The 72,089-nt window shown below is 41.4% G+C and overlaps 1 protein-coding gene across 4 annotated transcripts; it reads right to left on the bottom strand.

Moving 5' to 3' along the window:
* Window positions 1-19,165: 19,165 nt before the first annotated feature.
* On the bottom strand, window positions 19,166-70,065 carry RESF1 (retroelement silencing factor 1). 4 transcript variants are annotated; one of them, XM_043518325.1, is made up of 7 exons: window positions 69,787-70,065; window positions 41,789-41,966; window positions 41,646-41,689; window positions 33,011-33,098; window positions 22,154-27,980; window positions 21,289-21,363; window positions 19,166-20,612 (listed from the first exon to the last, which is right to left on the bottom strand). In XM_043518325.1, the coding sequence occupies exons 5-7, from the start codon at window positions 25,995-25,997 to the stop codon at window positions 20,455-20,457; spliced, it is 4,077 nt and encodes a 1,358-aa protein (XP_043374260.1). In that variant the 5' UTR covers window positions 25,998-27,980; window positions 33,011-33,098; window positions 41,646-41,689; window positions 41,789-41,966; window positions 69,787-70,065; the 3' UTR covers window positions 19,166-20,454. The 4 variants fall into 4 exon arrangements, with proteins under 4 accessions (XP_043374260.1, XP_038247629.1, XP_043374243.1 ...); XM_038391701.1 differs by lacking the exon at window positions 41,789-41,966 and having other exon boundaries at window positions 69,787-70,013; XM_043518308.1 differs by lacking the exons at window positions 41,789-41,966; window positions 69,787-70,065 and adding an exon at window positions 64,456-65,137.
* Between the last annotated feature and the right edge of the window lie 2,024 nt (window positions 70,066-72,089).

Below are 72,089 nucleotides of genomic sequence, written 5' to 3'. Positions count from 1 at the left end.
CCAAGGACCAAGTGAGGTGTGGTGGTTTTGGTTTTTAATAGAATTACCCTCACCTTCCAACCCTTCCACTTAAGATTATGGGAAGGAGATGTAGTTGCTCTGCAGCCCAGACTAGTCAGATATCTCAACAACATTGTGAGCACCGTGTCCAGCAAAAGAAAGTGCTGGAAATTTTAAGCTGGATGGTGTCCTCTGGTTAACACAGCCAGGAAAGGCCTCTGGGATATCTTATACACATGGGCAAGAGTCTTGAGATGCCATGCACGTGGAATGGTATCTTCATCACACAGCAAAGGCACCATAAATTGTTTAGTCACAAAGAGCTGGAGGTGGACCTAATTTTACCAGTTATAGGGCACAGTTAGAAGTGGCCATCAGCACAGCAAAATAACCTCATACCTAACATGTTATAGGAATATGCCAGACAAGACAGCTAGTCAGACCCAACTAAGATTCTCTGGTTAAGCGATTATGAATTATGCAATATGGATGCCCAACATAATTCCCCTGGGGAGAGGATGAGAGACAGAATGAACCACATATAGAAGTAGCTTAATGCAGTACAGGAAGTAATTAAGATACTATGGGGTTGAGGGTGATATAAGAACCCATATTAATAATAATTATAATTTTGTAAATTTCAAGTTTATTTTTTAATAATTTAACTGTACTCACTATGATTTTTAAAAGAATAAACCTCAAGCAATTACACAGCACCATGTTATTCTGCATTGTGTGTTTACTACAAATTGTATCCCAAAGCACTTGAGTTAAGAATTCAGTTACATAATAATAGACTGAGGGAGGGAGATATTACATGTTATGGGCCAGGTAGAAAAGATTTTCAGATGAGATTTAAAAATAGGCAGTGGAGAAATTCAGGAAGGCTGTTCCAGATGGAAGGAACATGTTATGAACTGTTAATACCATAGGAACCTAACAATGACTGCCTACAAACAAAATAGGAAGCCGTACAAACCTCAGTAATTTTAAGACAGAATTACTCGTATGAATGATTAAAGACAGAATTAGGATGTTAAACCAGATATTATTAAGAAGCGCTAACTATTGTAAATACAAATAAGATCAGTAAAGCTGGAGTTAGGAGGATGTCATGTCCTTCTGCAGTTGAAAGATACCTTTCACATGTTGACTTGAAATGTCAACAATTATTATTAACTCTTTTACAAAGTGACTGGAAAATACTACACAATTCTGGTAGGAAAAGTAGGGTTCTAGGAAAGAGGCTTGAAAAGGCAGATCTCTAAGTGTAACATGTACAGCACCATACTGAGAACTGTGCAGGCGGATCAGACTGCAGGATCACAGTCTCTGTGAAGAAAAGTTTGAGTTACTATTATGGAAAACTTGAAGATACATTAAAAAATTACAATGTAACAAACTGCAATTAATCAGCATGGATTAATGAAATGTAAATCATGTCAGACAAATTGGCTGCTTTGTTGTTTTAAATAGCAACTTGTTCATCATTTAGACAGTCGCAACTCTGACTTAGCTTTACTGGCTCTGATCTTTTATTATCTCATCTGCTCATTATTTATTGCTGTCATCCAATTTTAAGTTTAAAATACTTGTTTTCAGCTGCAATGATCACATACCTCCAACCATGACCGATCTCTCAGACCTTGCTGCTTTTCATGTCCCACAGCTCATCTTCTTCATACCAGAAACAATGCCAGTGATGAAACAATTCTATGCCTTCTTCCACTCCTATCTCTTTGCTTTCTTCCATAGCAGTTTGTTTCCATATAGAGAATGACTTCACAAACTTAGCTACCTGTTTTCTCTTCAGGCAAATCCATGGGGTCCGGACCACTTGATCATTAAAGATCCAGTGGCACCTTTTGAATTAAGTATCAAATAAGATTGTACTGAGTACACCTTTATATTTTATATGAATAAAACATCAATTTTTGAATTTAGCCACAGAGTTCAGTGGCAGAGTGCTGAAGAAAGCAGAGACCTTGTTCATGTGGAATTCTATTCTATAGAATTCAGAGTAGCAGCCGTGTTAGTCTGTATTCGCAAAAAGAAAAGGAGAACTTGTGGCACCTTAGAGACTAACAAATTTATTAGAGCATAAGCTTTCGTGAGCTACAGCTCACTTCATCGGATGCATTTGGTGGAAAAAACAGAGGAGAGATTTATATACACACACACAGAGAACATGAAACAATGGGTTTATCATACACACTGTAAGGAGAGTGATCACTTAAGATAAGCCATCACCAACAGCAGGGGGGGGAAGGAGGAAAACCTTTCATGGTGACAAGCAGGTAGGCTAATTCCAGCAGTTAACAAGAATATCAGAGGAACAGTGGGGGGTGGGGTGGGAGGGAGAAATACCATGGGGAAATAGTTTTACTTTGTGTAATGACTCATCCATTCCCAGTCTCTATTCAAGCCTAAGTTAATTGTATCCAGTTTGCAAATTAATTCCAATTCAGCAGTCTCTCGTTGGAGTCTGTTTTTGAAGCTTTTTTGTTGAAGTATAGCCACTCTTAGGTCTGTGATCGAGTGACCAGAGAGATTGAAGTGTTCTCCAACTGGTTTTTGAATGTTATAATTCTTGACGTCTGATTTGTGTCCATTCATTCTTTTACGTAGAGACTGTCCAGTTTGGCCAATGTACATGGCAGAGGGGCATTGCTGGCACATGATGGCATATATCACATTGGTAGATGCGCAGGTGAACGAGCCTCTGATAGTGTGGCTGATGTGATTAGGCCCTATGATGGTATCCCCTGAATAGATATGTGGACAGAGTTGGCAACGGGCTTTGTTGCAAGGATAGGTTCCTGGGTTAGTGGTTCTGTTGTGTGGTGTGTGGTTGCTGGTGAGTATTTGCTTCAGATTGGGGGGCTGTCTGTAAGCAAGGACTGGTCTGTCTCCCAAGATCTGAGAGAGCGATGGCTCGTCCTTCAGGATAGGTTGTAGATCCTTGATGATGCGTTGGAGGGGTTTTAGTTGGGGGCTGAAGGTGATGGCTAGTGGCGTTCTGTTGTTTTCTTTGTTGGGCCTGTCCTGTAGTAGGTGACTTCTGGGTACTCTTCTGGCTCTGTCAATCTGTTTCTTCACTTCAGCAGGTGGGTACTGTAGTTGTAGGAATGCATGATAGAGATCTTGTAGGTGTTTGTCTCTGTCTGAGGGGTTGGAGCAAATGCGGTTATATCGTAGCGCTTGGCTGTAGACAATGGATCGAGTGGTATGATCTGGATGAAAGCTAGAGGCATGTAGGTAGGAATAGCGGTCAGTAGGTTTCCGATATAGGGTGGTGTTTATGTGACCATCGCTTATTAGCACCGTAGTGTCCAGGAAGTGGATCTCTTGTGTGGACTGGATCAGAGGGTAATGGCTTGTAGAAAGTGGTGTTGGAGAGCTGCTTAGTAGCCTCAAAAAGAAGGATTCTAGGTGGACTCCTCCTGAAGGTCGAAACAGCAGCCTGGATTTCTACATAGACTGCTTCCGCCGACGTGCACGAGCTGAAATTGTGGAAAAGCAGCATCGCTTACCCCATAACCTCAGCCATGCAGAACACAGTGCCATCCACAGCCTCAGAAACAACTCTGACATCATAATCAAAAAGGCTGACAAAGGAGGTGCTGTCGTCATCATGAATAGGTCAGAGTATGAACAAGAGGCTACTAAGCAGCTCTCCAACACCACTTTCTACAAGCCATTACCCTCTGATCCCACTGAGAGTTACCAAAAGAAACTACAGCATTTGCTCAAGAAACTCCCTGAAAAAGCACAAGAACAAATCCGCACAGACACACCCCTGGAGCCAGGACCTGGGGTATTCTATCTGCTACCCAAGATCCATAAACCTGGAAATCCTGGACGCCCCATCATCTCAGGCATTGGCACCCTGACAGCAGGATTGTCTGGCTATGTAGACTCCCTCCTCAGGCCCTTCGTTACCAGCACTCCCAGCTATCTTCGAGACACCACCGATTTCCTGAGGAAACTACAGTCCATTGGTGATCTTCCTAAAAACACCATCCTAGCCACTATGGATGTAGAAGCCCTCTACACCAACATTCCACACAAAGATGGACTACAAGCCGTCAGGAACAGTATCCCCGATACTGTCACGGCTAACCTGGTGGCAGAACTTTGTGACTTTGTCCTGACCCATAACTATTTCACATTTGGTGACAATGTATACCTTCAAATCAGCGGCACTGCGATGGGTACCCGCATGGCCCCACAGTATGCCAACGTTTTTATGGCTGACTTAGAACAACGCTTCCTCAGCTCTCGTTCCCTAATGCCCCTACTCTACTTGCGCTACATTGATGACATCTTCATCATCTGGACCCATGGAAAAGAAGCTCTTGAGGAATTCCACCATGATTTCAACAATTTCCATCCCACCATCAACCTCAGCCTGGACCAGTCCACACAAGAGATCCACTTCCTGGACACTACGGTGCTAATAAGCGATGGTCACATAAACACCACCCTATATCGGAAACCTACTGACCGCTATTCCTACCTACATGCCTCTAGCTTTCATCCAGATCATACCACTCGATCCATTGTCTACAGCCAAGCGCTACGATATAACCGCATTTGCTCCAACCCCTCAGACAGAGACAAACACCTACAAGATCTCTATCATGCATTCCTACAACTACAGTACCCACCTGCTGAAGTGAAGAAACAGATTGACAGAGCCAGAAGAGTACCCAGAAGTCACCTACTACAGGACAGGCCCAACAAAGAAAACAACAGAACGCCACTAGCCATCACCTTCAGCCCCCAACTAAAACCCCTCCAACGCATCATCAAGGATCTACAACCTATCCTGAAGGACGAGCCATCGCTCTCTCAGATCTTGGGAGACAGACCAGTCCTTGCTTACAGACAGCCCCCCAATCTGAAGCAAATACTCACCAGCAACCACACACCACACAACAGAACCACTAACCCAGGAACCTATCCTTGCAACAAAGCCCGTTGCCAACTCTGTCCACATATCTATTCAGGGGATACCATCATAGGGCCTAATCACATCAGCCACACTATCAGAGGCTCGTTCACCTGCGCATCTACCAATGTGATATATGCCATCATGTGCCAGCAATGCCCCTCTGCCATGTACATTGGCCAAACTGGACAGTCTCTACGTAAAAGAATGAATGGACACAAATCAGACGTCAAGAATTATAACATTCAAAAACCAGTTGGAGAACACTTCAATCTCTCTGGTCACTCGATCACAGACCTAAGAGTGGCTATACTTCAACAAAAAAGCTTCAAAAACAGACTCCAACGAGAGACTGCTGAATTGGAATTAATTTGCAAACTGGATACAATTAACTTAGGCTTGAATAGAGACTGGGAATGGATGAGTCATTACACAAAGTAAAACTATTTCCCCATGGTATTTCTCCCTCCCACCCCACCCCCCACTGTTCCTCTGATATTCTTGTTAACTGCTGGAATTAGCCTACCTGCTTGTCACCATGAAAGGTTTTCCTCCTTCCCCCCCCTGCTGTTGGTGATGGCTTATCTTAAGTGATCACTCTCCTTACAGTGTGTATGATAAACCCATTGTTTCATGTTCTCTGTGTGTGTGTATATAAATCTCTCCTCTGTTTTTTCCACCAAATGCATCCGATGAAGTGAGCTGTAGCTCACGAAAGCTTATGCTCTAATAAATTTGTTAGTCTCTAAGGTGCCACAAGTTCTCCTTTTCTTTATTCTATAGAAGTTTGTACTCCATGCCCATTGCTACAGTAGGCAAATGCCTTACAATTTCTCCTATAATATATGCACCATAAGGATATTTTCTCTTACTGTTCATTTTACAGAAAAGTTAAGCTGAAATGCATATTACATTTAAGTTTGGAATGGCCAGCGTCAAACTCATTTTGATTTCATTAGACTGGCTTCCACAATTACATACCAGCTGATGAGAAGGTTTCTCCTTCAAAGTCTCAGCATAAGGGCTGATATCATTGCAGAGGACCAGCCATGATTATCAAAGAGCTTTGGTATATCCCATGAAGAGTCTTGAAGACTAAAACTGAAAGCTTGACTTCAACTTGATAGGAAACAGAGATCCAGAGTAAAGAGCAGAATCCTGGGCTGTATATAAAGCACTTTGGTACCATAAGCAGAGATGGTGGCACTGACCATTGTTAAGGTTGCCTGACACTTGTCATTATAGTATGCAGTGTTGTTGTAGCCATGTTGGTCCCAGGGTGTCATATTTCATTTCAGTTGTTTATAATACTGCCAAACTTTAACTGTTCCGTCTGAAATTTTTCCATGCCAGCTGTCTGCCGCAGGCTGAATTTGCTCTTCTAATGAAAAAAAACTCTCAAATCTGGCTAAATTAAAAGCCTCTAAAAATATCACTTACCACATGCTCAGTAGAGACTTGTTAGAGTTTGGCAGCTAAATTCTGCAAAGATTCCATCAGTGCTGAGCATGCTCCAGCCCAGGACTGCAGGGACTGAGAAGGACTTTCCCTCTAATTGCTTCACTGGGCACAGGAACTGAGAGTGAGGAAATGTTTTTTCCTGTGTTCTCAATGCTGGCACCCTGGCAGCAAAGAGGAAGTTGCCTGACTTGAATGTAGAAGGGGCAAGAGTCAGACTGGAGTGAGGGAGCAGGGTACGGATAGCTCAGTGGTTTGAGCATTGGCCTGCTAAATCCAGGGTTGTGAGTTCAATCCGTGAGGGGGCCATTTACGGATCTGGGGCAAAAATTGGGGATTGGTCCTACTTCAAGCGGGGGTGGACTAGATGACCTCCTGAGGTCCCTTCCAACCCAGATAGTCTATGATTCTATGGGGGGGCAGCAGAGAAAGTAAAGTGGAACAAGGAGTATGGGGGAAGGGCAGGGCAGGGCACTAGGGGGAATGTAAGGAAGCACATAATGAATTGTTAAACAGATAAATATTAAATAATGTTAGAGAAGTAGCTATTATATAGCTAATAGCATTTTAAGAAAATGTAAAAGGAAACTTCTGCTTTCTGTATGTGTCTTGTTAACACAGCTTTCAAAGTTTGCTTGCGTCTTATCTACACTGAATTCTTGGTCTGGGTAAACAACATGTCAAAGCAAACCAAACCAAAGTGTAATTTACTAGCTAGGTGCAGTTGTCCCTACTAAGAGACTAGGAAGAATGGGTACTGACTGAACAGAAATAGATAAGCCAGGCAGTAACTTCAAGGCCACAAAATGAAAATAAGTACTAAAACAACGGTTTAAAAAAAAAAAAAAAACAAGAAGAGATTACCTGAAAGCAATGAAAAGATAGCTGGATTGAGTAAGAAAGAAAATAGCAATGGCTAAAACCCAAAGGGAAAGGCAAGGAGATGCATTTTTATTTATCCTGTTAAAACTCTAATTGGTATCAATTAAAAGGATTTTGGGATACTGTTATGAAAATATATTTAGAATAGAAGTTTTATAGATGAGGTGGTTTTAACAACATGTGCCTGCGTAATGTTATGAAACAAGGTATAAAGAATGTGTTTCACAAATGGTGATGGAGCAATGAAGGACTCACTCCTGACTGGACCACCATAAATCTCATAATGACAGAAACAGCCTACCTGTGCCCCAGGATTGCGTAATTAATCATTACGCTATCCTGTTTTACTTTACTTATGCTCTACGTTTAACTAAGGCAATTATATACTGCCCTAAAATGCAAGAATACACACTCAGGTCCACGCCACCAAGAATTGAAGGAAAAATTGGGAGTGAAGGGAACAAACGGGACAATTCCTTCCACATAACTGTCCTGTGGCAGCCATAATGGGTGCCCCACCAGGCATGGTGAAAACAGTAGGAAATCCAAATCTCCTTCTCATGGTGGAACGTTTTTCTCCATCTTGAGAAGTGGGGACACTCCCTCAGCGAGGCTTGGATAGGAGGTGTTTGACAAACAGTTTTAATGGATATTCGGGCGTCACTTCTGATTTATTATGAGAAACAATCAAGAACAGGACTCTGAACACATGACATCACAAATATTTGATGGTAGTGATTCAATGGCATGTATTTCAATGCCAACCTCCATTAAAATTGGCTCATGGAAAGCACAAGCCACTTCCTTCAGCGAATTTGCCCACAAGACAGTCAATTGTGAGGTCTGATATCATGGTCCAACATGGGCTCATGGTGGATCTGCTAATATGTGCCTCCAGATTATCCCTGCTGCTAAGAGTGGACAGTAGGTTATACCAGTTGCTCACCCAGTGTACATTGTGAAAGGGTGTGCTCCCTCAGCAGTACAATGACCTCACTTTAGAATAGGGACTGAAGAGTGTGATGCAGACATGTAAAGGCAACAGCAAGCATTTACCACCTCCAAGCATGACTGCGGGAGGATACAAGCTTCTATGGTATCTCTCCATGGGTGCGCCACTGTAGGTGTATCTGTGTCCCTCTGCCTCGGATCGGATATTTTAGATAGCAGTGTTCATTTGAGCTGCCCATGCACTGTCCCTCTCATGCTCTGCCTTAAGGATAATTAGCACTGTGCGAGTGAACCACCCTCAAATCCTTCTTTATCGCAGAGCCATTATTGAGAACTCTGAAGCAGAGGGGAGGAGGATGAGTTCCGAAGCACCCATAGGGACACTCATCTCGAAGAACCATCATTACTGCACAAGGTGAGTAACAACTTCTTCAAGGAGCAGTGTCCTTATGAGTGGCTCTACTGGAGGTGACTCCCGAGCAGTATCCTTGATGCAGGGCTGAGGTTTCAGATTCAAATCTGTTTTGGATGACAGTGCTGTGGATTAAAGATTACGTAGTGTTCTGCAAAAGTATGAGCAGATGCCCAAGGCACTGCCCTGTAGATTTCTGAGATGGGAACATCTTTAAGGAAGACAACTGAGGTGGAAACTGATCTCGTGCATATATATGCATTCAGGATGGAGGTAGCAAATTACAAATATGATAACAATAGTTAATACCGTTTGAGACCCATTTGAAAAGTGTCTGAGCTGATATTGCAGCGCCTTTCGACCTGTCCACAATTGAGAGGAACAGTTTAGGAGATTTCCTGAAGACCTTTGTCCTGTTCAAATGAAAAGCCAAGCCTCTCCTAATGTCAAGCATATGAAGCATAGTCTCCCTGTTGTCACACTGAGGTTTTGGGTAGCAGGTGGGAAGGTGAATGAGCTGGTTCATGTGGAAAGATGAGGTCATCTTAGGGAGGAACTTTGTGTGTGGCCTCAGGGTGACTTTGTCTTTAAAGAAAATTGTGAAGGGGTGTGTGTGTGCCATTAATACAACTATTTCCCCTATTTGACATGCCAAGGTGATGGCTGTCTTAATGGACAGATACATAAGAGAACAAGAGGCCATAGGTTCAAAGGACAGTCTAGTTAGGCTCTTTAGAACTAAATTCAGATCCCACGTTGGAGTGGGATGTCTGGTTTGTGTGAAGAGATTTTTCAATCCCCTTGATGAATCTCTTTGTTGTTGGATGGGCAAAAAACTGAGTGTCCATTTATCTGTTGGCAGAAGGCCGTGATGGCCATAAGATGTACCTTGAAAGAGCTAAGAGATAGCCCCGCTCTCTTGAGGCCAAGCATGTAGTCCAGCACAAAGGGGAAGGAGGAAGATATCGAGGCAATTTGCTTGGAATTACACCAGACCTGGAATCTTTTCCATTTTTTGCAGGTAAGTGCAGTGGGTAGCCGATTTTCTACCATGTAATAACACTTCTTTCACCCCCTCAGAACAGCAGCTCTCTGTATACTGGAACCATGAAGGAGCCATGCCTTGAGCTGGAGGATCCATAGGTTGGGACGGTGGGTTTGCCCATCATTTTGGGAAAGGAGGTTTGAATGAGCTGGAGGTGGATTGGTGGACACATAGGTACCACATCTGTCTCAGCCAGTGGGAGCAATCAATCACTTACACTTTTTCTCTCTTTATTTTTATCCTGATCTTTGTCAGCAGATGGAATGGATGAAAGGCATATAGAAGGCCTTTGTCCCATGGGAGAAGGAGAGAGTCTCCTAAGGAGTGTTGCCTGAGACTGATTCTGGAGCAAGAGTGTGTATTTTCTGTTCAGGTAAGTGGCAAACAAGTCTATTGTTGGGGTTCCCCAGTGAGAGAATATGCAGTGGAGCACTGTTGGGTTCATGTCCCATTTGTGGTTGTGCAAGACCTTGCGACTGTTTGCTGTCCTATTCTGTACTCCTGGCAGGTAAGCAGCTGACATGAGAACATTGTGGCAAATGCACAAATTCCATAGTTTTAGTACTTCCGTGCACAGGGAGGATGATCTGGCGCCCCGTTGTTGATTTATATAGAATGTGCCCGTTACATTGTCTGTCACGATTTTTGTGAGAGTGTCCTTGATTAGCAGAAGAAAGTGTACGCAAGCATTTCTGACCGGTCTTAGTTCTAAGAGGTTGATATGGATAGTCAGTTCCGTGTGGGACCATTTGCTCTGAGCAGAGCACAAAGGAGGGAAAGCATGTGTGCGGGCTGAACGGACACTGCTATCAAAATCTCCTATCACAGATGCAAGGATGCAGATACACCTACAGTGGCGCACCCATAGCACACTACTCAAAGAAGCAGCTTTCTGGCTGATTTTAAATACCAGCAGAATCTCATAGTATATCTGGATGGTTTGTCAATACTCACTGTAATATTCACTCAGGCTTTGTTAACCAAATTAATACAAGGAGACTGAAAATTAAATCCACTGCAGGCACAATTGGTAAAGCAGAAAGCAAACTTCTTGAGACTAATGATGCAGCATAAGGAAAGATCTGTGGATCAGGAAAAGGTAAAAGTAATTCTATCTTTGCCACTGCCCACTTCTGAAACTACTTATAACAATTTTTGGGAATATCAGAGTTTTCCTGGGATTTTATACCAAGATATGCAGAAATAGAAGCTCCATTATATGCTTTGCTTAAAAAAATGCAGCAGTTAGGAGTGGAATCCACAATAAACTGCAGCAACTGGTAAACTGAAGCAGGCTCTGGCCTCAATGCCTATGTTAATTCAACCTAATTATTCACAACCATTTGTGTTGGAATTAGCTGCTGCTGTGATGGCATTAGCAGCCATCCTGGGTCAACATAAAAACTCGAAGTTAAGGCCAACTGCTTATGCATCCAGGGTTCTAACCTTTATGAAACAAAAATATTCGTGATGTAAGAAACAAATGCTAGCAACCCTGGATGCAAAGTGGAATAAACAAAGCTGACATGGCAGCTAAAGAACCAGCTATAAAGCCTCCAGAATGCAAATTACAATTCAGCACAACTTCTGTTAACACTGGTAAGGCACAGTGGAAGAATTTTAATTTGGTGGCCCAGCAAAACCAGGACACCACCATACAAAAACGTGTTCTAGGCAGGAAGTGCTCAGAAAATAGAGAGACCCCACTAAAGGTAATCCTAGCCCCCTCGGGAGAAAATTTATGAATGGCTCAATCCTCAAATCAGAGGGGGTATTTGTTCCTAAACCGCTACAATTTGAACTGATATACATGTGCCATGACTTGCCCACTGGGGAGCATCAGGACGTTGAAAAGAGTGACCCACATATAACAAGTTGGTTGGTGTCCACAAATAAAGTAAAATGTTAAACATTAGGTTAAAAACTGCCTGGTATGTGCTTGAAGTAACCTAGGGCCTACAAACTGGAAGGCCAAATAAGGACATCAACAATAAAAAAAAAGGGACCTTGGGTCCAGTTAAAATGAATTACACTAGTCGCTTATCTAAGACTGTTCAAGAAAATATATTTGCCTTAGTAATTGTTAAAGCTTTTTCTAAATGGGTTGATGCTATTCCCATGAAATCTAACAGAGCAGCTCAACCGCTAAAGTTCTGCTACAGCAGGTCTTTACCAAATGGGGCTTTCATGGGTAATAAACTCAAATCAAAGGACACACTTTACCGGGGAATCACATCAATGATTTTACTGAGTACGCAGCAAAAATATCATTGTCTATCATACTCAGTCTTTTAAAATAGTTTTAAAAAATCGTACCCTAAAGCTAATACTCACTAAAGACCTAAAAAATTAAAAGGAACTGAGATGTTAAGTTGCCACGAATACTAATGGACTTGTGAGCTACCTTTAGATCTCTTTAAAATGATAACTGGGTGTAAAACAACACTTCCAAAACACTGCGTTAGCCCACAACTTGTACAGCAGGGGACACTAATGAATCAATGGCTGTCACAGTTAAAATGACAACTTAAAGAAGTTGGGCAGCTAAAAATGTTGGGGTATGACAGCAAAAAGAAGCTCAATAATTCAGTCACTGTAAAAAAGTGGCAAGTAGGAAATAGGGTAATGGTAAAACTGTATAATACTAAAAAAACAAAAAAACAAAAACCAACCTTGCAACCTAGCAAAGGAAAGGTATTTATAGTGAAAAGAAACAGCCCTCTTGTCCCCGATAGGCATTAATAAAGAAAGTGAAAGTGGAACAAATGGGTTCATATTAACCTGTTAAAAAAAATTAAGAAAAGCATAATACTGCTATTAATATTTTACAGAACAGACGTGTACTGGAATACTTTGTTGAACTATGAACTTGAACTATACAACTTAACCAAACAAATCAAATAAATCAAATCCAGACCTTCCAACCAACAAACTTTGCAAACTCATCACAAACTACAGCTACAAGTGGGCAATTGGACGACGCCAAGGACAACAGGAATTTCAATGCCTGTCACAAATAAACTGAGTACTAAAAAATAAATGTAGTCAAAAGGTTGCATAGTAACATTTCATTAAAACTACACTAAAAACACTGGTAAGAGAGACTTAACAGTACCATATTCTCAATGTGAAGGGATGTCAAATTTCTATAACATGAAAATACAAAATGGGGCACAACTCAGCATTGTAAAATTACAGTGCAGTTTTAGAGCCAATGTACTACCTAGAATGTAATGGGCACAATCCCACTAAAAACGTCTGAAAAGGCAGTCCAAATAAAAACGTATATTGTCCATAAATAAATAAAATAAATAAAAAAAGTAAAGCAAAAAAATTAACTTGCTAGAAACCAACTTTAAAACATACAACTTAACAGGAATGTGTATTGGAAAATCAGGAACATTTTAAGTTATATCTATAGGATGTATATAAAAAAAAAAGTTAAAAGGCAAATCCTCCAAAATTTTTACTTATGGAATCCAGATAGTTCAGAAGTTGTGTGTAGAGTCATTTGGCAAAACAGCAATGGAACCGGGTACCATCTGGGTTTAATAGGATTTGGTCTACTGCATCTGAACAAGTAGCATGTTGGGGCATTCATAAATTGGCAAAAGTATTTTGATACAACCATGAAAACAAAAATAGTTAAGAGGAATCAATGCAACCGGCAACCAGTATACATACCAATTTAATCTCTCTGTAAAATGGTTTTAAACCTGAGGTGTTCTGAAGGCTGCCCTAAAATAATTCCAGAACCAAAAAGTGATTTAAATCAGTTCCACGTCAAAAATAAAAATAGCATATTATACAATAATGTGCATCGGATCTATGTGCTGGTAATTCTTAATATCACTCAATGGAATCTTGAAAAGATCAATGTTTGTACAGGTAGCCAACTAAAAATTTGTGTAAAAAAATTCATACAGCAATGATAAAACAGCCCTAAAAAACTAAAAATAATAATAAATTTGTAAAATAATATGGGCTTTCAGTTAATTGTTTAAATAAAAAATGTCCTTAATAAACCAAGGTAATATACAAAATAACAAAACCAGATAAATAAAGTAATGATTAAAAATAAGGTGCTCAATCCCCTCGCTAAAGTTAAAAATAAATTGATTGTAAAAGCCTAATAATAAAGGAACATACATCACATTACCACATCACTTAAAAAAAAAAAATAAGGTTACCCACTTAATTAGTCATAACTACAAGGAATGCATCTGATGAAGTGAGCTATAGCTCACGAAAGCTTATGCTCAAATAAATTTGTTAGTCTCTAAGGTGCCACAAGTCCTCCTTTTCTTTTTAACAACAAAGCTGAAATCCATGCTATGGCTAAAAAAGTAATGTGTAGGACAGTAAGTGCTCATGAGGTGGGTTTGCCAATGTGATGCCCTTGGGGCCATGCAATCAACTTGTAGCATGAATCATAGGAACAATGAGATAGGACCCTTGGAAAGGGCCCATCTTGTGTGCCCAATATGGCTAAGTAGCTGAAATGGACATAAAACCAGAACCACGTCGATGAAAAAATAAAAAGCACTGTGTAATTACACAGCAAGTAAAATACAATTATACAAAAAAGGGGTCTAACTTATCAACCTAATTCGTGTTTTATGCTTAAATTTAAAACTGTAATTGAATAAATCCCATACCTAAATTTATTAATCCAATACTAATCAAAAGTCAGCCAAATTTTTGTAATAAAGTTACTTTGGTGGCTCCTTAACTTTACACCATTGCTAAAATAAATTTATATTTAAAATTTCTTCTACTGTATAAAAAAAATAAATTAGGTAAATAAATAAAACAAGTGTTACCACCAGTCAACTGGTAAAAACAAATCTTAAAAAAAGATCCAGATATTGGTTTGCTGCTGGTGCCAGTAATATTCATTGTAATAATGCTTGTGTTGTGCTGTAAAATAAAATATAGGCTTTAAACAAAACAAAAAACAAACACAAATGTTAAGTCACATAGCCCCACTGCACAGTTCTAAATGAAGTAAAGCCCTTGTCAAAAAATAAAAACCCAAAGGTGAGGTCTACAAAAAAAATTATAAATTGGGGTAAATATATATATTAAATAATGTTTAAAAATAGATATTTAATGTTTTATAAAAACGTAAAAAAATTTTTTGCTCTCTGTTTTGTTGACAGCTTTCAACAGCTGTAAAAACAAAATTAAAATAGCGGGTTTGTGTCTTATCTAAAGTGAATTCTTGATCTGTGCAAATAACATGGCAAACCGAACAAAACAAATGTGCAATTTACTAGCCAGTAAATCTCCATAGGAAAAAAAAAACTAACCTCTCCCCTCATTAAATAAACAAAACTAGCCAAACAGTAACACCAAGGCTATAAAAAGCAAATAAGTAAAAATAAAAGTTTTACCAAAAAAAAAAAAAAAAGCTACAGAAAATAACTAAAATAAGAAAAAAAATAGGTTAAAAAATAAAATTTTAGCAAAATAAGTAAAAAAGGTTATCAATTAAAAAACTGGGAGTATACAAAAATATTTATACATTTTCTATTTGAAATAGAATTTAGTTTTAATAATCGGCATCTGGCCAATATTACAAAACAAGGTTTAAAAATATATGCTTAACAAAAGAAGGTAAAGCAACATGAAACTCACACCAAATAGAACCAGTGCAAAATTAAATAATGACCAAAACAGCCTACTTGCACTTTAGGATTGGGTAATTAATCATTAGTCTAATTAGCTATTCTGCTCTATCTGCTTTGCTTATGCTCTATGCTTAATTAAGGTGGCAATAGAATGTCCTAAAATTCTTCTAGTTTAAAACTAGTTAAGTTTGCCAATTGGTGTAAACTGAGCTTTTTACCAGACAGGAGGGACCTCTGACTGACTAGTCAAATAGACAGGCTAGGAGCCAGTGTGCAGGGGAAGGCAGATCCTGCAAAGATCCAGGGGCAGAGGTGAAGAAAGAGGGGGATTGGCTGAGCACAAGGAAACTGGGACAAGGAAGCTGAGGGAGTGGAGACTACTGAGATTAGATGAGAAACTGTGGAGAGGGAGGACGACTATGAAGAGCCTCTAGAAGAAGACTGGAGAGAGGGTGGGTGGACAGCCGGGAAGACCAGAGCGTGATTGATACTGAGACAGGCTAGGTGAAGAAACTAGGACTGGCACAAGGAGCTAGGAGGGAGCATGAAGGAGGAGGAGAAGACACAGGGCTGAGTCAGTGACAGACTAAAGGGGACAGGATCAGAAATGTCTGTGAACACAATAGATCTTACCTTGAGGAGTGTGTCACCAGCAGTATTCAGTGACAAAAGAAGTTTCTTAAAACCACTGGATTTTTTATTTTAACAGTGGGAACAAAGCATTTAAGGAAAAGGATTTCAAAATAGTCTACATGCATGTCTATCTTACCACCAACCTATCGACAAGGTGGCTGCATCCTTCCAAGGTGGAGTGCCTCTTCTCAGACTGGGGAGGCCCTGCCCCAGTTCCCTCCTCAATAACTGCACAAAGGCTTGTGTCCAGTAACATCCCTTCTCGGGGTCTGGTTTGTTAACATAAAACTCAAAACACACACACAAGTCTTCTATCCCAGACTCAAGCTGGGCACAGCCCCTCTTTCCTGAGGACTACTTCCAAGCGGGGCACAGCTTTTCCACTCTTCCCAGTCTCTGCTTAGTCTCTCCCACCAGCCAACTCGGAGCAATTTTGCATGACTCTGCAATCTTCTGAGCAGCCACACCCTAGCTTCTCGACCTAGTCTTCCAAAGACTCGGAGTGACCAAGATGCTCTCCAGGGTCAAACATGCTCTCCCCTTCCCCCGCAGGAACCTCCTGATCTCTTCAGCACTTGCCTCAGCTTCCTCTCCTTGTTTCCTGTTCCCCTCTGGCTCTCTCTAAAAACCAGATGTTCTCTCTCAGACTCCATCAAAGAGGATGTTAATGAGGCACAGTTGGGCTAGATCAGTTTCCCCTTAAAAGTTCCAGTCCACCCTGTGAGGCATCCTCTGATGGCCAAAAAGGCAGGCCTAGCTTCTTCCGACACCCCACTGAATGCCTGCATTTAGGCTGCTACCCACAAACAACTTCTCCCTCTCTTGCAAGAGGATTCCTTTTTAAAACAGCCAAACCTAGTAACTTTGTTCAGTGTTCTCAGGCTTTGGGCTTTCTGGAAAATAATAAACGCCACCTCCCTATTTTTCCGGTTGGCTGGGGAAGAGGTAAAATCTGCAAAGCCAACAGTTCACGCATGGTTCTTTAACAAGTATTTGAAGGATGATTTATCCTGAGCCATTCTGTGCCTTTTCCACTTATTTCCCTTACAGCCCTGTAGAACTAAACCAATATATTTATACAGTAACCATCACAAAAACCAGTTTGTCATATAGTATTAATAAATTAGAGCAGCTCCACTTCTGTCCAATGTTGTGAAAGAGGCAAGGGGTTACAGGAAAACAACGGATGCTAATATAGTTCAGGCAGTTGTATGCTACCCTGGACAACTGGATTCTATCCATGCCTCTGCTGCAGATTACCTGTGAGATACTAGGCATGTCTGTAAAGCAGACTTCTCACAGGTGGTCAGTAACTATGTTTTTTAGCATGCTCAACATGTGACCTTGGGGTCTGATTTTGTAGAAGTGCTGAGCATTTACAGCTGCAGCTGACCAGGAGATGTGTTTTGAACATATAAAATGTTAAGTACTCTGAAAAATCAGGTCTAGGTGCCTCAAATTGGGCATCCAAAATGCATGGACACTTTTGACCTTAATTTCTGTACTTCATCTGTAAAATTGGGATACCTGACAGAGGTGTTGTGAAAATGAATTCATTAATGACTGTGAAGTACTCAGTTACTACAGTGATGAGCACCACAGAAAAGCCCATCAGGAAATAAATTCTACCTTCATAATAGAGATGTAATAGCGGATGGTAAATACAAGGCCACACACTGAAAAAATGAAAGTAAGACGAAATATTGTATATCTGCTCATTTGGTGAGCACGGTCCATCCTGCACACTGAATGAGGCAGGGGACTTGTGGAAAAAGTAATATGCAACCATGGAGAGAAAAAAAAAAAAATGCAGAGAGCCCAAATTAAAGTTGCACAACCAACCTTAATTCTGGCATTTCCTAGATTCTGCAACCTTATTGTTCCTTTCATGTATTTCTTGTGTGTCATGTACATTTTTTTGTCATATAGTAAGCTGTTAGCCTCACTAGGTCAGTCATCCAGATAGAGAGAATCATAGGGATACCTTCTGGAGGACCATCATAATACTACAAAAAGGGGCCAATAGCATCCCAAAATATAGAGCACAATGAGTCCAGTCTGGTGGAAGCCTACTATTGATGACCGTGTGCAACTAATCCATGTATCTTAAATATTTTTAATGGCCTATATACACACACAACAGCCATACGCTGATTGCTCAAAAGATATCTTATTGGAGGGCCCTCCTAAACTAAAACAAAAAAATACCATTCATTTTTTATTATTCATCTAACTCAAATTAACACCTTCAGATTTTCTGAAGCAGAACAAATCTACCCAATAAGTTCTGGACATGAAATGGGTACTATTAGCAATTTGGTAACTAATACATGTGAGACTAGAGAGGAACTTTTTCTTCCTGGGGTGGGGGGTAAGAAAGGCAGTGGTAAGCTTCAAGGTTAAAAAAAAAAAAAAAGCGAACACACCAATAATTCCCAATGGTATTAAAAATCGTCCAGGGACAACACTTCCTGTCAGCCACCAGAGGTTGGGCATCTTAATATGGAGAACTTAACATGTTATTAGGATAGTATACTCTCTCCTGCCCTCTACCCTTCAAATTCAAACACTTGCAAAGCCCCTTTTCTATTTTGAAAGAAGGGAACCACACGTTTTAAATGGTAGTGGGATTGATCTGTTGGATAACTCATAGGTTGTTCACATCCAAAGTCCAACACAACCATGGGCAGGTCTTCTGAGTGTTGGTGCAAATTCATTACCAATTCATCTATGGGCTTCTTCCCCAGGCAAAGAAAGAGAAAAAAATGCCAAACAAGGAAGGTGATCCTGAATGTCTATAAGTACCAATCTGTTGTTCAGATGCAGAAGCTCAGGACCAAATCCTACCCTCAGTTACATCTATGCAACCTTTAAGGAAATCAGAGTTGAACGCTAACTAAGGGCATTCTCTGGTACTTAATTTTGCGTTGCCTTTAAAATAGTCTTTTTGAGCAATTTTAAGAAATAAATTTTCATACAATTTTTGCAAAAAGAAAAGGGGTATTTGTGGCACCTTAGAGACAAGGTGCCACAAGTACTCTTTTTCTTTTTGCGAATACAGACTAACATGGCTGCTACTCTGATACAGTTTTTGGTTTCCTTCAATATCCGTTCAGCTCATTACAAAAATTCAAACAGCTACAATTAATGGCAATCAGTAAATGAGAAAAATAACCTGGTGGGGAAATACCAAAATGTAATGCTCAAAATAAGTTTATTTAATATATGAAAAAGGTTCAGTTAATTATCCACACTGGCTATATTTTCAGTATAAAGGTTTAAACATGTAAAAAATCAAATGCCAAAAATTCTGAAAAAATACAATTAAATTCAAAATTCTGAACATTGTAAGCAAAAGGAACAAAACAACCAACAATAATGAATATAATCCATCAGTGTGTGTGTAGTTTTATACATTAGCTAATGTAGCTTAGAAACATAGAAACCCACTTTATTCACTTTAACCAGTGACTAATAGCTTAGACAACATGAATTCAAACTTCCTAGAATTCAACTACTGCTCCTTTTCTTTCAAATATAAAGAAAGTAGGAGAAAATTACCCTAAATTAAGGATGAAAAGCATCAGCTGGTCATCAACTTGCAGTACAAAGTTAAGATAAGAAATTAGTGATTAAGGGCTAATCTACATTACTATGCTACATTCTGGTGAAGACGTGCTACGGTGACAGGAGAGTGCTCTCCCGTCAGCATAATTACTCCACCTCAGCAAGAGGTGGAAGATATGTTGCCAGGAGTGCATCTCCCACCAATACAGCACTAGCCTGGTCAGCGCTTAGGTCGCTGTAACTTGTGTCACTTAGGAGGTGGCTTTTTCACACCCCTGAGTGATGTAAGTTACATTGACTTAAACTGTAGTGTAGACAAGCCCTTATATTTTCTAACAAGTTGTATAAAGTTCAGTTTAGTAAAACTGAGTAGCAGCATAAATACTTCATGGTATCCCTTGATCAGTATGCTCAGGTTCAGTTACTTTGTTACATTTTTCTGCCCGCCATGTAAAAAAAATACTAACATCTCACCCTTCCCCCCTACTCGGCCTCAAATAAGAAAGCCTTGTTAAAAACAGAACTAATTAGAATAGCATAAATAGAAGATATTATGTAATGCTTAGGAATCTACCATTGATCCCTTTGCACTGGTCATATTATTTCCATTGCCAGCAATGGAAAGTCTCTGAGGAGAGGAGATTTTCCAGAACCAGAAAGTAAAGCAGTTCATCTATTGATAAAACAACAATCTGGATGGTTTAAATGCTCTTGAGATTTTGCTAGCTTCAATTAAAGCCTGTAGTTTGAAAAAGAAAAAAATATCGAATATATTTGAAAAGGGATAACATTTTTAACACTGACATTTTCCGCATAAGATCTTATTTGCTTAACAAAAAACAAATGTATAGTGAAGATCAGCAACACACAAATTTAGTTAGCACAAATGCATTTTTGTTGTTTTATGACTAAAGACAACCTATTTTGAACAGCTATCATCTAGGCTTCTGCTTCTTTTTGCCAGATACATTTTCCTGTAGGTCTGAAACATCGCTTTCGAGTCTTTGACTGGAACATGAAGAGCCTCGTTTCCTTCCAGGATTTGTATTGCTGCATCAAGTGGAATATTATCATCAACTGAAAGACAGATATGAAGTCAGTTATGCTGAAAGTCACAACTGTTCTTTTTGCGGATACAGACTAACACGGTTGCTACTCTGAAACCTGAATACTGAACATTCATCACTTACTTATAAATTTCAGCAAACTACGTTTTACCTTTAAAATAAAGTGATATACAAATGCAAATATTTATGAGCATTTTACCTGTGTGGTATTTAAGACCATCCACTGCACCCACTGTGAAAACAACAATTACATAACCTGATTTACTAAACAATCTAGCATTTAATTCCATTCCCCACAACCATTTTTAATACTGAATTGTAACTGCAAGAAGAAGTGTGGACGAAAAGGTTTAGGCCTTGTCTACACTATGGAATTATAACAAAATATTCCCACCGATGCTACCGTTGGTTCAGCTGCATCCAACTGGAGCTGAAATGTAGATGAAGCTTTGCAAGACATTACCATATTACAAGCTTCACCTGAGGCATTACCACATTATTAGGGTTGTAAATCTCCAGAAAGCACTAGAGCCACATCTGCATTCAGGCTCCCATTAGTGCAGCTGAACTAGTGGCAGCACCAGAGATAATATTTTGCTAAAATGTCTTAGCGTACATTAACAGTTTTTGAAGCCAAGCAAACAGTATTTGATATTTATTCCAAATGAATAATCAAGTCATTTCACCTTGAGCTGTTCCTTCAGTTTTTCTTTGCTTCATTGGGATGTAATTTAACCAATCTTCCTTTTTGCTTCTGACCCCTGAAAATTAAAAAAAGATAAAAGAAATTGAAGGGAGGGATAAATCATACAATCACCACTAATTCTTACCTCTCATATTATAAGCACACAGCCAGGCATAACAGGAGAGCCAATAAGTGTTTAGTCTCAAATTGTTCTATATAGCTTATTCGCTATTTATAGCAGGGGTGGGCGCAGCTCACGAGCCACATGTAGCTCTTTTACAGTTAGAGTGCAGCCTGCAGATCCCCCCAAATCCCCACTTCATTCTTCACCTACCAGACTGGGAGGCAGGAGAGCTCACGGCTTGTGCCCTGCAGCAGGGTGATTGGGTGAGGGGCTTTTCCTTGGGGGGGGGGGGTAAGGGGCGGGGAGAGAGGATGTCTCAGGACTTCAGCCCTGCAGGAAGTGTTTGTCAAGGCTTCAGCAGGAGCGGGGCTGAAGCTCTGAGCCCCAGCTGGTGCACCTGGCTCTAGAACTTTTGAAGAAGATTGTTGTATGTGGCTCAGAGGGACAGTAAATTCGGCCACCCGATTTATAGTTTTGTTTAATATGAAATCTAAAAGATTGGAATTTCTACTGTTTTACTTAACTTCACAGGAGAATAAATCCTAAAATTATATTAATTCTTTCTCCACCGTCAAAAAAATACCGAGGGTATGTGGTTTTAAGCCCAATACCATCAATAAACTGCTCTTGGCTTTGCATCACAGCATTCAACCTAATTTTGGCCTCATATCATACACAAGACCCCCACGTTATTGTTTATATGCTTTCACAGAAAAGGAGAAAACTTTAATTTATACTGCACCTGCCACAAGGGATGTGTCTCTTTCAGAGGAGTGTGCAATATCCAAACTCTCTCCATCAGTGGCTGCATTTCTGAACAGTATCTCTGGACACAATTTAAACTCAAGCATTTGTGGTCTGTGTAATTTACCCTCTTCTGAAGGTGAGCTATCAGTTTTCCAGTCCTGGCGGGGCTCTGGAACTTTATTAGATTTTATATGCCATACAGGTTTGGCAGGTGATGTGTCTAGTTTTGTCAGACAAATGCTTTCTTGGGCAGTACGTATAAACGCCACTCTATTCAGATAAGTTTTTTGTTGTTCTCTTTGAAGAAAAATTTTCAGTCTACTAGTTTTTCTACTTAAATACTGTGGATTTTTTTCAGAATGTTTCTCTCTGTTCTGAACATCCAGGTCTCTCTCTCTGCCAGAAAAGTAGGCTTTAGACTTTTTAGAAGGGCACCCTTTTTTTCCCTGTGGTTTGGGGATATAATTATGATTTGCTAAGAAGTTTTTATATTTCCAGACATTTTCTTCTTTTGATGTCGCAGACTTCTCAAAATATGCCACATCAGTAGTTTGTTTATTATATCCCGCATGTTCAAAAGTGTTTGTTTCATATTTGATTCTTTCACTTTCCAATTTTGGTTTTTTTGAGTCTCTCTTCCCAATCATATTTTCTTTCCGTTTTCGTCTATATAAATGTTCCTGTGAAGGTAGGACATTTATAGATTTATGCTGAGAATATTCATACTTTCTTGAGCTTGCATTTGGGGATTTTCTTGTGGCTCCATGATTATTCGACTTATGTTTTATTTCTGTTGACAATTTTGTCTTCTCTTTAATTTGTACGTTCTTGCTAAATGTGTAATTATGTCTCTTAACTCTGTGTGCTTTACCTGCACGCTGTTCAAGTTTTTTATATTTATGTTCTTCATATATTTTAGTTTGTTTGACCTCAATGGTCTCTGAAATTTTTGAATTGTGGACATGTGTTTTGGATTTCATGGCCAACCCTTCTGTTTGTGTTTGATCTTTTTCAAAAGATTCCATCTTACAAACTTGTTCTTTTTTTTTAGTTGATATTATTGAGTGTTCTACATTTGTATGATGGACCTTTCCTGAAGCAAATTCCTGCCTTGTGCATTTCTGAGAATCTGTTTCAGTAATCCAAACTTCTTTCCCTGAAGAGGGAGTTAATACATGGAGTTGCAACTCTCCCCTCAACTGGTCATTCATTCTTTTGAATTTATCAGTTTCTCTTTCCTCAGAAGGATGAAAAGATCTGATTATTTCTTGGTGTGCTTTAGCTGATTCGTTACTTACTTTTAGCTTAATATCTTTGTTTATTGTAGAGTTTGGGGCATATTTTCTATCTTTGTCTACTGTGGGAAGATTTTTGCTTGTATCATGTAATTTGACAGGAAGCTGCAGGTTGTTTTCCACTGTACAGTTAGTCTTTGTTATGCGACCGATTCTACTAGTCATTTCCTGTCTCCCTTTGAAGCCAGAGTTTACAGATTCTAAACACTGATTGTCGCCATCCTGTTTCTCTGAAGTAACATCCTCTCGAGATTTGCATGAGCACCCTGGCACTGCATAAACTGCAGCTAACCAACCCATTAAACAACAGTATGTAAATTTTTTCTCTTGTTTTGAGGTTGTGGTTTCCTGTGTATTCTTTTCCCTTTCCATGCCTAGATTCCGATCTGGCTGGATATGGGTTTCTAAAGTCTCTCTTTCTGATGAACTGATTTCCAGTTGTTGATTTTCAGTGTTTTCCACCATGACTTTGTTACAGGATTGGTGACTATGTTCAGGGAACAGTTCTTTCATTTGTTCCGAATTTAGTATTGTGATTTTTATTTGGTGTATTGGGTCTGTGGGATCACAGCTTTTGCTATTAGCTTGAGTTCCTTTTTCAACTTGATTCTCTGTTGGCTCAATCACGGAATCTTCATTTTTAGTCAGCTCTTTCATCAGTACATCTGCACCTTCAATCCCATAAGGAAACTCTTTTAAAAGTTCAGTCAGCTGATCATTTAGAAAGGTTACAGGTACTGCTCTATTACCACTAATGAAATCATCCACTGTATTTTCACCTTCACTGGATATATGTTCTTGTGTATTTTCTTCCTTTGCAGTAGAATAGACGTCTGTTTCACTGATTACATTAAATGATAGGTTTTGTTTGTTTCTGATCAACTCCTGGTTAACATCAACAACATTTTCTCCATTCCTGGAAACTATATTTTGTACCATTTTTTGTTCCGAGCAACAAATAGTTTTAGAAGTGTCTTCATTTTTTTCTTCCTCCAAACTGCTTACATTTACATCATCCAAAATCTTTTTATTACACTGTTTTGTATCACATGAATACGTCTCTAAACTTGTTACTCCTAATGACTTTGTTGTGGAAACTGATTTAGACAGAGGTTTTTGCAATGGCAGAAAACTCTCCCCCTCAAACACAATGGTTTTCATTTCAGATTCTCCTTTACAAGTGTACAATTGTTGTTCTTTATGCTTTGTATCAGAGATATTTTCTTCTAACAAGGCAACATTTTTCTCTAAATGCATCAAAGGGACAGAACTGAACATATTGGCTATTTGTGAATTATAAGATGCATCACTTTCAACAAGTGAACATACACTGGAAATCTGTAACATGTCATCCTCTGATACAATCGTGGTAGTGCCCCTTGGTTCTACAAAGTCCTCACAATCTTTATTCTTTGTTATATCTTCTTGAGACACTAGACTAGAACCATTTGTGCTTGTTTTGGGCAGAGAAGTTTTGTTTTGTAAACTGAGCTGCATATTAGCTTTTTTCACTTCTTGTGCAAACTGATCAGCTTTTCTTTTGTTTACATCATATGAGCAGTTCGAATTTACAGCATCTTTTACTATTTTGTTTCCATTAGCTGATTTGGTGTACTGCATATCTGAATCCACTTTCTGTATTGGAATACATTTGTCTGATAGTAAGTAAGTAGTTTCCACTATCTCTTTATTGGTATTTGCAACTACAGAAACATCTTTTTGTTTATCTTCTTGTAGACTACATACACTACCTCCTTCAATCACTGGATAAATTATTTCAGCAGAAAATGTTGGATTTTTTTCTTGATGTTCACTTGAAGTTCTCTCTTTAGAAAGTATTAAAGGAGAAACTACAGCAACTTGGGGTTCAAAACCCTTCACCAAGTTGGAACCCAGCGTATCATGTTTTTGCCCAGCAGAAGGAGTTGTAGAAGACAGAGTTGTTTCATTTGTACTTATTGTAACTTTATTTAGGTCACCTTTAGCTACTGCAGTTTGTTTGTTTTCCAAGATATGACATGTACTCTGATCATGAAATCCTACATAAGATGATGAAATCAGATTTGACTCTATGCTTTTATTTGACTGACTATATTGAACATCCACAGATTCTGAAGGACACTTTCTCCACAAAGCAAGACATGCTGCTATCTCTTCCACCGAAGTAGTACAGCTGTTAATTTTAGAAAATGAGTTTCCAGTAACAACTGGTGGTGGTGTAGTCTCAGGTAAACTATTAGTTACACCTAGTTCAGCTGTTTCTGAAGCAAGAGGATTTATGTGAGAAGTACTGAGTATCTTCTCATTGTTCAAAGTTTTGGTGTTCTCCATTGGCTGAGAACGAATGCCTTTAGAGTGCCGATCCAATTTAGGACATGCAGATATGGAACACTGCACGGTCTCTACAGCACCTTTTGCTTCTCTTTTGCTGGCCAGTGAACTTCCTCCTGAGAGTGTTAAATTTGAAGTTATTTTTTCATTCTGAAGGAGGCTAGACGTTTTATTAGCAAGAGCACCAGACTTTTTTTCTTGCAAAATATTCATGCTGCTTAGAACAGAGTGGAGAAGTGAGGCTTCCCCAGTGCTAACCGATATTTTTTGGTAGGACTCTGTCAGAGCTACTAAGTTTGGTAAAACCCAAAGTGTTTTCAGTGCATTTCATGGTCTCTTGAGTAGGACCTGCAGTTGGTGCATTCTTTGGGCCTAATACTGAAGTTTTCTCAAGATTATTTAAATGAACTGGGAGTTTATCCTGATAGGCAATCAAAACAGAGCTTGAATCAGAATTTCCTTGATTAATCCAATGACTATTCTGAGTCTTACCTAATCCTTCACTGCCAGCGTTGGTAATGTTTTTGTCGTTTCTTTCTTCAAGAGAAGACTGACGAAATGGCAGTTGTTGACTCTTCATTCTCACTGTACCAGAGTGTGAAAATGTTTCAGTCTGATTGGCCACATGTGGAAAAAGTTTAAGGTTAGTGTTTCGATTATGTAGAGGAAGGTCAGAGGTCATTTTATTATGTTCTGAAGATGCCAAGAGTTTTTGTTTTATTAAAAAAACCCTTTCAAGTATTGCATATTTTTTTTTAATGTCCAACAGTTTCTGAGCTTCCACAGCCAGACTCTCTTTTGTTACTTTCAGTCTACCATCTGTTGATGAAATAGTTTTAGAATTATCGGGCAAATCTGTTGAACCACTCATTGGGCTTTCTTGTACTGAAGCTATTTTATTCGGTGGCTCAGAAGGAACTGTCACAACTTCTTGCATGCTGTTAAAATACCTTTCTAAAATGTATGTTGAAGGCTTAGCGGGTTCATTAAGAGACTGATTTGCTGTCATATTTCCACTTAAATTACATACATTTCCAGTTCCCTGACTGGTTTCTCCAGACTCTAATTTCTGCCAGTGCTGTTGTACATCTTTAATGTAAGAAACATTACTTTGATCTGACATAGGTTTTTGCTGGTTTTGGATATGTTCATTAGATATACTTGGAACTACCTGTTGAAGACCTGTCAAAGATTGTGCTGCAGCTCTACAATCATAACTAGAAGGATAGTGTGGAGGATTTCCATTATGATCTTCAGAGCCAATTTGTGCCGATGCATACTGTTGCGATTGTACAGCTATTGCAGTGTTTGGACTTGATGAATGTGTATCCTGAAATGGAGTGCTTGAACAGTGTACTTGTTGCTGGAGATGTTGTGCAGGCAAAGCAAAAGCCAAAGAGTTCTGTTGAGAATTTACACACTCATTTGATGACTGATTAATAGGTACTGTACTACATTGTTGAGAAGATGCAGGCCCATTCAAATTATATTGTAGTACCCATTCTACTGGCAGTTCCTGTGAAAAAGTATTGCATGCTTGGTTACCTTTATAAAACATCACAGTTCTTGTAAAATTAGGTTGTGCTATTTGAGGCTGTATAGGATAGGCATTTGTGGTCACATACTGATTCTGTGGCTTCTGAGGTATACTCTGTACATTGTTTGCAGGGTTGGTTTGTGTTGATGCAGGAGCTATTCTTGATTGGGAAAAAACATGCATGTTGGATACAGAGTTTGGCCAAAGATTTAGAGTAGTCTCTACTGGCACATGTGTAGCCTGTTTAGGGACATGCTGCCTAATTTGTACACGTGAAGGTGGATGCCTCTCAAATGAACGTTGTGAGGCAACAAAAACTCTACCAGGTACAGATTCTTTTGGAAATGCTTGCTGCAATGTTTTGTATCCTTCAGTATTTTGAAAAGGCAATCGATTTGTAACCATGTTCATGTTGTTAGACTGCAGAAATACCGTCTGGTTACTTCCAGGATAAGTACAAGCATTCTGAGTAGAGTACGTGCTTGTCTGAGGGAAAGCACATGCATTAGAAAACATGTGAGAAAAATGAATTCCTTGACTTTGCAAACTATTTTGACACTGCAAGTTATTCTGATTATCAGCGTTTTGGGGTGGTCTTACATTCCAGTCCATCCTGTCTTGGTGTTGCTTTTAGTTCTGTTGAATTTAAATTCAGAATTCTAAAAAGAAGTCAAAATATTAATTATATTTATGCCAATAAATGTTTTTATTCTAACTTTCAAACATCCACTACTAACAGAATTGTTTGAATGAAATGAAGTTGCTCGATAAAACTTCACTTATGAGCCATAATACTGACATCAAAAATCCCAAATGCTAAAAAGTATGTTAAAGTTCTTTCCCAGAATATAAATACGTTATGAAAAAAGGTCACAGCATATGAATTTGGATTTTTATATTTGTTTTCACTCTTTTTGCTTAAACAAGGAAATGTATGCAATAATAGGCTAAAATGTTGAACTTAAACATTTATAAAGCAGAATGTCAACTCAAGGACTAATAAAACCTAAGACATTTTATAAAAACAAGGCTTGCCTTTGATAACTCTGTGATATACAGAGAAGCAGACTTCCAAATATGAAAAAAAAATCATTTGTAGTTAAAAGATTTCCCCTCAAATGCGTGTCCTATTTTTCTCCAGTTCTATTGGAGATGTAATTTCACCCACGTTGCAGTTAGGGGCAGCCACTAATTTTTGTATGCCAAGTTGTAAAATTCAGTATCATCAGTTTGACATTCTTAACTACAAAATATAATACACCTCTTCTTTTCTTAATATTTTTTGTCAACATGAACTTAAAACAGCCAGAAGGAATGGAATCAAGCACATGTATGACATCAAGAGAAAACAGTAATTTGTAAAATTTACATATGATAAAGAGCTTTGGTGTCCAAAATTTCTTTTTAATAGGGATATTTCAGATTCCCAGGATCACACCATAAAGTTTCCTGAAAATCAGAGAGAGGAGGGGAAAAAAAAAACAACCCAAAAACATTTGCTTTCAAGTCTGAATTAAATAACTACTGGACTGCTCAAGCATTTGTATACATTTCAAGAAAGATGACTAAATAATTTTAAAGACTAAAATACCAATTAATATAGCAAGTTGCAAGACAATTGATAGACTATACAAATGAATAAAAACTAAGCAGCTACAAAGGTTGCACTCAAAAAATTCCTAACAAATGAGATAAGAGCAAACTATAGTAGTTGGTACTAGTAAGAAGAAATGTACGGATTAAAACGGTAGTATGAAACTCTCAAATGACTATGGGGTAGAATTAAGGCCGTTTGTAAACTGTACTCTCAAACTTAAAATTTTGTCTACATTTTTTATATTTTTTAAAATGAAGCAAATCATATTAGTCTCAAAACAAAGGGCACTTGTGTTCTTATTTAGGAGAAAGCATTATTTTCCTGACTTTCTGAGGTTTGCAGGAGAGGAGCCAATTTCATGCAGATGTAGAAAGCATACAATAAAGGAGCTCCCCCAGAGCATCAACTCTCTGGGAAACCTTCCACAGTTCATGGTTTCCTCCTTCCCTCAATCCTTTGTAACAAGCCTTTAAGAAGGTCACTGAGGAGCTCCAATAATCCCATTCTGTGAATCTCAGAATGTTCTTTAGGGGTTCTTTAGTCTCTAAGGAACATTAGAGAACTAATTAACTAAATGTTCTTTAGTCTCTCCTCTTCCATACAAGCCCAAGACAGCTGATTTCCCTTTCTAAACCAGAATAGGACAGTCATTCAAGAGCCTACGTGGGGTTGGTGTCTTTTTTGGCTGTTTCAAATCTGCCAATCCTAAAGTGACTCCCAGATGGTGAGGCTGTTTGTACCTCAACAAGCCTATAAAGTTCCTTCAGTTCCAGATAAATTTAGGGGGCAATAGCTCCAATTAAACTCCTAAAAAGCACTGCATGGAGGGAGATTATAAATATCCTGAAACACCTCCATAAATCAGTAAGAAGAGTGAAATAGTTCCCATGCCTTCTTTCTCCGCTACTCCCTCCTACAGCTGCATACTCATCCTGCCCAGTCCACCACCCCACCACCACCCAAACCTGCTAAAGTGGACCACTTGCTGGCCATATACAGCCATAAAGAGGAAGGGAAGCCCAGCAAGCTTGGAATAGGCAGAAAAGTTATAACTAGGTAAATCCCCAGCTAGATGAATACAATTAGTTTAATTGCTTACTTTAAGAGGCCTCTCACAAAGAGCTATAGAGATGAACTTAAAAAAAAATAAAGAAAGACAGTTTTCCAGCAGATCTATAATCTTTTGATATCTTGTTTTAAATCTATTGGAGCAGACAAACCATTCTGATATTACTATTTAAAATCTTAATAACTTGCCAAATTAGTATTTAATTGACCAGTCTGTATACTCATTAAAGTCATTGGTAAAGCTCCCATTGACTTCAGTGAATGCAGAATCAGGCAATCATCTCCACTGAATGAATCTAATAAATTAAATTTTAGACTTTTTCCTTCCCCCACCACCTTTAAAAGTGATCAGAAGTTTGAAATATTTTGGCCTCCAGAGAACCCCTCTCATTTTTAAGCCCCTCTCATTTTTAATTTTAAAGACAAATAGGAATTCACACAGAGTCAAGACATAACCTACCAATTTTGAAGGTTAATTTTTCAGTTCCTCAGGGAAAAGAAATGTGTCAAAGCAACCCCTCCTGGCACACCCTCCGGCAGCGCAGAATGGCAAGTGATCCTGTCATAGTTTCCCCTTGGCCCAGTCATAAAAAGGAACACAGCCCCAACGATTCAGCCCCATTCAGCCTCTCTTGCTCAGGAAGGTCAATAAGCTAGCCCCTTCACTGGTCTCCTAGCCAGTTCTTCCCTATTCCCAGAAAGACCTTTCCATTCTCTGGAGACTTTCTCCCAGGCAGCTCTCACCTGCCAGCCTATGCTCTCAGTGAATGTCTAATCAGGAACTAGACACCCGCAGTTGGCCTGTGCCAGCCGACTTGGGCTCACAGGACTCGGGGCTGTTTCACTGTGGTTGTTGACTTCCAGGCTTAAGCTCCAGCCTGACCCCTGGGACCCTGTGCAGTAGGAGGGTCCCAGAGCTCGAGTTCCAGCCCGAGTCTGGAAGTCTACACAGCAATGCAGCCAGAGTCAGCTGACACAGGCCAACAGGGGTGTCTAGCTGCTGTGTAGACATACCCTCAGTCAGCCTGGACTCCACTAGGACTCCCCTACCCTCTAGGGCCCATGTGCCCTCTTTAAGTCTAATCAGGAGGCAGCTAAAAAAACGCACTGGCCTCTTCCCTCTTAAAGGGCCAGTGCAACCCTGTGACAATTTTCAGAGTAGCAGCTGTGTTAGTCTGTATTCGCAAAAAGAAAAGGAGTACTTATGGTACCTTAGAGACTAACAAATTTATTTGAGCATAAGCTTTCGTGAGCTACAGCTCACTTCATCAGATGCATCAGATGAAGTGAGCTGTAGCTCACGAAAGCTTATGCTCAAATAAATTTGTTAGTCTCTAAGGTGCCACAAGTACTCCTTTTCTTCCTGTGACAATAGAATTCCTCTTTTTTGGAGGGAGGAGAGCACTTATAAGAAAAGGTCAGTTGGAATGAATAAACTGATCACTGCCAATTCATAATTCAACATCTAGTATAAAAAGAATTGTCTATTGTGACAGGGTCAGACCAGATGGCTACAGGAGAGTGACAAAAGGCAGATATATTAGACCCAGGTTAAGTAGGTCCCTTTTCCCTGGGTAAGGTAATAGGGAAGGTTCCAGAACAATCAAGAACTTTCTGGAAACAATTAAGACAGACAGGCTGATTAGAACACTTGCAGCCAATCAAGAAGCTGCCAGAATCAATTAAGACAGGCAGGCTAATCAGGGCACCTGGGTTTAAAAAGGAGCTCACTTCAGTTTGTGGAGTGCGTGCAAGGAGCTGGGAGCAAGAGGTGCAAGGAGCTGAGTGTGAGAGGGCATGCTGCTGGAAGTCTGAAGAGTACAAACACTATTTGGCATCAGGAGGAAGGTCCTGTGGTGAGGATGAAAAAGGTGTTGGGAGGAGGCCATGGGGAAGTAGCCCAGGGAGCTGTAGCTGTCACACAGCTGTTACAGGAGCCACTGTAGACAGCTGCAATTCACAGGGCCTTGGGCTGCAACCCGGAGTAGAGGGTGGGCCTGGGTTCCCTCCATATCCTCAACTCCATACTTAATACCGGAGGAGTTGACCTGGACTGTGGGTTCCACCAGTGGGGAAGATCTCTGGCCTGTTCCCCGATCCATTAGGTGGATCAGCAGAGACTGCAGGGATTATTGTTCTTCCTTTTCTCCATGCTGGCCAGTGATGAGGCTAACTGAGCGAACAGCAGATTTGAGCCACGAAAGTGGCCAAACTGAGGGCTGCCGTGAACCTCTGAGGGGAGCAAATCTGCCAATCAGCGCAGGACCCACCAAGGTAGAGGAGGAACTTTGTCACACTATCTTAAATTCATCCAAGAGCTATTGTGCATGCCATTCTACTGTGAAAACTGATTGCATCAGACAGCACCTTCGAACTCGCATTTAGTCCCTGTGTTTGTTCGAAGTCATATCTTCTTATTGCAGTGTCAAAAACAAACATTTAGTACTTTTTCCTTATTAGTATTACAGCATCAATAGAGTCAAAAGAGGGAATCATAGTCATTTTTGAAAATTTTGCCCAAGTGACTCATGAGCCTAAGTGCCATTTTCAAAAATCACAGGTTCCTAAGTGCCTAAGCTAGGTCTACACTTGGAAGGCTTTGATGATATAGCTATACTGCCAATGTGCTCAAAGCATGGGTGTAACTACACTACTGCCAGTATAATTGCACCTACACAAGGAGATTCTGCTGGCACAACTATTTCTGTCACAAATCACATCACCCCTGCACACACACACAGACCTAGCTATGCTGGCAAAAATTTGTAGTGCAGATCTGGTCTAAGTCTCATTAAAAATCCATGGAATTTAGGTGCCCAGCTGCATAGGCATTTCTGAAAGTGGGACTTACAAATTTTATAAAATATTTATCCTATATTCCCTTTGTGTGCATTGGTAGAATCGTACGCAAGTTCAAACTGAAGTGCCAAAAAAAACAAACAAAAAAAAAAACCTACCAACCACTCAGCAATTACATTTGTGACATGTCAGTTGCATTCTAGAGACTGACCTTCACTCTCTTACCTGATTTGAAGTAACTGTGTTATTTAGTAACAGGCAAAGGGAATCCAATTTATATTTCAATTTTCTAAGGGTCACCCACTCGCAGTACCTGGTAAAATTAAAAGTAGAAAGGCCTTAATGTATTTGAGGGTCTTCCTGAAGTTGGCCTTTGATTTCTGAGTATTTTAAAATAGTTGAACTGTATACTTGAGTACTAATTGTAAGGATTGAATGCTGTTACACGTAGACAAAATCAATTCTTAATACAGCACTACACAGAATACAGAAAGGAAAAGACATATATACCAGTCTCTGACTGCAGAAGTTTGGTGGCTCACTTCACTTCTGACCAACTCCCCAAAATTCATCCCTTTATATAGCAGTAGGTCAAAAGAAAATCCTCTCATGTTTTGAATTTTATTTTGAATCAATAAGCCAAACAACGTTTGTAACTAATTTAGCACTACCAGGACCATCAGTGGCCACAATTAACTCTTAATGAATGGACATTAATCAATGCATTATTCAGTGGTTTGCTATTATAATGATTATAGAACACACCTGTTATAACAAATGTTCCCTCTCCATGTTGTTAATTACTAGTAACTTATCAATAACAGTATGCATTTATAAGCATCCCTTATCAATTACACAATCCTGTTCATTACAACACACATCTATTAGTTGCCAGGGGTCCGTTCCTGGACATCTGAACTAAGTTAGCAAGGTGAGGGGGAAAAAACAGATTAGATCATTAAGTACAGTCCAACTATGATTACAGACATCCATTTATCTAAAATCACATAAAAGATTCTGGGATTTTGGGCCAAAGAATCAAGAGAGTTTAATATACAAAAGAATCATAAGATTAATATTTACTAACAAAGCAAACAGCTGATGTCTGTTGCATAATTTTTAGAGGCACTCCTCCTTCTAGTTCTTTCTGTACTACTTTGTTCCCAAGCAACCTCAAAAACGGAAAGTAACTACATTCACTACCTACTACTTTCACAGCCCATCAACATATTAAACTGTCACAGGCACAATATAAAAGACTTAAAAGGAAAAGAGGAGGTTACTTACCTGTAACTGAAGGTTCTTAAAGATGTCTGGTCCATATCTGAATTCCACTGAGGGTTATGCATGCACACCATGCATCAGAAGTTGGAGAATTTGAAAGTAGTGTCCACCGGTCCGTGCACATACCCTGGCTCGCCTCGTGCTTCCATCAGAGGCAATAAAGGGCAGAGTGGATAGACCACACATTTAGTTCCTTCTCCACTGTGAATTGACCAATCTGCAGCAGAAGGAAAGGTGGGCAGGAAGTGGAATACAGATAAGAACCACACATCTTGAAGAACCTCCACTTACAGGTAAGAATCCTCTGCTTCTTCTTTGAGTGATGGTCCCTATTGTATTCTACTGAGGGTGATTAACAAGCAGTACCTAAGTTGGAGGAAGGTGCAAGGCTAAGGATGGAGTGGTCATGTGGAGAACTGCCATGATGAAGGAAGCACTGACTGCAGAGTCCTGCACTAAGGTGCAATGTGCAGCAAAGATGTGCAAAGAACTCCTCCTGGTTACTCTACCTATGCCTACAAGAAGCACATCCTGAAGGGTGGCCATGGTTGAAGTCTGAGCTCTTGTGGAGTGAGCCTGCAACCGTCAGGAGAGGTAGGCCCGACAACTGGTAGAAGAGTTTAATGCAAATCAAAATCCACTTCAAGATTCTCTTCGTGGAGATGGTTTGCCCAGAGTATCTCTGTTATTGCAACAAATAATCTAGAGGACTTCCTAATTGGTTTCATTCTCTGCAAGTAGAATGTCAGAGCTTGCTGGATGTCAAGGGACTGGATAGACATTCCTCTGTAGTTGCATGCAGTTTCTGGAAGAAAATAATAAGAGAATGGCTTTCCTGCTGCTCAATAGGATGTTTCACATTTTTGATGAACACGCCTGTTCTAAAGAAGATGCCCATCCACATACCAACTCTGAGGTAAAGCATCTGAGGATTGGGATGTCTGATTCTGCCATTGTGCTGTGTCAGTAGCTCAGGGAAAATGAGGATGGGAACTGGGGGATGAGTGGACATGAGGAGAAGGTTGGGAAACAGGAAATGTCTGGGCCAGCAGAGAGTGATAAGGATGACTGTCGTCTGTCCCATCTGATCTTGTGGAGTACTCATGGCAGAAGGCGAAGAGGAGATGTAGCTGATCTGTCTAACCAGTGGAGTATGAGAGCATCATTCTAAGAATGGCAATCAATACCCCCGCAGAGCAGTATGTGCTGCATCTGTTGTTGATGGGAAGGTGAAGAGATCCATGGCCTGAGTTCCCCATTGGTCAAAGATGTCGTGAACCACGGTGTTGAGAGTTCCCACTCATGGTTGATCACAAACCATTTGCTGAGTGAGTCTGTGATCACATTCTGAGTGCCCAGAAGACAGGCTGCAGATAACAGGATCCAGGAGGCAATGCACCATTTCCAGAAGTTGACTGCCTCTATACACAGAGCGATGGATTTTGTGCCTGTTTGTGGATGTAATGAAACAGTAGTGGTGTTGTCCAACATACTAAGAACATGATGGGACTGGATGGATGAGAAATATGCTTGGCATGCCCTTCTTATCACCTGGAGTTCCAGGATGTTGATATGCATCCTCAATTCCTAAGGAATCCATACTTCCAGTGTCATGTGGTCTCCCATGTGTGCTCCCCATCCTAGGTGAGATGCGTCAGTGATGACTGTCCTGTCCAGGGAGGAGAGGAGAAAGGGGACTCCCACGCAAATCCACCAGGGATTCATCCACCACTGCAGGAAAGAGTACCGTGGGGGCAACTGTCAGCATAAGGTCCACGGTGTGCTACATGGGTGAGTAAACTCTCAGGAGCCACATCTGAAGTCAGAGAAGGCAGAGGCGTATGTGCATGAGGCCAGGTTGCCAAGGCGGCATAAGGCAAGTCCTGGCTGGGGCAAAAGGACTGTTAACTACTTGGGCTATGATTTCCTGCAGAGACTGGAACCTGTCCCTCGGAAGGCAAGTTTGTGTTGATGAATCCCTCTATAAAGTCTAGGGATTGCGTGGGGATTCATTGTTGATTTTTCTATGTTGATGCAGACTCTGAGGGAAGAAAGGAGTCTGAGCAACATGGAGGTTGAAAGCTGATCTTCCTCCCTGGATCACACCGCTAGGAGCTAGTCATCTAGACAGGGGAATGCAAGGACCACATAATGCCTGAGGTAGGGTACCACAATGGAAAAAACCCTTGGTGAAGACCCTGGGAGCAGCAGTGAGTCCAAATGGCAAGACCTTGTATTGAAAATGCTTTGGGTCAACTGTGAATCTCAGGAACAATCTGTGGAGAAGATGAATGACTGCGTGAAAATAAGCATCTGGCATAGTGAGAGCCATAAACAACAAGACAGTCTAATGATGGGGTGATTGTTGCTAATGTGACCATAGGAAACTTGAGTTTGCGGATGAAGTGACTGAGATGGTGGGAGGTCCAAAATTGGTCTCCATGCATCTTTTGGGGGGGGGGGGGGGGAAATCAGGAAATAAGTTGAATAGAAACCAATCCCTTGAAATTCTAGAGAAACCTGCTCTATTGCCCCTCTTTGTAGTAGGGAGTCCACCATTAAAGTGACGATGCTGTTGTGAGAGTGGGCCCTATGCCTCTAGTCAGAGAATTTTGATAGTAGTACCCGGCTGGGCTGCACATGTGCTCTCCCCATCTCACACCTGCAGCGGCCGTTAACTAGAGCTGTGCAGCTGCGGCCCTTTCCCTCCCTCCCCCAGTTCCTTCTCTACTGCAGAGAACTTCAGTTAGAACTCCCAAGTAAAGGGCAGGAGACTGGGTAGTGAAACACCCACAGGAGGACACACCTTGAAGAACATCAGTTACTGCAAAAAGTGAGTAACCCCCTCTTCATTCTTCAAGTGTTGTCCCTGTGGGTTCTCCACTTTAGATGACTGTAGATCAGCACCCCTCAGAGGGATGGAGGAGCTTCGAAGTTAGGTTTGAATGGATAATAAGACTGTCTCTCTCAGCCGAGTGTCAGATGGTGAATCCTGGTCAATGATATAGTGTTGTATGAATGTGTGAGATGATGTCCAAGTGGCTGCTTTACATATGTCAGTAATAGGCACGTCATTCAATAAGGCTATCAATGTTTCAACTGATCTTATGGAGTGTGTTCTGACTCATTATGGGAGTTGTAGCTCATGTTGACAGAAGCATAGCTGGATACAACTTGAATCCTTTTGGAAAGTCTCTGCTTAGATATAGGTTTGACTTTAATCCCCTCTGTAGTGGAAAGAAACAATTTAGGAGTTTTTCTGAATGGTTTGATCTGTTTGAGATAAAAGGTTAGTGTCCTTCTGATGTCCAGGTTCTGGAATGCCACCTCTTGTCCGTTCTTGTGAGGTTTAGGGAAGAATGTGGGACGATGAATGAGTTGGTTGAGGTAGAAAGAAGAAGGACTTTAGGTAAATATGTAGGATGCGGTCTTAGGGTGACCTTGTTCTTGAGAAAGATCATATATGGTGGGTATGCCAATAAGGGCCCCAAGATCTCCTACGTACCTTGCGGACACAATGGCAACGAGAAAGGTTACTTTCATGGAAAGGTGTAGTAGTGAGCATGAAGCCAAAGGTTCAAATGGGACGCTTGTGAGAGACTGAAACACTAAAGTGAGGTCCCATGGAGAAGCTGGGGCTCTGGGTTCTAGGCAGAGATTGCATACGCCCTGTAGAAAACTTTGGTAATTGGATGACCAAACACTGAAACCTCATCCACCTTATGGTGGAAGGTTGTGACTGCTGCCAGGTGTACTTGGAGTGAACTCACTGAGAGACCAGATTTCTTAAGATGAAGTATGTAGTCCAGGACTAATGGCAGGGTAGACGTGGAGGCTTCCATTTGTTTATTTAGGTACCATGTTTGAAATCTCTTCCATTTGTGGAAGTATATTGAGCGTATAGTTGACTGTCTACTGTTTAACAAAATGTCTGACTTCCTCATAGCAGATCATCTCCTCGCCTTGGAACCACTGAGGAGACAAGCTCTCAAGTGGAGTATCTCCAGGTTCAGGTGCAAGGTCTGACCTACATCCTGTGAAAGGAGATTTGGAAGAAGTGGTAGGACATGTGGTGGGCATGTGGACATCCACTGTAGGTATGAATACCAGGTTTGCTTGGCCATGCAGCGGCTATCAGGATGACTTTGGCTTAGTTGGTCCTTGTATGACCACAGACAGCAACAGGGTATAAAGGAAGGTATACAGGAGAGGTGTGTTCCATAAGATGAAAAAGGCATCGCCTCTGGATCTCGGTCCCAGGATCCTATTAAAGTTGCAAAGTGAAGAACTCAAACGTTAGGAAATGTCAGAATTGCCTGTGCACCTTGGCAACTTTGTTTCCCCTCCACATCCAGGCCACCCACCCTGGTTCCCAGTCGCAGTCTGCTCATACTGGGAGTCTCAGTTTCCTTCGCCTCCCAGCTCATAGTTTGCCTTGCTGGCTCCTGGAGCTAGTCTTTTTACTCAGTCTATCCCAGTCTCCACACCCTACCAGCCTCCAGTTCCAGTCTTCATCCCAGGATTCTTGTCTATTCCTCTGGTCCTCCCCAACATGTTCTACATCTGGCTCTTATGCCCTCTGCATTTGAGTCAGTCTTCTTCTCCTCAATGCTGCAGTGCCCGCAGTGGGAAGCATGTGTCATTGAGAACACTGGAGAAACACGCTCCCTGCTCTCATTTCCAGTGCCTGGCCCCATTACAGGGAGCAACCATTACAGAGAAAGAATGGTTCACTCCTGTAGCCTTAGGCTGAAGCATGCTCACTCACTCTGGAGATGGCACATGTAGTCTGGTCACATGTAGAAGCTGCAAGAGGAAGAAGCATGTTCAGCTGCTCTATGGGGATGTCAAATCTATAGCCTGGTCAGCATTAGGAGCTGTGAGGAGATGGTGCATACTCAGTATGGGCAGAATCTTCAGAGATTTTAGCTATTAAGCTCTAGCAAGTTTCCACTGAGCATGTGTGAACAGCAATTTAACGGCTTATATCTTGACCAAATTTGAGTGCATTTTCACGGGAACAACAAAAGATGCATCACTAATGCAAAGCCACCCTCCTGCTAAGTTTCAAGTCTCTGCTCCAAGTCAGGGGAGCACTAAAACTTTCCTAAGAAAAGGTAACCGAGGATTTTCTCAACAGTGAAAAACAAGCTCCATTCTCAGAAACAGTTGAACTGTTTTGGTTGAAGTCTTCCAAAACATTCAGACTGGGAAACCTTAGTAACAGGCAGTGCTACCTGCTCCATCTAGAATAGAAATTCCCATAATCTTTATGAGGTAGTTTGATATAATCCTCATTTTACAAAAGGGGAATCTGAGACAGAGTGATTTGTCCATAACCACCAAGGGCGAGTCACCTGGCACCCAGAGTTGTGGTTTAGATCTCGAGAACATTTAGTTCAAGTCTAGCAGAAATAAGGCCTGAAGTTGATAAGAGTGCTAGAGTGCAAGAGTGCTAGCCTGAACTGGATCATACAGTAAGAATATTCAAAAGGATGCTTTTCGCAATTATAGAAGGAAGGATAATCTTGTGGTTGAGGCTCATGACAGGGAACCAAGAGATCTGGATTTGCTCCCAATTCTGAGCAAGACACTTACAATTGTGGGGGAAATTACTGTTGACCTGACCCCTTCTCAGTTTGCAGCACAATCTATGCACTATATGCAACATACGCAAGAGGCCTACAGGCCTGTATACTCTAAGACTTGGCTTAAGCTAAAAGCATTTACATATGCTGGGCTGTGGCACTTGAGCCAGATAATGGACTAGGCTAATCTCTAACTAGAAAAGAGCCAAAGGGCCTCCAGAAGAGTCCCTAGCTGTCCATTATATGCACCCTCCACCCTGCAAAAGTCCCTAGTCAAAACACTGCCACAGCAAACCACAGATCTTGATAATAACAAGGTGCGTCAGCACAGTGCTAATTATGAAATGGTCTTTCCATTATCTCCTCATAAGACTTTATTAATAATGCTTGAGTGGTGAAAAATAACTAATAAGGAAATGTATCATTTGGCTTGGATTTGGACCTATATAAGACTGGTATTATAGGGGCAGGGTAGAGAGAGACCAGGGTGGCACCTGGTGACCATCTCTGTCTCCCTCTCCCTGCATGCTTGTATTCAATAAAAGGCCTCAGATTGTTTGAACCAAATAGATGGCGTGACTCATTTTCCACAACACACTCTACCCTATAAAGTGGAAATACTGTTTAAGTTCATGGAGTAGTGAGAGGCTGAAGTCAGTTTTTGTAAAGCCATTTTGTGATCCTTTATTAGTCCTTGCTTACAGACAGCCCCCCCAACCTGAAGCAAATACTCACCAGCAACCACACAACAGAACCACTAACCCAGGAACCTATCCTTGCAACAAAGCCCGTTGCCAACTCTGTCCACATATCTATTCAGGGGACACTATCATAGGGCCTAATCACATCAGCCACACTATCAGAGGCTCGTTCACCTGCACATCTACCAATGTGATATATGCCATCATGTGCCAGCCGTGCCCCTCTGCCATGAACATTGGTCAAACTGGACAGTCTCTACGTAAAAGAATAAATGGACACAAATCAGACATCAAGAATTAGAACATTCAAAACCCAGTCGGAGAACACTTCAGTCTCTCCGGTCACACGATTACAGACCTGAGAGTGGCTATCCTTCAACAAAAAACCTTCAAAAACAGACTCCAATGAGAGACTGCTGAATTGGAATTAATTTGCAAACTGGATACAATTAACTTAGGCTTGAATAGAGACTGGGAGTAGATGGGTTATTACATAAAGTAAAATTATTTCCCCATCTTATTTCTCCCCCACCCCACCCCGCACTGTTCCTCTGTTCTTGTTAACTGCTGGAAGTGGCCCACCTTGATTATCATCACAAAAGGTTTTCCTCCTTCCCCCCCCTCCTTCTTGCTGGTAATAGCTCATCTTAAGTGATCACTCTCCTTACAGTGTGTATGATAAAACCCATTGTTTCATGTTCTGTGTGTGTGTGTGTGTGTGTGTGTGTGTGTGTGTGTGTATATATATAAATCTCCCCACTGTATTTTCCATCGAATGCATCCGATGAAATGAGCTGTAGCTCACGAAAGCTTATGCTCAAATAAATTTGTTAGTCTCTAAGGTGCCACAAGTACTCCTTTTCTTTTTTGCGAATACAGACTAACACGGCTGCTACTCTGAAACCTTTATTAACTTTCTGTACCTTTTTAGCACCTACTAGGTTCAAGGACAGTCACTTGCAGACACTTATTTAGGCAAGTATTACAGACCTACATATAGAGAGGTGCAAAAGGACAGTGATAATCAAAGGAATACAAAAGCCAAAATAAGATTCTACAGAAAGAGTAAAAACAAAACAAAAAACCCCAAACCCTGAATGTATATGAGGAAACCTAAATGTCAGATTTGAACAAGCACTTTTTACATACATGAACCTTATTTTTCCTCCAATTAGGGTCAAGTTATGTTTTGTGAGTTAGAAAATAATTTCACACTTACCGAAACCATGACAAAAACTCATTGATCAAATTCACTATTAAGTTTGTGTAACAATGAAAACCACTTACTCTGATGGTATTTCAAACAGGAGGCTTCCCCCTCTTCATACAACCTGCAATATAACAAAAATTATTAGACACTAGAAGCCAACAGAAGTTGAGAATAGCAGCCCCTAGTCAAAAGGAATTTTAACTTTATTACCTGTGCTTGCCTCAAGCTAATTTGAGAACTTTGTTTATGGTTTGTTTTTGTTTTTTTAATAAATGCAACATTTAGACCAGTGGAGTTTTATTTGTCCATCCCCTTCCATAGTTTACTACTTCATGTATATAGACAGGTAGTAGTCTCTAAATTGCAGTTAAGTTATCAGGCTGTGGCTCCTCAAGATACTATAAAAAAACCAGACCATATAGCTTAACTGGGCTTTGATTTATTTAGTTTAATAGTGCTTTAGAGAATATGGTTATCTTCTTGAAGATTACCACTTTTTCTTCACCATCACTGGTACTTATTAACCCCATTTTGTATTTGCCTTTTCTCCTTTAAAACATCTAAACCTAAAAGCTTCTCTCTTTTGAGAGCGAGTGGGGAAAGAAAGGGAATTTTGTCCCCTTATACATGTGACCCTTGGCCTACATAGAGTTCTGCTTCTTCAGGTAGCAGACTGATTTGTTAGAGAGCTCAAGGAACTTATCTTCCTCCATAAGGCCTATGGTTAGCCACCTGCAAGTGCAGATCTAATACTGAATTAATGCATTTGGAAGTTTCTACAACTCCTGCGTGTCTTGTTTTTAGAGTTTCTCATCAGAAAATTCAGGCATTCTATCCAAGTGCTTTATATAAACAGAGCCTCATCCATACGTCATGTGGCTCATATAGATCACAGCATAGTGCTACGACAACCAACTGCCTTGAGATCAAACCAGGAAAATGTCTTCAACCTGTAAATTCAAGCAAAAATCCTCCAAATCATTTCTCCAGAATCATCCTTATTGGCCTGACCACACTACAGAAGTTAAATGAAGGTCATTAATGATGCATAACTCCTAAGATTTACTTCCCATACTTCGGGGAAAGGGAAGAAGAGAGACTGTTCATGATGTAAATACAGTCTAGAGTCTATGTTTACCAAGCAGTTGTATTTTCTGATAGTTAAATTGTTGCAACTTTTTGGGGAGCAGGGTGGAAAAGTAGAAGACAATGATCAGAATGGGGAAGTGTGTATCTGCAACATGTAAAACTGTCACATTTCTCTCCATCTACAATCAGAATTGTTGTAAACATGTAGGATATAAATATAACTATGAGAGAGAGTGATTTTTGGAACACAAAAAGGAAAGGGGGACTTGTGGCACCTTAGAGACTAAAATTTATTTGAGCATAAGCTTTTGTGAGCTACAGCTCACTTCATCGGATGCAGGAACACAGTGAAGCTGCGAACCTTTCCCCGGAATGGACAAAGTATTAATGCTTTCCATATTGAGTTATCTAAATCAAACCCTCTTACATTCCTTTTGTCAAACCATTTCCAAATTTTAGGAGCTTTGCTAGTGGTTTCCCTTCAATTTGCTACTCGCTGAAAACGAACAGTTTTTTCAAGCAAAAGGAAACTGACTTCCTATTTTGGCAGAGCCCAGCCATGGCTGATTTTTAAAGCTACCAGCAGCCTTATCTTTGCCTCAAATATCAAAATGTTCATAATTCTTTAGACTGGGAGTAATAAAATACTGTTATTGGAATTTTTAGTATTTTTTGTCCTTTCCACTACAATTACAATGATTTCAGTAATCTTCACTCTAATATACTCTGTACTCTAGGGGTAGGCAAACTACGGCCCGTGGGGTGGATCCAGCCTGCAAGCCATTTTAAGCCAGCCCGCGAGCCACAAACTAAACTAACTAAACTCAATTTAAGAAAAGGTATTTACAAAGGAGATCTACTATTAACATTAAACTAAACTAAACTAACAAAAAAACATTGCAACTATCAGACCAAACAAGTAAGTCTCAATATTGGATTGGAGGTTAAATCAAACCAAATTAATACAAAAATTAGTTAATCACTAAGGATTAAGGATTCCAAGATGTCTACCTATTTGCTTATAAATCCCAACTAAAGATTTACTAGGCTCAATTAAATCTACAATTTGAATGGTTAAACATCTTAATATGAAACCAAATTACCTAATGTCTGAATCACTACCTCAGAGCCAATTATAAAGCTTCCTTAAGACATCAGTTCTTATGTGGTAGCTAACCCTTTCTACTCCCCATATTTCCCCAAGAGATATTGATCAGAATACTTTTGATAAACAGAAGTTTGACAACTCTTATTTACCATAAATTACAGATGACAATCTGAATTTCTCAAGACTTTATAACATAAAACACAGAACACACTTTAATGAATAATTTTGTGAGAAAGTATTTAAAGCTGTTTAACCCTGCAAAACATTTGAGGCTTTCCCCAGGTGGACTTTGTGGGTGTTATCATGCACACAGCCACACTTTCACATCCTACCCTAAAAAAACCTACCATGAAAGAAGACTTGGACATCTGCAATTAAAAAAAACAAAACAAAAGGAGGTTTGCCAACTCTTCATTCAGCTCTGAGTCTTCAGGACTCTCAGAATAAGAGCTAGAACTGCAGACAAGGATCCAGATGGTGATGTTCTGCTGGCACAGTGCTTCTTGCTAGCAGTTCTTTGGGTGCAGAGAAAGAATTTGGTTAAAAGCCTGGAGTGGCTTGTTTGTTAACATCATAACTTCTCCCCAAGGTCTTGGGATTTCTGAAATGTCAGTCTTCCTTCAGATGGCTTGTTGACCTGTAAAGTCAGGTTTCTCAAACTCACCCTTGATTCTTAATAGTTTGTGAACTTTGCTTCCTCCATCTTGCATTGCCTTTCTCTTTGGACAAATCAGGTGTGAAACATACTGTGCAACTTGGTCCAATCAAAATTAGGTTACCCTTAGCAAGTGTTGTGTCTGAGTTAATGACTACTTGGTTTTTGAACATCAGCAAATTATTTAACCAAAGATTATCAATCAGAGGTTAGTACAGCACTATACAGAATACAGCAAGAAGAGATGCATTACCACCCTTGATGTGATAAAGAGCTGGCTCTGTGTCTCTTCTTCACTGCAACTGGTGGGAAGCACAGTTTCATTCCCCAAGTTCCAAAAACACTGTCATCATATAGGGTTTTTAAACAAATACCCCTCTTTGCCAAAAGAAACATATGTTCTGATTTCATTTTTTATACATTTTCAGTTTACCTGATTTATGTGTGAAGGCATAATTATTTACAGCTGAGAGGACTAACAATTCACCAATATAATATCTTTCAGTGGGTCTTTCTTCCCCCATAATCATAATCACTCCCCAATAGGAAACATCTGTTCTAACAATCATCCGTCATCAGTTTCCCAGGTTTATATATGCTTATGTAAGCATTATATAATTTATTTATTTTAAGGGAATGGTTTCTAAGACTATCTGGAGTTTTATAGACATGGAGATGCCAAGGATTCTAAGATACAGCCTGATACATACAATTCCTGAGCAGGGTTATTTACAGGTCAAGAGCTAGTATTCTGGACTTGAGAATTCAAACACATTCTGCTAATATCAAAGATTCTAAAGAATAAATTTATTTATATGTTAATGAAATATGCAGAAAGGAAAGGACTAAAAGGGTTAATATTTAATAACAGGTAGGTACTAACACAAGCATCAATTTGTAAGAGCCCCACTTAAATCAGTGATGCAAAAAATTTGGTGATGGTTTGTACCTCAAAGACTGTACGTTTGTGACTTACAAAAAATATATTAACAAAAGCAACATGGGACCACTTTTAAGGAAGCCTGCATGGTCTCATCTGAATGAAAAGTCATAAGATGACATTGTATCACCAGTTTAAGGACACAAAAAAAAATATATAAAACGGTATAAAAATTGCTGATTCGGAAAAACTAGCAACAAAATATACTCCATTTATCAGCAAAATTCAAAAGTTCAAATTTATGATCAGTTCCATCATCTACAGTTTCTCCTCCACTAATTTAGAACCAGACAACTGATCCTATCAGCAAGGCATTTATGCAGTAAGCTTCTTATGCTGCATTATAGATCAAACAGCTTATTTTTTGAAAACATCTTGATAGAAAAAAATCCTTTTAAGATTAGAATGAAACTCATTTGAAACACAGAAGACTTAAATTAATATTTTAGCTGAAGTTTGTATATCCACACATGCTATTCTCCTCAAAACACTTCAGAATTAGGAACCAAGAACATTTCAGTGTTTTGAGACACACAAATCTCAGATCATATCTGCTATTACATCTGGCTCCGTCAAACACACTAGATGCTAAAAATCTCACACCACACTCTGCGCAGTCCAACCCCAGAAACTTGAGATCCTCAAAACACTTGTTTTGATGAGAGGCCTGATGTTGGCATTGCTATCCCATCTGCACTGGATCCAGCTACACCCTTGTTCTCCAACTGCCTCTCCTGCTTCCTGGATACCTGGACTCAGATTACTTCAAATTGCTGGGTTCTCAGCACAGCAGAACTTGGTTACACCATCCAATTCCCAGACAGCTGCCGTGGCACCAGGTGAAGTCTTGGCAACAACTCCCCGATGCTTGAGGGCACCAGTGGTGCCAAGTCTTGCCCCTCTGGGGATGCCGGTACCAGTAAGGTAAGAAGGTCCCTGGCTGCTGTGAAGCCTCAGAAGTTGACAATACTAGAACTGTGCAGTATGCTGTCTGCCCCCGAGGAAGCTGTTCCTGTGCCAGTGGAGCTTGCGGCAGCACTGGAGTTGCGGCGACCTGAGTTCCATGCCGGGGGAGAAGAGCAGGTCCTCTCTCTCATGGTCTTTTTGCCTTTGGCACCGGGGACTGACTCTTTTCTTGGTGCTTACGATGCTTCTTCTTAGGCACCAGAGAAGACAATCTGCGCTGTGAATCCAGAGGTTGGGAGAGCTGCTCAGTGTGGAGTTCAAGCATGGCTCCAAGGCAGGTCTTAAGGCTGCCTCCATGAGGAGGACCTTCAGTCCTGCAGCTCAGTCCTTTTCAGTTTGCGGTCTGAAGTCCCTGCAGATTTGGCAGCGGTCCTTCCTAAGACACTCCCCCAAGCACTTGAAACAGCTCGAGTGCGGGTCTGTCATAAATATAAAGGGAAGGGTAAACACCTTTAAATCCCTCGTGGCCAGAGGAAAAACCCTTTCACTTATAAAGGGTTAAGAACCTAGGATAACCTCGCTGGCACCTGACCAAAATGACCAATGAGGAGACAAGATACTCTCAAAGCTGGAGGCAGGGAGAAACAAAGGTTCTCTCTGTCTGTGTGTTGCCTTTGCTGGGACCAGAGCAGAAATGTACGTCAGAACTCCTGTAAAGGGTTAATAAGCAATCTAGTTAGATATGCATTAGATTCTAGTTTGTTTAAATGGCTGACAAAAATAAGTTGTGCTGAATGGAGGTGATTCTTTTACTTTTTCTTCAATTAAAATTCTTCTTTTAAGAACCTGATTGCTTTTTCATTGTTCTTAAGATCCAAGGGTTTGGGTCTGTGTTCACCTACGCAAATGGGTGAGGATTTTTATCAAGTTTTCCCCAGGAAAGGGGGTGTAGGGTTTGGGAGGATTTTTTGAGGGAAAGACATTTCCAAGTGGGCTCTTTCCCTGTTATATTTGTTAGATGCTTGGTGGTGGCAGCAATAAAGTCCAGGGACGAAAGGTAAAATCGTTTGTACCTTGGGGAAGTTTTAACCTAAGCTGGTAAAAATAAGCTTAGGGGGCTTTTCATGCAGGTCCCCGCATTTGTACCCTAGAGTTCATAGTGGGGAAGGAACCTTGACAGGTCACGCAAAGGAACAGACTTACCACAGCAGGCACAGGGCTTGAAACACGGTGACTAAGGTATGCCCTGGAACTGGGGATGCAAATTACCCCCCTAGCTAAGCATGGAGGCGGCCGAAACTATTAAATTTAGTCAACTAATTCCTAACAAACTACAATAACTATTTACACTAAGAACTGGAGAAAAAACCACTAGGAGGATTGCCTGATCAAAGAGGGGTTCTAACAACCATCACAGGCGGTAAGAAGAAACTGAAGGGGAGCGGGAGTCAGCAGGGTCCTTTATATGAGCGTGTGGCACCAGAGGACGCTGGAACCAACTCGACAGATACCACTGGGGAAAAAATTCTCTAAACTGTGGTCTGGGCGTACACGCACCTACACTGGAATGGACATGTGCAAGCACTCAAACAAGAACAAGTGTTAAAAGCCTACAATGTGTCTGTTAAACCGTAATCAGTTGTTTGTTCTCTTATAATTGGAAGGCAAAAATAGGTTCCCCAGGGTCACCACCTCAGTCCTGTTACCCCCCCCAGAATAGCTCAGCTATTGTCCCCTCCCGAGTTTACCAACGGTTCCCTCAAAACAGCAAACCTGTTCACCGATCAGTTATCCTGAAGTATGGGTCTCCAGGGTGGCCAGCGAATATCTTGGGTTTGCCAGGGATTCCCCATTTAGAAGCTTTCCAGAATAGCTTGGACCTGTGACGCCCAGTGGATACACACACAGCCCTCCAACAAATGATTGACACAAGCAGTCTTCTTTTCCAAAATAAGTCACCCTTTTATTGGTGCAAACAACAATCCAACAATATAAAACACAAATCCCTTACAAGTTAAAGAGTACTCCAAATCATATTGCCTTACAGAAGTGACGCTAAGCCACTTCAGATTGCCAGTCTTCCACAGGTCGCCGACAGCAGTTCTTAGATGTTCTTTAGGTCTTACATATTATTTAATTTATTTATTTATAGTGGGGCGTGTGTGTTGGGGGGGGGAAATAAAGATGAATGGGTGTGTTTGTGTTGATTGTAAGAGGCCTTTTATACACACATACACACACACACACACACACACACACGAGGCCTTTTACAATCAACACAAACACACCCATTCATCTTTATTAATCTCCCCGCACACATATATACACAAAACACTCTACTATAGCTGTGACCATAGCGGTAACTGTAAGTTCACCTGACAGACTTACTCCAGTGATTATGCTGCATTGTCTCTCCGGCACGTGCTCAGAATCTTTGATCATCTCTCTCAATTGTCCCCCTCTCTCTCAACTGCCAGACTGACCTTTACACTGTTTTTTCAATTCTATTTTTAGACACGACAGCATCCTACTTATTTACCTTCTTTTGCTAATTGTCAGTTCTATTTTTAGACTTGCAACTGTTATTTACCTCAGTGTTATGATCTTAAGTCATTGTTTACCACCCTTTTACTGCCAATTCTCTATTTAGCCCAATGTGATCTGCAGTTTCCATCTAATGGTGGAGTGACTATTACTTATTGAAAATGGAAGCCAGGGACACAAAACAGAATCTGGGGACTTCAAAATGGAGCTTCGCTGGCATCAGTCCTAGTTTTAGTCAGTTATGCTGATCACAAACTACTGCCTGTAAGCCTTGCAATGCTAATATTATCCTATCTCAGTACAGCAAAGCCTAAATCCCTCTGTGAGTATTACTTACTTGCCCTGTGCATGTTCCAAGTTATAACAAATTTTATCAGTATTATACCCTGCTGCAGGAGACCCTCATTGAGAGAAAGGTTGGGGTCTGGAAGTCAGAGTCAGAAGGCTGAGCTCCAGCTAGGAAGAGCAGGGAGTGGCAGCTTCACAAAGAACAGACTGCGACAGAAGAATAGCTCTGGGTGTGATGGAAGATTTCAGAGCCGAGTATGAACTTCGTATGTGGGGTGGACTTTATTTTGGGACCTTGAGGATTGTACTTGATTTTTTTTTTTTGTTATTAAACCAGCTCCAGGCAGGGATGGTGGTAGCCATGAGGCTGTTTGGAGTTCTTAAAGGGCCCTGAAGAGGGGAAATAGAGGCATGGTGCTCGAGAGCCACCACTGGCCATAAGAGAGTGCTTTGGAGACAGCTGAACTTGTTATAGGCTTAAAAAAACGACCCCAGCTTCTGTGAATCTTGAATCTTCTAGCTGTCAAAACTATATTTATCTATGATCCTTCCCTCTCATATTTCACTAGTACAGCTGGGACAACAGACTGTTCTCACTGAGTTAACATTTTTTAATGGATCCCCTTTTCATCATTTCAAAAAACATCTGCAACAACAATTGGTGATTGAAAAGGAACTAGTCCTGTCCATATTTCTGTAGACATCTTTAGCAGTTTGAGTGCCTCTTTCCTAGACATCTGTTTTAGACTTGGGCCAGCCATAAGGAAGTACAGTCCAATATTCAATTCCTAAATATAGGTCATTCACAGATTATAAACCAACACTTTTGCTGTACAATTTATACACACTCTTTGCTAATACAATGAAGATTTTGGGAGAATGAATAATATGGGAATAAATTTAAAATACAAAAAGGAAAAAAAGAGGACTAAAAGGATTAATATTTACTAACACGTACAAATACCATTAACTGACAAACTAAGGTTCAGCTAAAGTATAAAGAATTATAGATATAAGCATTATGACTTTGGTTCACGCATAAAGGATCATGGAAACCTGGTTCAACTGCTAACAGCAATGATGACTGAACAACCTAGAGGTCATCTTCTGTCTAGCAACTCTTTCCCTCTTTACATTGCTTCTTTTGTTGCTGCTTACAAAGAGAGGATATGATGAGTGGGTATTTCTTATAACAGAAATACCACAACACTTGTTGCTTCTTCTGATGAGGCTGTGTCAAATCTAAGGACTGATTAGTAGATCTAAACTTTCATTCAAACCTCACCATCACAGGTGCAGTCTTCATAATGCACAGTAAAGCAGGTCCTCCACACTGGACTGTGTTTTCACAGACAGATGATGACATGAGCCAAGAGTGTCAAGAACAATGACATGCCACAGTTCTACACTGGGTCAGATGCATTAACAAGGAGGACTTTTGGCAACATCATCCTCCGCCAGTTACTGGATCATCTGACCAAACAGCAGAAGATAACCTGGATTCCTATGTTCCTGATCCCTCTCTCTGTCAAGTCATCATTACTGGCACTAGATACTATTTTTGTCCTTGATAGCAGACACGATTGAAGAGTTAGAAGCTCAGTGGGTTAAAATGGCTCGATAATTGACCGGCCACGTGCCCTCTAACAAGTCACTTCACCTCTCTGTGCCTTTGTTTCCTCCACCATGCATTGTCTGTCTTTTTTATTTAGAATGAAAAGCTCTTTTGGAGGCAGGGATGGTCTCTCACTATGTGTTTATACAGTTCCTCGTGCAACTGGGCCATGATTTCAGTTGCCATCTTTAAATGTTACCAGAATACAAAATAAATTTTAAAACCAACAAAATTCTGCTGAGACACAATAGAGTCAGCTGCAACCAACACTGATATTACCTAGATGTCTTGTGGGTTACTTTTCCTTTCGTTCAAAAAAGTGTTCAAGAAAAAAAAGCCTTTTTTTTTTTTTTAAAAAAAAGTAAGATTCTATGTTTTGTATCTACTAAACAAGACAACACAACAGTTGTTGAAATTGCCTGTAACTGTCTGGTGGTGATAGATGTAAAGACACTGGAGCTTCCTAGTAACTGGGATTGGAGAAAGCCACATCATTCTCAAACACTGACATGTCACTTGGGCATATTAATTAAGAATGTCAGGAAGGAACAAGCTCTGCCTGTTACAAGAGATGGTCCTGACCTTGTGGGGTAACCTAGTAACTGTTTTAGTCATATTTTAAGTTAGAGAACAGTGCCAAGGTTGTTATTTCGGTGGGGGTGGGTGGTTCATCACCAGAGCACAAAACACACTGGACTCATATCCCCATGGATTTCCCTACACAAGGCCAATTTCCAGTTGCCCTGTTAAGGCAGCTTTCAAGGTACAAAGGTGATGAAATGAAGACTGAGAATCTGGTCTTTTCTCTGACATGCTTGTGTTCTTTCTCTCTCTCTCACACACACACACACACACACACACACACACACACACACACTCACTCTTCTCCCCACCCTCCCCTCCCGCCAACCTGGCTTCACTCCACTTCCTGTCATTGATCATAATGTATCTTTTTCTGCATTATTTACAGCTCTTCCCTTTTCTCTAACATTCTCCCTATCAGTAGTGTTCTTTACCTCTTTGCCTATATTTCTCCTCCTCCCTTTATCAACAAGCCTCACTCACCTTTTGACAGTATAAAAATGTTGGTTACATATGCGATTATTTACAATTGTATACCAACAAAAAGTCCTAGAAAAGATGCAGTTAAACCACAAAAAAGTCTTTTGGCCACTATAGCTTATTTAGTTTGGGTAAATGATATTAAAAAATAATAAAACAAAAAACACAGCCCCATCCCCACCTGCCAGTGTTAGCTGTGCCTCCACTATGAGATTGTGCTGGTATAGCTGTACCTTTCCTAGAGCAGTGGTTCTCAACTAGGGGGCCCCAAACAGGTTTCAGGGGGTCCACCAAACAGGGCTGGCATTAGACATGCTGTGGCCAAAGGCAGAAAGCCAAAGCCCCACTGCATGGGGTTGAAGCCTGGGGTTCCAAGCCCTGCCACCCAGAGCAACTTAGCTTCACAGGGCGCCTTGAGGCGTGGGGCCCCAGGCAATTGCCCTGCTTGCTACCCCTGCTCTGCCTTTTATATGCAGGAAAACAACTGTTGTGGCACAGTTAGGCTGTGGATTTTTTTTTAATAGCATGTTAGGGGGGCCTCAGGAAGAAAAAGGTCGAGAACCCCTGCTCTAGAGGACAAAGCTTCATTCTCCCCCTTCTCACTTTCAATCACTTTCCCTCATATCGACCCCTTCAGTCACCCCACCTTCAAGGTCTGATCCTAGAGATGCCATCTGTTCAGGGGGTTTTTTTTGTACCTCAGAGGAGGCAATACGGTCGTCTCCAGCCAGTACAGTAAAGTAAAACAGGCAATGGCTGTAGGCTGCTTTGGTCCTTTGTTCCCTTCCAGAGAAAAGAACAGCGTCTCCTTAAGATACCATAGTCAAAATAAGATGACCTAATGAAGCTGGCTTCTCAATCACCTAATTGCAGACACCATTTTTAAATTACAGTATCCTCTTCTGCAGCCGTAGTGGAGTATTTTCTTGATTTCCAATCATTGCTTCAAGTATGAAAAACCAAGTGAAAGGAAAAAGCTAAGTCTCCGCATTTCAAGGAATTAACAAAACCCAAGAGGATAGGTGAGATTTAACATAGGCCAAAACACTTAGGTTTAGTCATTGAAATCTTTATTTCTACCAAAAAGCATACTTTGCTTTTACAACATAAAAGCAATAACTACTTACACATGAGTCCCTCCAGAGGTATGAAGCAGGATTGAAGACAAGATGGAGGAGCTGCAGCAGCTTTTTATATTCTTTCGCCATGTGGTCTTTCTGTCTTTGTTCCAAAGACAAGCATTCCATCACATGGCATGGAAAAAACCTCAGAGTTCTGTCCATAGGCATGTCCCTGCATACTTTGCTGAGTCACAAGGCGTGTCTGCCTTCTCTCAGTGGGTCAGTTGTATACTGATGGGCCTTAATGGGCCATCAAGCAGGCTAGGCAAATCTGACATCAACTTGTCAGGGGCATCATCCAGAAGCATGGCATAAGTTTGAAATATAGACAACATAGAGCCAATACTTGTATCTTTAAATACAAAAATGATACAAACAAATAGATAGCATAATCATAACCAACAAACCATAACCTCGTCTTAGACCTTATTTGATCCCCTTTATACAAGATTTGGAGCCACTACAGGACCCTGGTTGCAACAATGTTCTATACGGTCCCAGTTCAAGTCAATAATGTCACAACAGCTTTGAAATTTTACTACATAGAAGAAAAATGCAGCTTTTAACATCTTAATTTAAATGAAAGAAGCACAGAAACGGTCTCCTTACCTTGTCAATTTTTTTTTAAATTTCCTTTTTTTTTTAGTAGTTTATATTTAACACAGTACTGTACTTGTTTTTACTGTCTCTGCTGTTGCCTGACTGCATATTTCCAGTTCCAAATGAGATGTGTGGTTGACCAGTCAGTTCATAATTGTGGTGCTCGTAACTCTGAGGTTCTACGGTATTTTCATAATGTATAGCTTTTCTAATTTATTTCCACTGATCATGCATGCTGACCAGGCCATCTACCTACAGTGACTTAATGTAAGGACTTCCTGTTTTTTGCATAATAGCCCTTTGGCAATACATTCTGTACATCCATTGTACTGATAACTCCCTCTTATCTATAAAATATCCTCCAACTTGGATACAGTCTATGGTCAAAACATCACCTTGGTCCTACACCACAGCTGCAAGCATCAAGCAAGTTTACATAAGGACAAGTCAGTGAGGCAACACGCATGCTAAACAAAGACTAGGCTGAAACTAGCCAGCTTACACATAAGTAGATCTTGGCCCCAACAGAGGCAAAGAGAATGTTACTCACCTCATGCAGTAACCGAAGATCTTTGAGATGTGTCCCCCTGTGAGTGCTCCACTTGAGGTGTCGGTGCATCCTGGCACTGCTGATCGGAGATTTTCAGTAGCAGTGCCTGGTCGGGATGTGCGTGCACAGCAGCTGTCTGGCCGTGCCATTCGCAATTCCACCAGCGTTCATGCGTCCCAATCCCCTCAGTTCCTTCGCTACAGAGTTTGCAGTAAGGACTCTACAGAAGTAGAGGCGAGGAAGGTGGGTAGTGGAGCACGCACAGGGACAGACATCTCTAAGAACCTCAGTTACTGCACAAGCTGAGTAACCTTCTCTTCGAGTACTGTCCCTGTAGATGCTCCACTTCAGGTGAATGTAGAGCAGTGCCCTCATGAGGATGGAAGGGACTTTGGAGTGGAGGTTGTAGCTGAAGCTAGTATAGTGAGACCTAGTCGTGTGTCCAAGCTTGAACCGAAAGTGATTGTATAGTGGTTCGCAAATGTGTCTTCAGAGGCCCAGGTGCCTGTCCTGCAGATGCCTAGAATGGGAACATTGTACAAATGCTATGGAGGTAGCTAAACCTCTTGTCGAGTGGGTTCTGATCCCCAGAGGGGCTTCACTGTTGTGTGGTGAACATGTACGGATACAGCTGGATGTCCATTTGGATAATCTTTGTGTCGATATGGCAGAGCCCTTTGATTGTTCTGTGGTTGACACAAAGTCTAGGAGATTTATGGAAGGGCTTTGTTCTGTCTAGGTAAAAAGCTATGGCACAGTGCACATCCAATGCATGCAGGATTGCCTCTTGAACATTAGTGTATAGTTTTGGGTGGAATGTAGGTAAATGGATTCGTTGGTCGAGATGGAATGAAGACAATATTTAGCGCATAAACTTAGGAGGTGTTCTAAGGGTTGAAGAATATTGTATATGGTGAGTGAGCCATGAGAGCCTCTATTTCAGTAACTCTTTGTGCCTATGTAATGGCGACCAGGAATGCCACTTTCATAGATAAGTGAAGTAACGAGCACATGGAGAAGAGTTCAAAAAGGGAGCTCTGGTTATGACTTCTGAGAACCAGATTTAGGTCCATTGCAGGCATGGGTTCTCAGATGTCTGGGTATATATTCTGTATGCCCATTAAGGAAACGCTTAGTAATCGGGTGGGCACATACTGACATCCCGTCTATCCATTGATGGAATGCCGGAGTGGCCGCAAGGTGAACTCTAAGAGAGCTCGTAGCGAGCCCTGAGTTCTTCAGGGATAATAAATAATCCATGCTTAGTGTAAGTGGTGCCTGGCTTGCAGATATTTGTTTTGGCATCATAGGAAGAATCTTTTCCATTTTTGGAGGTAGATAGCGTGTGCGCTGTGTTTCTTGCTTTTTATTAGCACTTGTTTTACTTGTTCTGAGCAAGTTAGTTTGTCGGGGCAGAGCCATGCCGTCAAGTGAAGTCTCTCCGGGTCCGGATGGAGGACTTGACCATCGCCCTGAGAGAGAAGATTCCATAGAAGAGGGAGAGCGAATGGTTTGCAGATCACCAAGCATGTCAGGGCCATGCCGGTACTATGAATATTATTTTGGCTTTGTCCATTTGTATTTTGTGTACAACTCTGGAGATCAGAGGTATTGGTGGGAATGCATATAGGAAAGAAGCATTCCATTTGATGAGGAACGCATCCCCAGGGATCGTGCTCTTAGTCCTACTTATGAGCAAAACTTTGGGCATTTCTTGATCAAGCAAAAAGATCTGCGAGTGGTAATCCCCATATGTGAAATATGTGTTGTGTTATTTCGTTGTTCAGTTCCCATTCGTGCTCTTGGGAAAAAAGTGTCTGCTTAAAGTGTCCGTCATCATGTTCATTCGGCTTGGGAGGTATGCTGTTGTAACAGAGATGTTGTGTTTTATGCACCAGTTCCATAGTTTTAAAGCCTTTGTGCATAAGGAGTTGGAATGTGCTCCACCTTATATTAGTGCTGTTGATTAATCTCAGTTAACTCATGCGATTAATTCAAAAAAATTAATCGCAATTAATCGCAGTTTTAATTGCACTGTTAAGCAAGAGACTACCAAATTGAAATTTATTAAATATTTTGTATGTTTTAATACATTTTCATATACATCTTATATCATGTTGTAACTGAAATCAAAGTGTATATTTTGATTACAAATATTTGCACTTTAAAAATGATAAACAGAAGAAATAGTATTTTTCAATTCACCTCATACAAGTACTGCAGTGCAATCTCTTTGTCCTGAAAGCGCAACTTACAAATGTAGATTTTTGTTACATAACTGCACTCAAAAACAAAAACAATGTCAAACTTTAGAGGCTACAACTCCGCTCAGTCCTACTTCTTGTTCAGCCAATCACTAAGACAAACAAGATAATGCTGCCTGCTTCCTTATTACAATGTCACATGAAAGTGAGAACGGGTGTTCGCATGGCACTTTTGTAGCCAGCATTGCAAGGTATTTATGTGCCAGCTATGGTAAACATTCATATGCCCCTTAATGCTTTGGCCACCATTCCAGAGGACACGATTCCATGCTGATGACGCTCGTTAAAAAAATAATGTGTTAATTAAATTTCTGACTGAACTCATTGGGGGAGAACGGGTATGTCCTCTGCTCTATTTTACCCACATTCTGCCCTATATTTCACTTTATAGCAGTCTCTGATGATGACCCAGCATGTTTGTTTTAAGAACACTTTCACAGCAAATTTGACAAAAATCTAGAGATGGTACCAGTATGAGATTTCTAAAGATAGCTACAGTAATCGACCCAAGATTTAAGAATCTGAAGCGTCTTCCAAAATCTGAGAGGGATGAAATAGGGAGCATGCTTTCAGAAGTCTTAAAAGAGCAACACTCCAGTGCGGAAACTATAGAACCAGAACCACCAAAAAAGAAAATTGGCCTTTTGCTGGTGACATCTGACTCAGATAATGAAAATGAACAGGCATTGGTCCACACTGCTTTGGATGGTTTTCGAGCAGAACCCGTCATCAACATGGACGCATGTCCCCTGGAATGGTGGTTGAAGCACATGCATCTGGCACGTAAATATCTTGCGACGCTGGCTACAACAGTGCCATGAGAACACCTGTTTTCACTTTCAGGTGACATTGTAAACAAGAAGTGGGCAGCATTATCTCCTGGAAATGTAAACAAACTTGTTTGTCTGAGCGATTGGCTGAACAAGAAGTAGGACTGAGTAGACTTTCAAGCTCAAATTTTACATTGTTTTATTTTTGAATGAAGTATTTTTGTACAATAATTGATATTTGTAAGTTCAACTATCATGATAAAGACATTGCATTACAGAACTTGTATTAGGGGAGTTGAAAAATACTATTTCTTTTGTCTTTTTACAATGCAAACACTTGTAATCAAAAATGAGCACTCTAAACTTTGTATTATGTTGTAATTGAAATCAATATATTTAAAAATGTAGAAAACATCTAGAAATATTTAAATGGATTTCTATTGTTTAACAGAGAGATTAATCATGCGATTAATTGCGATTACTTTTTTTAAATCACATGGCATCCCTCGTTTATATAGCACATACACATGACGTTGTCCGTCAGGATCTTTATCATCTTGCCTCATATGATAGGGAGGAAACGTAGGCACGCATTGCAGACCACGCATAAGTAGAGCAAGTTAATGTGTAAGTGTTTCCGTGGGGGACCTTGGGTTGTACATTGGTTTAGGCAGGCTCCCCATCCAATTGGTGAGGCATCTGTTGAGATTTGTATGGATGGCAGATCCTGTTGAAACGGGATGCCTGAGCAAACGTTTATTGGGTTTGTCCACCATCGTAGTGAATGTAGGACTTCTGGGGTCAGCATGAGTCTTTTGTGTAGGCTGTGCTTTCATGGAATATACACTGAGTTAAGCCATCCTTGAAAACAGCACATGTGTAGTCTGGCGTGTTTTACAACAAAAGTGGTGGCCGCCACAGATCCCAGGAGTTGTAGGCATTTGCATGCAGACACCCATGCGCTGCCTGACGTCACCGATATGAGGGAGGTCAGCGCTGTGAATTGGGGCATTGGTAGCCCTAGGGTGTGAAAGAGAGATTATTTGTCGAGCAGTGTGTAATGGTTTCGTCCTGGTAGGACCTTTCAGTAGGCAATTGTCTAAGTATGGGAATATCAGTATTCCCTGTCTGTGCAGATGAGCTGCTACCACCGCTAGGGTTTTAGTAAAGACTCATGGAGTCACTGACAGTCCAAATGGCAGTACTCTGCATTGGAAGTGATCTTGTCCCACTGTGAATCGTAGGAATCATCTGTGAGCAGGATAGATAGTAATGTGAAAGTAAGCATCATTGTAGGTCAAGGGCTGAGAACCAGTCTCCCTCTTCAAGAGCTGGGATGATCGAGTTAACTGTGACGGTTATGAATCTGTGGTTGCGGACAAATTGTTGAGTTTTCTGAGATCTAGTATGGGTCTCTAACCTCTGTTTTTCTTCTGAGTCAGGAAATAGTGGGAGTAAAACCCTTTCCCTCTGTGTTGTGTTACAACTTGTTCCACGGCCCCTAATTGTAGAAGGTGATCTACCTCTTCTCTCAAAAGGTGCTTCTGAGAAGGGTCCCTGAAGATGGACAGGGAATGGGGATAGGTAAAAGGGATGGTATAACCCATTTGTATGATCTCCAAAACCCAGTGGTCCATGGTGATAGTGGCCCACATATCATAGAATGCTCGGAGTCAATAACCAAAAACTTGGGTTACTGGTTCTATTGAGGCTGGTGGTCAGGGGAAGTCAGTCAGACTCTCAAACAACGCTTCAAAATTGCATCATTTGAAAGTGCTTGGGACATTGCAGCCTGGGATTAGGTAGGACAACGTCTCTGTGGTCTGTGCCTTTGTCTCTGGTTATCAAAAGACCTTTGTTGTTGCTCTCCGGTTGTGTCTCTATTGCGCTGGTAAGGTTGCTATCTCCTACACCTGTGGGGGGGGGGTATAGATGCCCAGGGTTCGGAGCCTCGTTCAACAGTCCTTCATTGAGTGTAGGACTTCATCTGTTTTTGCTGAGAATAGTTTTTCCCTCTCAAAGGAGAGTTCCTCAACTTTAGTCTGGAGGTCCTTTGAAATTCCAGAGGATTGTAGCCAGGAGGCCCTCCTCATGACTACTGCTGTAGCTGTTGTGCAAACAGCTATGTCCACGACGTAAAGGGATGCTTGTAAAGCTGTCCTTGACACAAGTTGACAGTCAGAGATGGTGGATTGGAATTGCTCCCTTCTGTCTTCTGAGATGTCTGCCACAAATTTGTTGAGTTTTTGGTAATTATCATGGGCGTATTTCGCTAGTACTGCTCTGTAGTTGGCCATGCGAAACTGAAGTGTTGCCGACAAGTACATTTTTCGGCCAAACAAATCGAATCTCTTCAAGTCTTTGTCATGTGGAGTGGCTTTATAATGGGGTTGTTTCCCCCACTGGTTCGCCGCCTCCACCATCAAAGGAGTTTGGCTGAGGGTGTGAAAATAGAAAGTCCATACCCTTGCTGGGCACATAATTTCTATCCACCCTTTTGCATGTTGGAGGTATGGTTGCTGATGTTTGCCACAATAATTCTGTTTCCATCAGTGTGCTATTAATAGGTAGTGCAATATTAGTTGAAGATGCTGAGTGTAGGATTTTGAGGAGCTGATGTTGGTTTTCAGTCACCTTTTCCAGCTGGATGTTCCGGCTTTGTGCCACCCATTTGGAGTAACTCTTGAATTGTTTTGAGTCATCTGCAATGGTGAGCGGGGGAGGGGGTGGCATGACTGCCTCATCCGGAGATGAAGATGAGTTGTGAGTTGGTGATTGTTCTTGGTTATTAGAATCATCCAATTCCTCTACAGAATCCTCATGCATCTCTGTGTTCAGCAGACTGCCCATGGCTCCCACTATGCCCATTGCATTGGGAATGGCATGGGCAGGAGGGCACATCCACGGGTTAGTCAGCCATGGGGGCATGTTCCTGTGTAGACGTTCCCTGCCTGAGGAAGAGGAATATCCAGAGTAGAAGTCTGCCTCATCAACATCAGCTTCCTCGTCACTGGAGAATCTAGAGGCATTTGGTGAGTCCAGTTGTACCGGTGCCATAGGCAACGGAGAACTGTTGGTTCTGAGTATTAGTGATCCCGGTGTGGATGAAATTCTGTTATCGGCCGCTTTAGTGAGGCATGGTGCCATGCTCTTATGTATAGAAGCCTGGGAGATAGATCCTGTCCGCTTGTGCATGCCTTGACTAGTGCCAACTTAGTGCAGTCAGGTATTGGCTCCGTAGTATGTGGCACCGCTGGATGTGGCATAGCTAGCTGAAGTACTGTCAGCACCATGTCCTTCCTCAGAGGTTGACCTATGTCCGCAATCCTTATCTCTGTCAGCAGAGGTCCTGGTACGGATGGTGCCGGACGCACCAGGAGCATCAAGCATGTTCACCCTGCTGGTTGTCGGCGCTGCAGTTAGTGATCTTGGTGGAGATAGTTTTCTCTTCAATGGTTCTCCATGAGCAGGAGATGTCTCCCTATTCCTCAACTTTCTGGGGGAGAGGGTACTCGATCTGTCCAGGGAGGAGGCACCTGGAGAATCCCCTGATGGGGTTGTTCCCAAAGCGAACAGTGGTATGAGGGATTTATCCATAAGAATAATTTTGACTAGGAGATCCCTGTCCCTCCTCATTCTGGCTTTAAGATTGCTACAATGGGATCATTTCTGGGGAATGTGCTCCTCCCCTAAGCAATGGAAGCACTGTAAGTGTCTATCGGAGACAGACATCACATCCTTATAAGCAGCACATCTTTTAAACCCAGGAGAGCCTGGCATTTTCAGAATCCAACTTCAATCATGGAACTAAAAGAAACAGGGGGTAACTCCCTTAGGGAGGGTTTTTTTTTGTTTGTTTGTTTGTTTTGAAAAAAGGTAATTTAACTGATTAAAAACAGAAACCTAGATCAACAATGAACTAACTATTGAGGATTAAACTTAGTAAGTATTTCTAACTCTTTCCTAGATGATTTTGTGACACTGCCATTGGAACTCTGTCTGCAGCAGAGGATGGCTGGGCGAGCACTGGTTGAATCGCCAACAGCACCGCAAGACAGCTACTGCGCACACGCATCCCAACAAGGCACTACTACTGAAAATCTCCACTCAGCAGTGCCGGGATGCACCGACACTTGAAGTGGAGCACCCAAAGGGACAGCACTCGAAGAAGAATACAAATTTCTTCTATAAACCTAGTGAACAGATGAATTAGAGACTGTTCTGATTTCAGTCAGTGTTTTGTTTTTCCCCTTTTCTGTTTAACCATATTTGATATGCAATATGCTTTGGATTCTGGAAAGAGTTTTTCTCTAAAGACACCAAAAGTACTGAACTGAGATCTGAATTGCTGAGTTGGCCAGACTATAAGAATTCTGTCAACTGATTTTATTAAAAAAAATTGTAGGTACAGGTTTCAGAGTAGCAGCCATGTTAGTCTGTATTCGCAAAAAGAAAAGGAGTACTTGTGGCACCTTAGAGACTAACAAATTTATCTGAGCATAAGCTTTCGTGAGCTACAGCTCACTTCATCGGATGCACTGATGTAGGTACAGTATCCATGTCAGGTCCACTTCAACAACGAATATACAGATACAATGCATGAACAGGATGGATTAACAGGTTCACCTAAACACTTAAGTTATAATATAATCTTTGCTCAACAAAACATCACTAATTATTATTTGTATTATCATAGCACCTAGAAGCCCTAGTCATGGACCAGAACCCCTCTGTTTCCAGCGCTGTTCAAACATCACAACAAGACAGTCCCTATCCCAAAGAGCTTACAGTTTAAGGGCTTGTCTTCACTGTAACAGTTAGCTTGAGTTAGTGCATTCCGAGTTAGCCTAGCTCAAGTGAGAGCAACCACACTTCAAAACACTGGAACTACAGAGTGATTTGGTTAGCAGCACACATTGACTGGATTAACAGCTGAAGAGTTGTCCAAACTTGAGTCGTTGCATCCTCACTGCGTTAGTAGCTCAAGCATCAACATCACTTGAGCTTTATTGTAAATATTAATTTTATGATTCTTTTGTACATTTCTTCTAGCATTTACGGTGCTTGCCAAGATACCCAACAGCAGTTTCATCAGCAGAATGAAGGGCCCTAAGCCTACCATGAAGTCTAGTTAGTTGACATTCGTCGACATCATGAGCTATTGACTGACGGCAGTGACATTGACAACGTGGGTCATCGTGCAGACTCAAGCGTAGAGGCTGGCTGCGCGTATTCCTTGGCCACTTTGGAACCTGTTCAGCAGAGTCCAAAGCTGACATAGAAGGTCAATTCCCGGTGGTCAAATGGTTGGATCACCAAAAAGCAAAAATATTTCAAACATCTTTAGCTGACCACTCACTGTGCCATAGGGTAGCTGCTGATAGCTTCCAATCTGGCAGTTGAGACCATAGTGGATGCCTCGACATATATTGCGCTTTGGGGTGACTGAAGATGTCCATATACAGTAGGAGATCTGGACAGGCACATAGTTTTTCCACCAGTCCACCTGTAGACTCTCCATGATGAACATGTGGAGGAGCTATGTTGCTCAGAACTGGTAGCCATGAATAGGAGTGGGGTGCAGGATGCCTGTGATGATGCACATGGTCAAGTTCAATTCAATGTCAACCAATTTACTGTGAGATGAATGACACCACACAGGGGCACAGTATTCCACTGAGGAACAGCACCAAAGCCAATGTGCAAAGTGTACACTAAACTGTCATGATTCTTTGGTCAAAGAACAGAATCCTTATCGTGCAGCACTTCGTTTTAGACTCAGCTAGTGTGTGACTAGTGGTTAGGAATGTGCGTACTCTATATACTCTTTACCTTAAATCTTGCTGATTTAATCCAGATGCCCAAAAAGGGACTCTTAGCAAAGTAACAAAGGATGTCTGTTACTACAAATGAGTGACGTAGTGAACAAAGCATGTGACTGATACGGAGTTATGATCAAACTATGTTCAGTGATGGTTAAGAGATCTTATTTATGAAGTAATCACCCACTGACATTTTTTTTAACTTACAAAAAATTGCTTGCTACTACAGTTGCACTTAATAATAATGACTGTTAGAAATCCCTGAAGCTGATCAATCATGTTAACTGTATTGAGAATCATTTTAAGGGTCATTTCTAATGCATAAATTTGGACATATAGAAATGATACTTAGACAAGCAATACTGGCTTCAGCCTAGTATGCTTAACATGAGGGCAATGTTGCCTTAGTGACCTTGTTATTAAGCAAACCTGCTTACAGTTGTAGCTGTAGGTAATGATGTCCTATACATCACTATAGTCACCACTTCTTTAATTCCTTATTTTGCAGGATGGATTAATTAAATCAAAGCAATTTAAATCACCAATTTAAATGCCTCAACTGAAATTAATTTTAATCAACTTTTCCATTTGTATTTCAGTTATTTTCTACAGGTACATTCTCACTGGTTGATATAACCATTAAAACATGATGACTTACAACTACATAGAATCTTTACGCTAGATTTGGTACATCTTTTTTTATATCTAGGAGGGTACACCGTAGCTATACACATGTATTTAAACTAGGACTGTCAAGCAATTAAAAAAAATTAACCATGATCAATCGCACTGTTAAACAACAGAATATCATTTATTTAAATATTTTTGAACTTTTTCTACGTTTTCAAATATATTGATTTCAATTACAACACAGAACACAAGTGTACAGTGCCGTGCAAATGTAAACAAACAGTCTGGAGGCCTGCCAGCAAATTACTCTGATGGGCTGCGTGTGGGGCATGTGCCGCAGGTTGCCCACCACTGATCTTGACCATCCCTGACAGATGTTTGTCTAACCTGCTCTTATAAATCTCCAATGATGGAGATTCCACAGCCTCCCCTATACATACTAGTTTAGAATTTTAAAAAAAAATTCAAGCCTTTTCCACCCCCAGGGATTGTTACCCAAAAACAGGTTTTGGGAGCCCCTAGAATAGCCTACCTATTACTCCCTTAATCCGTCCTTCCTAAAGTACAGGTTTCCAGGGTAGTTAAGGAAATACTTGAAGAACAGAGATACAGCCTTCCAATAAATGATTGACAGGTAATATTCCTTCCAAAACAAGGCACCTTTTTATTAATGCAACTAAATTTCTAATACAGTAATAACCTAAAAACCTAAATAAAATACAAACCCCTTATTCTAAGCTAAAAAGCATTTTAAACTGCAGTAACGTATACAGTTCAAATGATTTTGAGTGAGTATGCTCTTTAACAGATGGCCAGTTTGTTACAGATCGCTGACATATATACATCTTTATTAACCTACACACACACACTATAATACTTTATGCTATACTACGCTACACTATAATTATCACTAGCAAGCTTACTGTCCGTTGATTTCTGCTGCAGCCACTTGGTTGCCGTCAGCTTCAGGAAGCTATCAGCTTGGCTCTGCTCCATCCCAATCACTTCAACTCCTCTGGGAGCTCCTGTCCTCTCCATCCCAATCTTCTCCCTACTGCTCTCACTGCTCCTGAATGTCTACTTTTATACTGTCCTGTCAGCTATCAGTTCCTTACTGCACATGGTCACTGACAGTTGTTTACTTCAAAATTATGATCTGCTGAACTTTCACTCACTTGGCTTTCTGCCAATGCATTTTGGCTTTCTGCCAATTTTATGCTGTTTACCTCATTTGAAGCTCAAGTAATCAATCAAGTGTCACATAAGCTCAGAAAATATCTTGTGACCTGTGGTGACCCATCTTTTTTTTTTTTAAACTACTTTAACCTACCTTCTGCCATTAACCTATTTTCAGTGACCATGTGACTCGCAGCATCCAATGTTATGTGACATGCAACTTCTAACAGAAGAGAGTGACTTTTGCTTATTCCAAATGGAAGCTAGGGACACAAAATGGAGTTTGAGGAATTTCTCCAATATCAGAATGGCTTTACTGAAATTTTCTCTCTCATGTTTTAACCTTATTTAACTTGGGTAATCAATAAGCTAATGACAGCAGTAACTATTTAACCACTACTTATACTCCCGGGGGAATTCTGCACCAAAAAAATAAAAATTCTGGAACAGATTGATTTCGGGGGGGGGGGGGGGGGGAGGGGGGAGGACACACTGTTAGGGAGCTTCCCCCATGCAGACCCTGGCTGACCCCTAGCCTCTCCCAATCAGTCAGGCATGTGTCCTTCCACCCCCACTCAAGACACCCACTCCCCATCCCCATGTGGCCCTGCACCCCCTCCCTCTTTCCCCATGTCTCTGTACCCCCACTTAGCCCATTCCCCCATCCCTATGTGCCCCTGAACCTCCCTCCCCCCCGTGGCCCTGTGCCTCCATTCCCATTCAGTCCCTGCTCCAGTCTGTCCTCCCCCACTAGCCCTTATGAGAGCCTGTGAATCCCCAGCAGCCCCACACTGTCCATCTCCCCATAGCCCCTGCCTCTTGACCTGGCCCTACAGGTGCTGTGAAGAAGGCTCTGCAGGCTCTCTCTCTTCCCTAGCTGGTTGGCAGCAGTTGCTATGTTCTATCACCCTCTGGTGGGCAAAAGATGGAACTGCAGCAACTTTGCAGCAGCTTTTTTCTGTGCAAAAAATTAAAAGCATGTGCAGCTCATTAATATATGCACACGTGCAATGGTGCAGAATTCCCCAAGGAGTATACTGAGCCATCTGTGGCCATAATTATCTCTTAATTACGTGGATATTAATCAATTCATTACTCAGTGGCTTGCTGTTACATTGATTATAGAACACATCTGTTATAATAAATGTTCCCTGCCCATCTGGTCAATTACATTGCACATTTATGACAACCACCAACTTTTGTTAATTAGTCCTTTCTCCGCGTCTGGACAAAGTCAGCGAGGTCAGGATAAGGCGAGTGGATATTACAGTACAGTCCTGCTAATGATAACAGATTTTAGTTTCGCAGTAGCTCAATTTAAAATAAAGCACTATTTTAGACACACTGTGAAATAAAAATCTAGTAGGCCTAAAACTTTGCTCAAGCTAACTGTGTATATAAAGCATAAGAAGAGTGAGGAAAATTCCACTGAGGGCAAAATGCAAAAGCACAGCTTAAGAAATGTAACAATAACCGCTAGAAGTTAGAAAAAAACGTTAACTGCAAAGAAAACACCTGTCAATAACAGGAAAAGCTTGTTTTTTTCTAAACTCCAAGTAAGGCAAAGCTACTGTTGAAGCTTGCACTACATGCCATATAAGGAAAAAGCTGTTGAAGGAAGTGGGTTTGGCAAACTGTGGTTTTCAGCAATATAAGCTCCTGTATTTCTGTTTACACCGGAGCAGCGCCGGCTGATTCTCCCTGTATGTGCATGCCTGAATAACGCTGGCCTCAAGCTTGTTCTGAACCAAACACAGCGCGTGGTTAATTTTCCAACACAACACTTTGGCCAACACAGCAAAAATTCTGGAATTTTTGGCCAAAGAATCGTGATCTTAATACACATAAGCAATCATAAAAGATTAATATTTACTAGCACTGGTTTACATAAATTGATAAGCTGAAGACACCTGTTTCAGGGATAAGGTCAGCAGAAACCATTGTGTCATCTAGTCTGACCTCCTGTATAATGTAGGCCAAGAACATCCTCAAAACAATTCCTAGGTTATATCTTTTAATAAGAAGACCCAAACTTAATCCAAAAATTGTCAGTCATGGAGAATCCACCACAATCCTTGGTAAATTGTTCCAATGATTAGTTACTCTCACCATCCAAAATTTACCCCTTATTTCAAGTCAAATTTGTCTAGCTTCAACTTCCAGCCATTGAATCATGTTACATCTGCCTCTACTAGACTGAAGATCCCATTATTAAACATTTGTTCCCCCTGTAGATTCGTATAGACTAATCAAGTCACCCCATAACTTTCTCTTGGTTAAGAAGAATCAACAGCTATTAGCCAAGAGAGTCAGGGATACAACACCAACCTTGAGGTGGCCCTAAATCTCTGACTGACAGAAGCCTGGAAGTGAAAAACTGGGGAAGATCATTGCAACTGCCCTATTCTGCACACTCTCCCTGAAGCTCTGGTACTGGCCACTGACAGAGAGAGAATACTAAGCTAGACGGACCATTGGCCTGACCCAGGTTCTTAGAGTCTATCACTATCAGGCATGCTTCCTAATTCTTTTAATCATTCTGACTGCTCTTCTCTGAACCATCTTCAATTTATCAATATCCTTCTTGATAAAATAATGCATTGTTCAAACATAAAATATATCTGTAGCCATATCATTATGACAAAATATCTGTTATAGTGCTTCCTGATAAACTAAAGCATCTCTCAAAAGATCATTATTTCATCAATTACAGAAAACAGCTACCCCCTTCCTCAATCACAAGGAGCCCTTTTCTGGCCATCTGGACACATTTCCTAATAGTCACTGGGTCAGAGGACAAACAAACAATCTATCACTAACAATATGCTACGGTCAAGCAAAATTCAGCTTATTGATTACTTTATCTGCCCTATTGCGTTAAGCTTAAATACAAGGAATTATAAAACACAAGGCATGGTGGGACTCTGGCTCACCTACAAGAATCAAAGCGTAGTCATAACTTACTATGGTGAGGTTGTTATTTTTTTTTTAAAGTCATCCTGCGAGGCTGGCTAGAGTAAGGAAGCCTGTTATTAAGCCCAATGGTCAAAAAAACCAAAGGTTGAGAGGGCTGTACAACATGGTTCTTAAGACTCACAATCTTCAGCATTCCAACAGCTTTCTGAGCACAGACAAGCCTCTTCAGCTTTTATTTGTAGAGAGAACCTTCCAATGGCATGAGAGCAAGTTTTAGTGATTCTGTTCTTGTATTTCCTTTTTCCGCTGTATGCTTTGGCCTTGCAAATAGCATAAACTATGTTTTGAGTGCACTTCAGTGAATTCCAGTTCATCACATCTGTGATGCTAACGATTTATGTCCCTTATGATGAAAGTTCTCTTCTTCTTTAGCTCTACAGATGGGTTTGGTAGTTCAGTCACACCACTCAGCTTCTGGGTGTCCCTTCTAGCCAAGCCAGAGTTTTATATCCTCACAGTATAACCTTAGATGTGCATTAATGGTTCTAGGCTGAATCATAAATGCAAGTACTGAATGGACGGACCATGGTATTGAGGGATATATGGAGATCAGCATGTCACAAAAACTGACGACTGGGGGATTTTTACTTACATTGCCAAAGTTACCAGCTTGAATTGAACATGAAAACATCTTTGGAAACTATATTTTCCTTTGTGTTCAAAAGAATTCTAATCTGCACTAGTCTATAATGGTTCTTATGTCAGGGTCACCACCTTTGTATCTGAGCATAATCTGGCCAGAACAGGAATCTGAAGGATCTGCCCCCTCCCAGGTGAGTGCCCTGGGCTATGGCAGGTCTTTCTAGTCTCTCTGGTTGAAGCCGTTCAAATGTATAAACAGTTGAAGGAGTGTTAGAAGAGTAAAACTAAAGTGATATCTCCAAGACAAAACATGGAACTCAAGTTTTAGAAATAGTGGAAATCTCAACACCATCTATTCTAAAGATGCATCTATTCAGAAGATACTATGCACACTAAATAGAAAACTTTTAATTGTGTATGTGAAATTATCAAACAAAACTGTTAGCGAATTGAATTACTTTGTAGTCATGCTAACCTTTATTGTAGAATCCAACTAGTAGTTCAGTTGTCCTAACCGGTTCTTTTGATACGCAGAATAGGTCAGAAGCAAGATACAAGTTGTGTTGCTGTTTGCCAAATATGAACTGGGTGCTAGGCAGTTAATGCAGATGTCTCTATGGGCTATGGACATCTGAATGCTGTGTACAAAACCACTGAATCATTCCATTTACACCATTTGAACTAATACCATCCAAATAGATATGCACTGAGGTCTGTGTAAACTCCGAACAGTTTTGAATAACAGGAACACCGAAGTGTCATTATTTCCCTCGTATACATGAACAATAAACTGTGCGTGTGTATTTTGAGATGCAATTAATCACTGCGTTTCCCTGCACATACCCCCTGAAAACCGTAATGAATAACTGCGGAGCATCGCGCACCCAGGAGACGAACCCCTGGGAAATTTATATCCTTTGTGCGATCCCAGGGAGCCCGTTTTAGTGACGGCAAAGCAACACGGGCTGGCGCAGGGACTAACCTGGGGACACGCCTGGGCCCCAGCCTCCTTCCCTTGGCACCGGCTACAATGAAAGCCTGGAGGCGCCGCTCCCTTCCGAGGCCCGGAGACAAAGCCCCCCGCCCCAGCCGCCGAGAACCAACCCCTGTTCGGATCGGCGGCTCACAGGAAGCAACGAGGCCGGCTCCAAACACTCCCGGCGGTGAAGAGTTGGGCGGAGGCAGCTCCCCTCCCCCGGCACACGGCTCCCTGGGGCCGCTCACCCCGCCCCCACTGGGGGGGCCCCTGGAGCCGCAGACGGCGGCGCAAGCTGATGACCCGCAGCTCCCGCCCCGCTCGGAGGAGCAGCGACCCCCCCCCCACCGGGGCAGCGAGGCTGATACGACCCCCCCCCCCCCGCGGAGGGACGCAGCGCCGCCCAGTGAGAGGGACGCGGGGGCGGTTATCCCTACAGTCCGCCTCGGTTCAGCGAGCCGGGGCGGGAAGGTTCCTCTTGCCCAAGTGCCCCGCAGCCCGGCCGCCACCTCTCCCGCGCGCTCCCCGCCGGCCGCGCAGGTACCTGAGCATGTAGCGGGCTCGGAGAGGGAGGCGGGCGGGCGGGACGGACGGTCCCTGGGAAGCGCAGCCGGCGGCGGGAGCTGGAACGAGGCGCGGCCAATGGAGTTGTGGGGCGGGGGCGGGGGCGGGGGCGGGAACCGTTCTTGGTCCCCAGGGAGCGCGAGACGCTGCCTCGGCTCTGCTCGCGCGCTGCCCGAGCGCCGCGTTCCAACCGGGTCCCGGACTGACCCGCAAACTGCCCGGCCCCGCCCCGTCTGCCTGGACCCGCCCCTAGGAACGCTCGCCCCAGAGGAGCCGGCGGCGGCCGGAAGGCTGTGTCTCGCGCGGTCCTAGCGTCCTCCTCATTCCAACCGCCCCCAGCCGCACCGTGTGAGCAGAGCCCAGCGCCAGGCCCCCGCGCACTGCTTCCCCCAAGCCGAGCGAAGTGGGGAGGGGCTGCCGTCTGGCCCCAAGGCTGCCCTGCAGCCGCTCCGAGTCCCGCAGCCGCGGTGGGGGGGGGGGGGAGCTGCTGAGCCAAAGTTTATGGGGGAGGGGGGATTTGGGTTGCAAGCAGTGAAGAGGCTTTTTCAAGGAATTGGAAATTGTTCAGCAAAGAGGGCCCCCCCGCTGATGCAAGTGGGCCAGTTGATCACTGAAAACAAAAATGTGAAATAAAAATATTGGGGTGGGGGCATTTCTCTTTCTTTCCCCTCCCTCTTTCCCTCCTCCCCCATTGGAATAAACCCAGCATACCTTAGGGGTCGGTTTGGTGAAAATTCATAAATTTGCAAATAAAACAAAACCCTGTTATTGTCGTATTGATTGACTGATTGATTGCAGAAAACAAATAACAACGGGAAGCAACCTCAGCTACACACTGGGCTGCAAAGGCACTTAGTCCAGAATTAGAGTGGCCTGGTGTTGATGATAATGGAACCAGAGTCCCATAATGCTTTGAGCTAGGCCAAAGGAGAAGTGGCCTGGTGTTGATGATAATGGAACCAGGGTCCCGTAATGCTTTGAGCTAGGCCAAAGGAGAAGGGGGAAAATACTGTCTGAAAAAGCAATGTTGCAATGACAATTTCCATATAAGGAATGAAATTATGCTAAAAGACTACAAAATCAGTTCTCACTAGCAGATGCATAAAAAGCGTACTTTGCTTTATTTCTGTAACTACAAACATAATTGAATATGGTGTTTGTGTAACTACTATAAGACAGTAGCTAGTACTAAATAAGTGAAATATATGTAAAGTGCTTTGTGTGTTTGCTAAATTGTATCACTTTGGAGTGCATTGAAGATGAATGCTTTTAATCTCTCTACATGCAGAAAGCTTAGCAGAACCTGTCAAACTATTGTGCTAGCTGCAGAGCCATACCAGGAAAGACAGGAGAAGATGAATGATTTTGTTGATGCTTAAACAACAGTCCTTCTTGTTACGAATTATTCCAGTTAGGACACGTACAGTTCGTTTCTAGGCTGAGGCAACCAAATAAAGACAAACTGCAAAGTATCTCAAAATTTGTAGGTTTATTACACTCGAGCGTGGTACCACTCTGTTAAGCAGAACAGGACCCCGATTATAGGTTGCACAAAGATTATATACTGTTGGCAAAATATCCTGTCTGTGTGCCTCAGGTGGCCTAAACCAATAAAAAGGCCTTCTCCTTATCTATTACCAATCCCCTGCAGCCACCTTCCCCATGCAAAAAGGCTGAAGTGGCAACTATTTCAGGCATGTCGGCTGGTTCCTGTCTCCTTTGTTTCCTTTATCTCGAAACTGTCCAGCTGTCCACCTTGAAGGATCTTTCCTTCCTTGGTACGTGATGTGCTCACTTCTAGTTAATGGCCGAGAGGAAACCCAAAATGGAATCACATATGCTAACTAGGTTGATTTCCCCTAACAGTCCCTCCTTTTCTTATGTACATCAGTAAACTATATTGGGGCAGAATAACCTCGATGCAAGATTAAAATTTTCCGGCAGCACATACTACAGCATTGTAGGCATACAAAGAATAATACAAAAACAGAAACAGCCATAAGAATGGGGTACAAAATATGCTTTCCCCAGGCTCCCAAGTCTGGCAGCCAGGAGGTGAGCCAGCTCCAGGCCTCATGGAATCCGGTACCGGTGTCGTCAAGGGTGACACAGTGAAGCGAGGTGGCCTGCTGCATAAGGGTGTGGATATCAGTTTCCACTCTGCGGTGTTGATTCACAAAGACACAACAGCTTGAGTTAACAAGAGCACAACCCTCCCACCCCCCACCCCCCCGGTTTGCAAAGAGATAGTCCAAGGCTAAGCGGTTCTGCAGTGTGGTCTGA

The sequence above is a fragment of the Dermochelys coriacea genome, chromosome 1 (genome assembly GCF_009764565.3).
Source record: "Dermochelys coriacea isolate rDerCor1 chromosome 1, rDerCor1.pri.v4, whole genome shotgun sequence".
Lineage (NCBI taxonomy): Eukaryota > Metazoa > Chordata > Testudines > Dermochelyidae > Dermochelys > Dermochelys coriacea.
The sequence above is the reverse complement of the archived record's forward strand: the minus strand, read 5'-3'. Positions and strand labels throughout refer to the sequence as shown.

Coding starts and splice junctions, on each gene's coding strand:
- RESF1 (XM_043518325.1), bottom strand. CDS start 25,997: ATGAATATTTTGCAAGAAAAAAAGTCTGGTGCTCTTGCTAATAAAACG. Junction 21,364..22,153: donor AGACACATCCCTTGTGGCAG/GTGCAGTATAAA, acceptor TTTAATTTTCAG/GGGTCAGAAGCAAAAAGGAA. Junction 20,613..21,288: donor AACTGAAGGAACAGCTCAAG/GTGAAATGACTT, acceptor TCTGTCTTTCAG/TTGATGATAATATTCCACTT.